A 72,089-nucleotide genomic window follows, 5' to 3' on the forward strand; every position below is an offset into this window, starting at 1 on the left:
GTTGGTCAACTTGACTTCGCGATGAATAATAGGCGGAGAAGCAGCAGAGTGCAAATAGGAAAGGGCTTCTACTGCTTCTATAGCTATTTTCAAACGAGCTTCCCATGATATGATGGATGTATGAGTGGCATTGTGCAGGTAATCGAAGAGGGTTCCATTTTGACATATTCATAGACTAGTAAAGGGACTTGAGTCTCCAAACAACATCTCAAGAGTTTCACCACATTTCTGTGGTTGATTTGGGATAACACAATAACTTCGTTAACGAATGGTTGAACTTGGTTTTGATTTCCAATGAGGGATTTTTTAATGGCAATGCTGCGCCCGTCAAGCAACAATCCTTTGTAAACAGTACCCTGACCTCCTCGTCCAAGGATTCTACTTTCATGGTAGTTGTTCATCGCCTTCTTGAGTTCTTCGAGGGTAAAGATTTTAGCTATCCCACCATACTCTTCACGTTTTGAAAGTTGTTCTCGCAACAAAACTCCACCATTTTGCTTAAAGTTCTGTTGCTTTAGTAGGTTGAGCTTTCTCTGCCTGAGCCCCAAATACACCCATGAGCAACATAAGAGGGAAAATAGAAGACTCATGCCTATACCTGTAATTACGGAAAAAGATTTGTTGATGATGACACACCTATTTTCGTACTGTTGAATTTGGGTTTGGATTGATGGGTGGTTTTTTTTTTTAAAGTATTATCTTTTTATAATTTTTCTCAACTTAATTTTTAAACATATTAGTTTTGCCATTATGCATATTTAAACTATTCTTGAACTTATTGCACCGATAATTTAAATCTATATTTTAGAAAAGGAAAAATAAAAAATTAATAACATTATTTTTTTAACATATTATTGATGCAATGAGTTTAAACATGTTCAAAATACATAAGAATCTATTGTACCGATAGTTCGAATTTCACATGTTAAAAAATTAACATTTATAAACATTAGTAAAACTGTTAAAAAAACATTAGATCCCAGTTGTTTAAGTAGTAAGTACACATGTTTTAGATGTGTTTTGCACTATATTCAAGCTCGCATTTAACATTTAAATTTTAAGATTTGAGTTATAATTGGACTGGTTTACTACAACTGACCCAAGCAAATAATATTTTGAATTCAAGTATGGCAAGAAAAAAAAACAGACAACACAAATAAGTAAATTAAAATTGAGAGAAATTTTGTAGTGTTATAGGATAGATGTTAGGAGCAAATTTGTATTTGAGTAATCAAGCACGATTAATTATAATAATGTAAAACTAGAGAAAGGACAAATAAAAATGTAGTAAAGCATATTGACAATAACAAACTTCAATGGATTTTTATCCAAAATATTTTCTTTAAAAATATTCATTTTATCTCATTATATTTATATGATTTTATTTTTTCTTTTGCTTGTGTGCACTAGAATGGGTGTTTTTAAGAAAAAATCATGTTAACAATTTAATTGCAACAATTAATTGTGTTACTTATTTGAACTCTAACTAATGACATTATGAAAGTAACAGGTTAAATTATGTCAAACTGAAGTATAAATTCTAAATTTTAAATTTAAGCATAGTAAAGGGACCAAAATTACAATTTAACCTTTAAATTATAACTTTGCCTCTAGTACTTATACTTTATGGAGGTTTGAGAATTAGTTCATGTACTTGAAATTTAAGCTTTCTTAATTTGTATATTTAAAAATAATTCTAATCTAATTATTGACATTATTAGTATTTTTTTAAAATTTCTTACCATCGTATATGTTTATTGAGTTCATAATGAATTACTTGTAAGGTTAGCATGATTGCATGTGTGTATTTATGAAAAAATTTGATGAAATATTAATGGTATCAAACAATTCAGCATTAATTTTGAAATCGAAAAAGTAAAAAAAAAAATATAATAAACTTCAGTGAAGTAGGAAGGCTTTTAAAAATATTTATTAATGATTTTGTATAAATTTTATTCGAATGAGTGATAACCAAATAGAACTAGGTGTTATATGTACTAACCTAGTGTGCCAACAAGAATGGGAAAATGCTGCTTGACTTTAGGATTGCAACCTGTTCCTTTTTTCCGGCCATCACCTTCAAAACCCTTGGGGCATGAACAATTATAGCTTCCAGGTAGATTATGACATGTTCCACTGCAAGGCTTCAATGTCTCGCATTCATTAATATCTACAAAAATTTTCAGACAGTTTTAAAGAAAGAAAGAAAGAAAAAAACAATATATTGGTCCCAAAATTAAAGTGTCTATCAAAATGAATACTGTATTCTTCACCTTGGCAACCGTAAGAGAGATAAGGGTTACCTTGAAAACCATGAAGACACTTGCACAAATATCCGCGGCCATTTTCTGGATCTATGCAATCGCTATTTTGCTTGCAAGCATAATTATCTACATCCATTTTAGCTTCCATGCAATTTTGGTTCCCAATTGTCCAATCAAGAATAATTGGAAACTTCCTTTTGCTGAAATTAATATTGGAAAGATCTGAAACAGAGAAGCTATAGGCGCCATCTTCCACGGCAAATCCATAACTACAAGGATTGAAGCTTAATACTTTGGAATGCTTCCAATAGCTATCAAAACTTAATTCATAATCCGTCACACCTTTAGGGAGAGCCGTCTGGCAGCAGCCGATGCCAGAGCAAGATCTATTTACTAAATCGGCCACATCATAACAAAAGGATACACATCCGGTCGAATATGTTCGTCCCGTGAAACCCTCAACATAGGCATAGGTGTCACAACCAATGGCTGTGAACTTGTTTCTAGTATGAGATATGAGGAATTTTGAAAGCCTGAACCCAGCATAGAAATAATAAGCACTTCCTGATGAATTATAACAGTCATAACCTACCGAATATTGGATGCGCAAATAACCATTGAGAGAGATGTGGAGAACTTCAATATCACTGGTGGTTAGGAATGCTTTAGGAGGGTTGAAACTAGTGTTACAACGAATGAAAAATCTCTTACTGATATTACAATCAGTACTGCCAGTTTCAAAAGGGTATGGGATGCTGGTATTCCCACAGTTGCTTTGGCACCCTGCTTTTGCTTGACCTGCTACTGAGGTTGCTGTAACTGTTAACGTAACTGCAAACACAGCAAGCACCTTAAACATACAGCGAAAGCCCATGTCTCTGTTTTCTTTAATCTTTCTCGGCGGTATCTAGGATTACTCATTGGTTAGTAATTTATAGGAATAACATGTGGGAAGATTCAAAGCCATTTTAATTGGGCAACAGCAACCATATTTATTAGCTAGGAGGAAGGTGTCAACGTATGTCAGTAGTACTCATCTTTATTGCATCGTCCTTTCTGTTTTGAATATAGAGGGACCATCGACCAACTATATTTTGGAAATTGAAATTGGTAAGCATTCAACATCCATCTATCATTTTCTAATTATTCATATTTCAGTTTTTTCTCCTATAACCAGATTTTTCTCCAAATCACATTAAATTAAATATACACTTGACGAGTTCAATTATAGATAGAAGCAAGTACGCATTTCTGTCGTTACAATTTATTGCGAAATTACTAGTATGGTTGGTACTGGGAGATGGCATTGTTTCATTTTATCTAGTAGATAATAAAAATAATTATAGATGGTTTATTTTTTTACGATAATACTTAAAACTACCCATAGTTTCTACTTAATACTTTAATAGAAGCATAAAATTAGTAGCAATATCTATGTCAATCGTATTTACACGTATATATAACTAGTTGTTTATTTTTAATTTATTAAATAATATAATTTTAAAATATATATTTTAAAAATACAGATTTACTAAATAAATGAGGATTGATCTAATTTAAGTATAAGTCTACTAATTTTGATAAATAGTTGAGAGAATAAAATATTTTAAAAGTATTAAAAAAATAAGTGGGAAACATTCAATTTTAAAATATTAAGTAATTAGATAAAATAAAGTATTATTTGAATATGACGCAAAATTTCATCTACAAGCAATCCTTATACTTAATAGTAAAAAAAACATTTACAATTTTTAAGCATTATTAAAATCTAATAATAATAAAACTAAGGAATATCAATTTAATAATAAAAACTAAACTAAATCAAATAGTAATGAACATCATACGTTTTTAATGATGGAAACAGAACTTATTAATTAATACTAAAAGATTATTTTTATTAATTTTTTAGATGTTATTTGAATGAAAAACGTTTTGTTAATACATTATTTATAGTGATATATGTTAGTTTTAATTTATATATAACTATAGTACTCATTAAGTAATTATTAATTTAAAATAATTAAATTTATAATTAAATCTAATTAAGTGATAATAATTATTAAAACAATATGTAGATAATAAAATCCGACATTTGTTATTCATCGATGAAACATTGATAGTAATAATGACAAATGGTTTATTCGACCTCGATTTTTATTTTATTTTATTTATGATATGTCTATATTTACATAAACAAAATTAAAATAAAAAATACAATCAATGGTGTTGTTAGGAAAAATGTGTGCCACAAGGCGGTGGATGGCGGTCACGTGGAGTATTTTTGCGTACAACCGACCGTACCACCGGAGGTGCATCCAAAGGTGTCGGCCTGTAGATTTCCTCCCCATCGTCATCATCGCCTAAGTAGGTAGCTGACCCCCAGGGTGATTGTATCTCTGGGATCAATACCATCGTCAGCTTCTTTCATGGTTGATTGTTGCGTTGTCCTCACCTGCCATCGTGTATCTACCACTCTCTCGTCCACTGGTTGAGATGATGAGCCACCCCCGTAAAATAGTGATGTGCACGTTGTTTGAGTTATTATAGGCGTGAAACCATAAGCTGCCCTAAATCTCAAGTATGCCGGAAAGGTACCAGGCATCGACATCGCCATCGACTATTGCATGGGTGCTTGCATCTGTGGTGGTGGGCACGTTGGAGATTGTCCCGACACGAGGTTCGGCATTCACATTTGTGTAGGGGTACAGTATGCGGAGGACGTCGGTGAAGCGAAATATGTATCTGCGAGAGCAGAAGAACTGACCATGTGTAGCGATGGTCTGTGGTGCAGTGGTGCTTGTGAATAAAATACATGGTTAGGTAATTGAATGGGAATACCTGGAGGGAAGTGACCCGAATATTGCATATTCACAGGCAGTGCATCTTCTGCCGGAGCGAATGACGAACCCGTTGTGCGATCGCATCCCCTCCTAGTTTGTTATGATGGTTCACGTGACCTCTTCGCTCAAATTTGTCGACTCCTCTCCTCCCATGATAGCAGATACGACTTACTGATGACTCTAAACCATGCTAAGTAATCATCAACTGCCGCTTTGTCCGCTAAGAAAAATTGTTTGCGAACGGGTATGGATTGCATCCTATGATCCCACGCTTCGATGTGCTCCTCATGTCGCACTGACCAGTCAATATTGTCCTTCCCCCGCATGTCCACATTGTGCAGATCCTTCAGGTCTTGCGGTGATGGTGAAATTCATTGCCTCCACCCGAACTGTCGCAACATTCGGTCTGTTTCGTGAATTTCCACCGTCGCGTACACTATCAACGGCACCTTTGTGTCCCACATCTGCTGATTGCACAACACTTCTAGCGAGATGTAAGATATCACATCAGTGTCTTCATACGACATCCATTTAAATTGATAAACAAAATTGTAAATATTGTTATTTATGAATTTTTTACGAATAATTACGTAATTAATATAGGTTTGAAAGAATAGGTAACTAACACCGACTTCTAACCGTTGATCTAACAAAAACTTAATATCTTCTAGAACCTCGGGTAGTCTCACGTATCTCGGCCCATGGATCCACTTGTATAAACGATATGTTAGTCGAAACTTATAATAATAAAAATTATTGTACAAATTATGTATTTGTTAATAAATAATGTTTACCTCATCACCAACAAGAATATATATGAGTCGGTCACCTTAGGACGTAGAAACGGTAGTTGCCACCAGACTCACGATTGCAGCAGGAGCAGACAACCACCGATTGACACTGACCTTGGGTTCGTGACATTGAAGTCCACTAGATGTAGTAACCACCTTACGTGCGCCAAATTTTGAGATTTGTTGAGCATTAAAATGCCTCCGATTAACCTTATGATGTATGCTCGGGCATATTGTTGTATCACCTCCTCTGTTCGGTCTTTAGAGTCTTCAAGGAGCTCGTCGAAATTACCCTTCAACCAGTTTATTAATATTCGACCACCTTTGAACTTGTTTGGGATATTACCCAATAGTGATCGGCAGAGGGTCACTTTGTTCGAAACGATATTAAATCCCGTTATGACTGACCTATCCACTGGCAGATCGAGTTGTAGCGCTACGTCTTCGAGTGTGATTGTACACTCGCCACATGGAAGGTGAAAAGTGTGTTTCTGGCCTCCATCTTTCCCCCAATGCGCTGATTTGTTGCAAATCGAGTTTACAGCCCCCGGGCATGCTAGACGCATGCAAGAATCCAACCGCTTGCAAGTGGCCACGAATTTCAAAAATACTTTCCTATATTATGGATGAAGCCTTCCAGAACACGATCATCCTTCTATTTACAAAAAAAAATATATATAATTATTATAATAATAAAAATTAAATTTAACATTATTGAAATTATTTCGATCTTACCATTACTAATTGATGGCGGAAATATTCTTATCGTCGAAGCAGATTAGGAAGGCGACCATTCGTGAGAAATCAGTTTAAAAGAATAAAAATGAGATAATTAAAAAAATAATATTTTTAAATAAAAATATCAAAAATTATTAAAAACGAGAGAGTTGAGAAACTTGAGACAGTTTGAGAGAATTTGAGATAATTAAAAGAGTTGAGAGAATGATGTGAAAGAAAAAAATAAAAATTGAAGGGTATTTACAGGGTAAAAAAAGTTATTGTTGGCGGCAACGTTCAAAAAGCCATTGGAATTTTACCGTTAGCTAGAAAACGCTTCCAACTAGACTCGCTTTCCATAAAACTCAACCAACTAGACTCGCCTTACAACAAAATCAACTTATATCCTTAATTAAAATTAAAACCATCCCAAAACCCTAACTTAAAAAAAAAAGCCAAAAAAAAAATACAATAATTGTTATAAAAATTATGCCAAAATTCTTTAAAATAATCATACACTAACAATTGTTGTTGAGATGTTTAAGAGTACTTACATGTTTTCCCGTCAGAATTCGGACCTTCCGGATGGTTCGAGAAACTTATTAATTTAATCCGTAGCAAAACCCTAAATTCCTAAAAAGCCGATTCTAACATTCAACCCCAGAAAATCTCCGATCTCTGGCCCTTTTACCCCTAAATTTCGACCCCTCTCTCCATCTTAAATTTCAGTGCAGATCATGGGCATAATAAAAAGCAGTTTTTCGTTCATCGTAGGAACAGTTTGCGGGGTTTACGTTGCCCAAAATTACAACGTTCCGAACATCAAAAAGCTGGCCGATACTGCCCTCTTCATGGTCAAGCATGTCGAAGAGAAGTACCGTAAGCCCAAGAACAGGGACGACGATTAGCTCCTCTATACGATTCACTTTTCTGAAACTGTTAGAGTCAGCAGGTTCTATTTTATTTTATTTTTCTTTTCAGGGAAACAAAAAGGAATTATTTTGTCGGATCAAATACCATATTGCGATTCTGTACATGGGGAAAAGAGAGAGGATAAATTAGTGACAAATTTGGTGCATAATGATAACTTAGTGCTCTTTCATTCAATTGGAGACGCCTAAACTTACATATATATATTTTTTAAAGCGTTACGTTGTTCTTTTTGGCTTTTGGAATCTTATGTTCATTGTGATTCTGGTACCATGTTGAATTTGGGTTTTTTCTTTCTTGAGGGAATGAATGCAACACCGCTAAAAAAAAAACACTCAAACCTACCCTTGTTTGATCGTGCGTTTGTTCTTTTCACACATTGAAAAATCAAAATTTTCCATTAACTTGGTTTCGGGATTTGCATAATTGGCTATTTTGTTGAATGATGGAGTTATCGTGGGTTTGGAAATGGAATTTGTGTCGGCCTTCTCCATAGCCTGTGATCATACTTTTTCGAATTAGCAAACTGTTGATGAGTTTTCAATCGTTATGTAATGCAGCTGCCATCTAGGTTAACCACTTTGACATAGTCTTAGTTTTAGTATTATTTCTCTTTGGGCCTTGCTTAAATTGAAGAAGGAAGAATCTTACCTTAATTTATAGATGTGAATGTCATTGTTTCTTGCACCTGCATGCTTGGTGGTTAATACTGCATCTTAATATGGCTTTGAAATTTGTTTTACAATTTTCTCTATAATGAAGCGGAATGTGTTGTTCCAAGGTCTCTGCCATAGCTTCCATGTTGTAGTTGTCAAATGTTACATGGAAAGCATATATATTTTCTGAGTGTTGTAGGCGTAGAGATCTAGTATAGCTTTCTACTAGCTATTAACATGATTTACAGATAGGTGGATGGAATTGCATTCTATTTCAAGTTTTGTGTTTGTTCCATGAAAGCTGAAACATTGGGCAAATCTATATCTACTTGAATCTTTCTTCTGTATGTCGACTCTACTTAATCTGTTTGCAATGAAACAATTAATATAAGTAGTGTTGAAAATAAATTGCCGGCAGCTGCCTCCTGGTTCAGTATTGATAAAGAATGAGGAACATGAAAATGCTGCATGTTGAAACTTGAATGTTTGGCAAACCCATGAGTGTTGTGCATTTTTTGTGAGTACTTTATATCAATCCTTTTTTGTTGTTGTACTAGTTTTTGGTGTCCTTTCTATGGTGAACACCACACCAGGGAATTAAGAGGATTATTGGACCCTGAGATTATTTATTAGGGATCACTATGCTTTTGTTTATAGTTTTGGTTAGTTAAGCTATCCATACTCTTGAGAAATGTTCATTGATATTTCCAAGTTCTTGCATTTCATTTACTCTCTGTTGTATTGTCATCTAATTTTTATTTCCATTCCTAATGAGTTGAGGACATAGTTCATATTTCAGAAAATTTTTTAATGCTTTAGATTTGAATTCTAAAAATAATGGATTTGAATTTGGACAAAGTTAATTTCAATCTAAAATTTGCCTGAGCTGTAGTTTTGGGTAATGTTTAAATTTTGGTGAAATTGATCAGGGTTTTATAGTAATTAAAATTTTATAAACTGTTCTATTATCAGTTTTTTTTTCTATTTGCTAATAGAATGGTATTAATACCCGTTTTAAATCGGAGTTTGAGTTCGTATTTTTTAATTATCGCAAATTACAATATAAAACATATTATTAAGTTATCAAAATTTGTGTAAGCATATATATAATACAAAAATAGAGATAATTTTGATATGTCCAGAAAAGAAATTGTATTTCCATAATCAAGTCATGATATAAAAGTAGAAAAAAGACCCAGCAAATGGCTAGCAATATATAGATTTTTACTTTAAAATGGAATTATTAAAATTTGATGTTGGACTCAATCAAGTACAAATTCAATATCCAAACAAACTAGGTACTAGTATAAGAAGTAACAACTGTAATCAGCAACGAAATTGCAGGGGAAAGCTTTTTTTGGCAAATCTGATTGATAGCAACCCTTTATTTATTTTTAATGCTTAGCGCTGCAAAACACAAGTGGGCTGGTCCTTTGTGAAATACATGGTGGATAACTTAAAACCTATTTTCAGTCGTGTTCCTGTGGACCAATTTTCTTTCATTTCATCCCTTTATTTTCCGCACATTTTCTATCTATTCATGCACCTCTGGACCAGGTTGTGAGATTGGGACACAACTTTCTTTCGACCAAAAGATTTCGTTTTCTTGAATCCTGTCACACAAACATAGGCAACTCTTCTTCACTGCAACCTGCTGGATATATGGTTTCTTTTGGTTTTACTTCCAATTTTGTTGGCCTATAGGCTGTTTCTGAACAAAAAACAAAAACTAGTAATAAACTATGTATGATTATAAAATATATATACATATATAAATACAGTGGTGGTCACTCCATGGTAATTAGCATCATGAAGAAGGCTACAAAAATCTTCTAGCCCAAGCTATAATTTAAAGGTATCTTCCTCTTCATCTTATAATCCGAGGTGAAGAAACACTATGAAAATCATACAAGCTTTATACAACCGCAGTCTCTGTTGCTCCCCCTGCAAGTAAATCATACATTTAGTTCCGGTTCTTGAGATCTTGATTGCGATCTTCCTTGTGATCTTGTTTCGGAAATCCTAGCAGCTACCTCGGCTACTACAAGCCTTGTCAGTAGCAGCCCTGCAACTAGAGCTGCTGCCATGAGCATCATAAAAACCGCGCTCCAGCTGTTGGCAGAGATGTAACCGGTTAATAATGGTCCAATTGCAGCACCAACAGAACCAGTTCCGTCTATGATTGCTGTCACAGTTGCCAATGCCTTTGAGTTCCCATTTAATGAACTATGTGTTCCCAAATCGGCTGAGACGGCAGTTGTTATAAGAGCATAGGGGCCATTTACAAACATGCCACAGATGAACATGAGAGCTATGTTCATTGCAAAGGAAATGTGTCCGTAACTACGATAGAAATAGAGGGCAGGGATAGCACAATACATAAAAGTTGCTGCTGTTATGGCTCTGGCATCTAGCCGATCCGAAATATGTCCAGCTAAGATTCCTCCAAGCACCCCTCCGACATCGAAAAATGTCGACAAGTTCCCTGCTGTCTCATCGGATAAATATTTTCCCTCAATAGCTGCAGATTTATGAATAGAGAAGAGAATCAGCAATGAGTCAATGAGTATTAAAAAGTTGAAATAAATTAAAATACCTGTATGGCCAATGTAGTATGGAAGCCAATAGAGAAATGTGTAAGCAACCAATTTGGCAAAGAAGAGGCAAAAAGCAAAAGGAGCAACCCCTGGGATTCGCCATGCTTCTATGAACCCCACTGCAATTTCCTTCATCTCAGTATGTGATCCCAATAGAGGCTCTGCTACTCCCTCTCTCTTCTTCTTAGGGGAATCTACTGCTTCATCTTCTTCTTCTTGTCTATCAGCTCCAACTGATTCAGGACTAACAGGAAGAAGAAGACATACCAGGATACCCATGAAAGCAATAAGCAAACCAGGCACAACAAAGGACCAACCCCATCCATAGCTCAATAGTGTTGAAGCAATCAAAGAACCAGTAATGTTCCCAATAGACGTGTGGGCATTCCATATGCCCATAATTAGCCCTCTTTTTTTCTTCCCGAACCAGTTACCAACTACTGCAACTACCGAAGGCCATCCTGATGATTGGAATAGACCAGCAATCATTTGTACTATGAGGAAGTAGTAAAAGCTATGGATGTTAGCCCAGTACCCAACACCAAACAGTGAAGTAAACAAACCAGTTCCAATCATTCCCACTGTTAGAAAGATCCTTAAATTCATTCTATCACCCAAGTGTCCGGAGAAGTACATCCCAATAGCATAAACTGCAAGAAAGGCCACGTCGAGTTGACCAAGCAAGGCTGTCCCATCGGATCCATTAAACGGTGCCCAACCATCTCCTAGAACCCATGAGCGTCTTTGGGTTTCAGCAGGTGAGCTAAGGTATGTTATCCTCCATGGGAACTTCAAGCCTGCAGCAGATGACTGGGGATCAAGGGCACTCTTGACAATGCTGGTGGTTTTCCTTGTTGCATGATAGGTACTATAAGCGAAAAATGTTACAATCAAGACAACTGCTTGATGACTTTTATAGGAAAGTTTTGCTTTCTTAATGTATTCCCAGAATCGAATCCCAAGTGGCTTGCTATGGCTTCTTTCAGTAGCCAATTCAGATGGTGAAGCCATGTATTTTGATTCCTTCGAGAAAGTAGAGCCTCCAGCTTTCTCCAACAGGCCAAATACAACAATCTGGACAACTATGAAACCAATAACCAATGTGAGACTGCAATTCTATAAGCCAAGAATCAACAAAAGTATTAATTGAAAAAGAAAAGCAGATAAGCAATACATCATCGAAGAGAAAACATCATAAAATTCGTCGAATTCAAGGCACAAAGCCGATGCGCTATTGTTTCCAGGGGAAAAAAAATTGAGACCCCAAATTACTCTCTATAGAATAACTACAGAAAAAAGGCTAAATAGTGGGTCAAATTGTTGCCAAAGTTGAATACAAGTCCAAAGGTGAAAAGGGGCTTCAGAGTTGAGAAACAACTTGAAAAAAGAAAGAGGCTTCTGCAGTTATATATATTTCGAACATGGAAATTAACTGAACCTTGGAATAGATTCATAATAAGAAAAAAAGCAACATGTTGGCAGTTAAAAAAGCAAACAAAAGATGATGGAAACAGAGAGATGAAGAGCAAGAAAAAAAGATTTATTGCCTGTTGCTGAGTTGAGCTTTGAAATGTAAACAAAAGTGGGCTTCTTTTTGGCAGTGAAGTGAAACTGTTAGTTTTCTTCTCTGCTTTTTAATTTTCAAGTCGTTAACCAACCAAAAACGTTTTAACGATTTTAAGCTTTCCAGTCCCAGCGGGAGGATGACGATAATAATTTAAAGACTTGAATTGCCAATCATACCCTTACGTAATTTCTCATTTCTATTTGGCTTACGCGCTTTGTGAGATGACTTAATTGCCCCTTTACACCCAAAGCATCATTATCAATGAATTGGGAAACCTCTTTTTAGCCTGTGTTTTGGACCGAATTCCCATCAACAACCCTAACCGTTGATTATTTTGTTCATCATCTAGGGTTATTATTTATTTGTGTTAAAATATATTTTAATCTTAGTTTTAGTTTCAAAATTTTACGCTTTTTATTTTTTGTTATTATGCTTAAAATTTTAATTTTTTCTTAAATTCATTAATGTAATATTTTAAAGTTAAAAATTTAATTTAATAATCATGTAACGATAAAAATAACATTGAAAATGTTTATATGAATTTTCTCTTAAAAACATTTATTTGAACTTATCATGATAATTTTTGTTGGAATATTGTCCCTAAGAAAAATTGACGTCAACAATTTTATTGAAATAATTAACAATATTTAGACTAACCACTAACATTATAAAAGTAGAAATACCAAATTATGTCAAAAATAAAATATATAAATTAAATTTCAAGTTTTAGCATAGTATAAGGCTAAATCTAAAGTTTGATTATTGCCTTATAATGTCAAAAAAAATTTACAAAGTCAAACCTAAAAGAAATAGAAAACTACTTATCCATCTCTAAGACCTTTAGGAATTAAATTATATATAATAATGTAATATTTTAATCAAAAAATTAATGGTATTAACTATTTGACTAATTAATAATAGTGTAAAAACACAGGGCCAAATTACATTAGAAATTAAAGTGTAGCAGTTAAATTTTAAATTTAGACATAATAGAGATACCAAAATTAAAATTTAATCATTTTTCTAAAATTGAAAAAAGAGTAAAATGTACGCAAATAGGAAACTATGTGCTAGTTTCTAAGACTCCTAAAGTATTCAAATTATATGTAATAATCTAATGTTTTAACTTAAAAGTTAGCGGTATTAACTATTTAGACTAATTAATAACATTATAAAAATATAGGAACCAATTTATATTAAAATTAAAGTATAAAGACTAAATCTTAAATTTAGACTTAGTAGAGAAACCAAAACTAAAATTTAATCATTTTGGTAAAATGAAGAAAAAAGAAAAGAAAGGGACCATATTTTGGGTGTGCCATGTGTAAATGGCATGGGGCTAGAACTTAAGTCTAGCAAACTCTTGAAAGATACAAATTCTCCCAGAAATTCTCAAGGCATTGAAATAAAGTAGAAACAAACTTAAAAGTGAAAGAGCAACGAAAAAAATTGAAAAGACATAAGAAAACAATACACACTAAGTGTTTATAACCTTGTCTTTTTAAATATATAAAGAATATAGGACTTGAAATATATTTTAATCTATGTCAAAACAATGAAAGACAAATTTATAACATTGTCTTTTTACATGGATGACATGTTGGCCACAAATAATTAAGAGACATCGTTATAGTGAAAAATATTTTATCCTCAAATTTTGAGTTGACTGTCATGGGTAATATAGGACTAAAAATTAATTAACATTTTTATAGAAAATATAAAGGTCTAAAATAATAAAATGCGTTCTTAAACTCTATACAAAAAGAAAAAGTTTTTATTCCGATATTGTAAGTAGCATTATATATGTTGTGATTTGTATAAAGTTAGATATCTCATACATATTTAAACTAAATGGAATCTATGCATCTAATTGGATATACAGACATCTATTAAAGATGCAATTTAGATATAATGAATCTATTTCCATATATGTTTTCTTACTTTAAAATAGAGGCTTGTATAACATTATTTGCTATGAATGTTGAATTTGTGGCAATTGTTCTTAAGTGTTTGGCATAAATTTTTTTTGAATTATTAGGGATTTAATAGATACATCAAACATAGTGATGAAGTACTATTCTAAGCTACAATTGCAAACACAAAGGATCCCAAATATTATTCAATGACCAGACACATAAATTTCAAGTACGTATAATCATATGAGAGACATGGTTATACATAAGAAAGTCAACATGTAATACATATCTATGCATAAAATTATTATACATTTGGCTAACGAAACCAATACCCAGAGATTATATAATAGACATGTTATACCTATAAGAATCTATTGTATTTGCTGAAGTGTTCAAGTTGAACAACGTGTACTTCTTTTATGGGTTAATATGTAGTTTTCCCCTTGAACTTGTCTAAAAGTACCTAGTTGGTACCTACACTTTTTTTTTTTTTTTTTGTATATAGTTGATACCTGAACTTATATTCTGTCATCTAGGTTGGTACTTTCGCTCTAATACTGTTAGTTTATGTACCAACCTAGATGACAAAATACAAGTTCAAGTACCAACTAGGTACAAAAGAATGTTCAGGTACCAACTAGAAACTTTTGGACAAGTTTAGGGGGCAAACTACATATAAACCATTCTCTTATTGTTGATATAGAACTTTGTTTCATAAGAGCATACACACATGTAAATATATATGTTTACTACATATATAAGATTAAAAGTATGTTGGAAAGATGATTGGCCTTCTCAAACAAACAATCACCTTTATGGTTTAGTTTTAGATAGAGATGAAATTAGTTTTAAGTTTTAAAATTGAGAGCTTGAACAAGATAATGTATTAATATGAGGTTATATAGTTGTGGAATTATGAATTAAAGAGAATAAGAGATCCCGCAATTCGTTTATATGCCAAGTGAAAATCATATTGTTGAATTTATTAAGAAAGAAGATTTGTGGACTCAAATTAGATACTAAACTATCTGAACTATCATTTGTATAGTATTGATATTATGATAATTATATGCAATCTAAGGGATAAGGGAGAGTAATATTGTAGAACATGTTTCATACTAATGTGCATTATTTGATCAATATGATTAATTGAAGAATTGATCTCTACTTCAAAGTTGTGTGAAGCCCATACGATTAAGTGGGATTTCTATTTAAAACACTTACGACTTTTAATTGTTTCTTGAAGTTTCAATTTAATGTTAGTTATCTTAAAATTTTATTAATGATCATCTATGATTGATCTAACAAACATATTTGTTAGAGTTGAGTGACTCTAATGCTTATTAAAATAAAATACAATGGTAAAATAAAATAAAAGTAAAATCCATATAGAATCATACTTTTTTTATTTTATATTGATTAGAATAAGATTTTTCAACCTTACTACACTTCATCTATTTGACATTGACTAGAATAAGGTTTTTCAACCTATAAATAAATGTAGTTTAAACTCCTCTTATATCATTCGAATTCGACATTAGTGAATTTTCTTCTCCTCCGTTCGTGGTTTTTTTGAAAGGATTTTCCACGTAAAATTTGTGTGTTTTCTTTTTCTTTTTCTTATTGCTTTGCGATCGTTCTATATTTCCATTATCAACGTTAGTTTTACAAACTGGTATCAAATCTTTTCAGGTTACTTGTCTTAATCACAGTAATGGCAACAATGAAGTATGATATTTCGCTGTTAGATCACAACACTAGATTTGCGTTATGGCAGGTAAAGATGTAGGCAGTTCTTGTGCAGATGGATTTGGAGGATGCCCTACTAGGGTTAGATAAGATGCTTTCAACATTGACAGATGAAGAGAAAAGACGTAAAGATCGAAAGGCTTTAAGGCAATTACAGCTGCATCTGTCGAATGAAATTCTATAGGACATGTTGAAGGAAAAGATCGTTGCTGCATTATGGAAAAAGCTTGAGCAACTATGTATGTCAAAAACCCTAGTTGGCAAGCAGCAATAAAGCAACATCTTTATGCTTGTCGTTTGGAGAAAGGTGCGTCTGTGCATGAACAATTAATTGTGTTTAAAGAAATTCTCTCAGATTTAAAGGCTATAGAGGTTCATTATGATAAAGAAGATTTAGGGTTAATTCTATTTTATTCGTTGTCCCCTGTCTTATTTAACTTTTAAAGATAAAATTTTGTATAGCCACGAATCTCTCACAGTTGATGAAGTCTATGCTTCATTGACCTCGTATGACAAGATGAAACATCTCATGGTTGGATCTAACTCTTCGGGAAAGGGTCTTATTGTTTGTGGAAGACAAGAATAAAATACTGATGATAATCGTACGATAACACATAAACAAAATCCTCACATTAAATCTAAGGGTAGATCAAGATATTCAAATAGAGGTAAAACTTGTAACTTCTGCAAGAAGAAATGACACATTAAGTTTAAGGGTTATAAGTTGCAGAACAAGTTGAGTTAGTGTAGTTAGTAGATATATGGCAAATCTTGGTAAAGAACACTGGAAAGCAGTTTAGTGGATTTTCAGATACTTACAATGTACTACTGATATTTTCTTATAGTTTGGAAGAACTAGAGATGGAGTCATTGGGTATGTTGATTCTTATTTTACTAGAGACCTTGATAAAAGAAGATTTCTCACAGGTTATGTCTTTACTTTTGGGGGTTGCGCAATCAGTTGAAAAGTCACTTTGAAAACTATAGTTGCTTTATCTACTACTGAAGTTGAGTACATGGCAATTATTGAGGCTTGTAAAGAAGCTATTTTGTTAAAGGGACTCTTTGGTGAACCCAGTAAAGACCTTCATATCAGTATAATGTTTTGTGATAGTCAGAGTGCCATCTTCCTTTCGAAAAATCAAATGTTTCATGAGAGAACAAAGCACATTGGTGTTCGGTATCATTTTGTGTGTGATATTATTACTCGTGGAGATATTGTTGTGAACAAAGTTAGTAGTCATGAAAATCCTACAGATATAATGACTAAGTCACTTCCTACAACCAAGTTTGAGCATTGTTTGGACTTGATTGGTGTTTATTGTTGAAGAACACCCTTTAAGGGGTTTCATGGAAAAGGTAAAGAACTTGTTTATTTAGAATTCGTGTCAAGGTGAAGATTGTTAGAGTTGAGTGACTCGAATCCTTATTAAAATAAAATACAGTAGTAAAATAAAATAAAAGTAAAATTCATATAGAACTATACTTTTTTTTTTTATTTTACAATGATTAGGATAAGGTTTTTCAACCTTACTACATTTCATCTATTTGACATTGATTAGAATAAGATTTTTCAACCTATAAATAGATGTAGTCTAAACTCTTCTTGTATCATTCAAATTTGACATTAATGAATTTTCTTCTTCTCAGCTCGTGATTTTTACTAAAAGGTTTTCCACGCAAAATCTATGTGTTTTCTTTTTTTTTTCTTATTACTTTGCGATCGTTCTATATTGCCATTATCAACGTTAGTTCTACAATATCTAAAGAGCAATTGAAGTGATATAGAGAGATTTGAAAAGAAGGAAGATCATTATAGTTTCTTATTTAGTTGTATTCAGTGGCAAACCGATTATGTTTTATATTGTGAACATAATTGTGAATACAAAAGTTTATTACATCATTGATATAAAAGAGATAATGAGAAACTTGAAATGTGAATGAATGAATCTAAAGTACTCTATAATCAATTTTTTGATCAGCTATATATTTCTAGTAGTTTATATTTCAAGGTTATGAAATATGTTGGTCACACTGTCTTTTTTTTTTTATTTGTATGAAAATTATAGAATAGATATATCGATCTTTAAAGTTTATTAGAAAAATATTGTGTCCATTATATACAAGCAGAAGATGTTAGAAAAGCTAGGCATGCCATTTTAAATTGTGAAAATTGACAAGGGTAGTTTACAAGCAATGGTGTTTAAATAATATCATAACAGTCAGTTGGACAGGGAACTGATTGAGGTACTGGTCTGAAGAATAGTATTGAATTGGTTGGACTAAAAACCAATACGAACCGATTGAACTGATAGTTGAATTGATTTTTTATTTTTTAAATATTTTTATAATTATTTAATTGAATTAATTACACCATTGAACCAATGACTAATCAATCCGATTACTAATCCAATTCCAAAATATTGATTACAACTTACAAGTGAAAAAAAGAGAGGAGGTTTTAACTTCCTCGTTAACAATAAAAAGGAGTTAATTATCTTCCTCAAAAAGAAAAATATTGACTAACTAAAAAAATTAAAAGTTTAAATAATTTATAAAAAGTATCATTAGGTTTAAGGGCGAAGTCGAAAATTTTTTAATGGGTCGAAATAAAATTGTAATTTTACGATAGTAAAGATATAATTTTACTATTTTAATAATTTATATTTATATAATTTTAAAGGATTAAATTAAATTTTATTGGATTAAATTAAATTTTTATTAATTTTAAAAGAATAAAGCATAATTTTATTTTTACTCATTTAAAATTTTAAAAAATTTAAATAAAAAATTTCCCATGGAATGTGGCAATCAACCCCTAGCTACCCCACTGGCTAGGCTCATTCTAAAGAGGAAAATGACGGGCAAATTAGCGGTTATCCATGTATGAGATTTGGCCATTAGCGTATAAAATAAAGGGGTACCATCATTGACGTAATGTGATGTTTGGCCACGTCGGAAAGAAATTGTCAGGTCGACATGAAAATCACAAATTTGAGAAAACAAGGCTCCCCATTTTTGAAAATATTCTTTTTATTTTATTTTCATTTTAAAATATTTTTATTTTTATTTTTTTGAAAATTGAAAATACGTTAGGTAATGAAAAAATATTTTTAATAATGAAAAAATCAAACATGCTTGGTACTTATTTTTCTATAATAGAAACATTTCTCATTTTTAACAAAAACATGCTATAGATTCACTAATTTACTAATTTAATTATGTATTTATTATAATTGCTTTAGATTATTACTCCACTATTAAATAAATAAATCATAAAGAAAGAAACCCTAGCGGGATTTAGTATTAGTAATATACAAAAACATATATAATAGTATTATTATTATTAAAATAAATTATTAAAATAGTCACTTTTGTTTACCTCAAGTAACATTTGTATTGTAACATTTTAGTCATTGAGCTGCTAATTATCATTAACGATGTAACTGTAAGTTGATGTTAAATTTTATAATTGGTCCCTATATTTTTTTCATTTTGAGCTATTTAATTTTTTTCTTTTATGTTCTTTTAACTTCTTTTTTTATTTTTTATTTTTCATTCTCTTATACTTCTCCCTTTGTTTTCCTCATTTCTCAATTTCTTTTAACATAGTTTTTTTATGTTTGTCATTTGTTAAAACTAGTCCACAAGCTTACCTCACTCGAAAAAAATTAAATTGTTCAAAAATACAAAAGTATAGGGATTAGTTTTAACAAATGACAAGCATAGAAAAACTATGTTAAAAGAAATGGAGAAGGGAGAAAAACAGAGGGAGAAGTAGAAGAGAATGGAAAAAAAAAAAAGGAAAGTTAAAAGAACATAAAAGAAAAGAAATTAAATTGCTTAAAACAAAAAAAATATGGGGATCGATTGTATAAATTAACCTAAAATTTTTACTTGAAATGATGATTTAACGTGTCACGTTAGCTTACTATTAACGACAATTAACGGCTCAATGACTAAAATGTTACAACGCGATAATCTAAATGACTAAAACGTAACATTTCAAATATAAGTGACTAAAATGTAATATGAAGTAAATAAAAGTGAATATTTTAATAGTTTACCGTTATTATTATTATGTCCTGAAAATGGAAAGGTATGGTAGAAATGAAGAAAGAAAAGAAAGGTATTAGTATTAGGGTCTTTTTCGCAATAATTATAGCAAAGACAATAATAGATAGCAGCCTAGCTGTTATGTTGAGAAGCCAGAAAGAAGTGAAAGTGAAAGTGAAAGTTGCCAAACAATATTTGTATGTGGCTATTACTTCTCTTTGTATGCTTAACAATTATAATTATCGCATAGTGACGAGTCCACACTCAGCTGGGAAAGTGTGACCTAAGCCACATTTTTTGTGCTATTCATTCATGTTTCTCTGCTTCCACTAATAAAGAGCAGCAAGCAAGTAGGTCTTTGTTTTATGCAAAGGCACAGGCATTGCATCTATTTTGGGTGCTGGAAAATTTCGAAATATATGTGTGGTCAAAGAAGTTTTGAAAAACCAGGAGGGATAGCCGGTTGTGGGTTGTTTAATATTGGAAAAGGCGGGTGGCATATCCAACAAATAGTACAATTTTTTAGAAACTTTTTAAAATATATAAGTTTATTTTTTATTGAGAGATACTTTAAGGTTTTATAAGTAAATATGAATATAATTTTTTATTAATTTTAAAAAATTAACATACCCTCAAAATAATATAATTTATTTTAAATTTTAAAAATTATTTTTATAATTTTACTATTATAGCTTAAATAAGAAATATCGGTTGTATTATCATAAGGTATATTCTTCCGGCCTCTTCCCCCGGCTTTGAGAAAGTGGGCCACCGCAGCTAACTCTCGCCGCCAAATTACGGATTAGTTTGAGTGGGGTTTGATGTTGAGCGTCACCATGTTGGTTTACTTTTGCTTTTAAAAAAGGAACTCAATTCCTCCACCAGCTTTCCGCCTCGAACTCACCACACCAATTAGTGGTTTGAGTTGTTAAAAATTGCTTTTAAATCTGATGTTAAAAGACCAAAAAACCGTAAATTACATATTTAATTACTCGAGTTTATTTATGTTTCTATTTTGCTTATTATTTAAAAAATTTGTTATTTTAGTTACTTTTATTAAATAAGTTATTAATTTTAATTACTCTTGTCAGTTAAGTTGTTAGTTTCAGTCACCCTGCAGTTAAAAAAGAATTTGATCACCAAATGAAACATTGATATACTGTATAACAACAAAATTAACTCTTAATGTTTATCCATTTTATTGATTTAATCTTGATTTTAAAAATACGATAAATTTAACCCTTAATATTTACACAGTATACTAATTTAATCGTAGTTCTAAAAATTAAGAAAATCTAGATTAAAATTTAAAATACATAAAAATTTAAAATTATTAAAAATAGGCGTTAACCCCCTAAGAACACCATGAAAGGTTCCCTCTTTCTTTTTCTTTCTTTTAATTGTATGAACTTTTCTTTATTTTTTACTTGTGGTTTTGTAAATTATGTCTGATGAGCAGAGATGAAAAGATATTGTAAGAGAAGTTGGCAAAGAAAATGGCACAGGCGATGGCTATAGGGAACCTTCAGAGCAAAAAGGTGAGAACAAATAACAATAGAAAGATGGTGGGGATGAGATGATTTTAGATTGTAGGGTAAAGAAGATAGTGTTATTATTATATTAATTAGATTGGGAAAATCAAATCTTTGTTTATCATTTTAACAAACTCTTGGTGTGCATTTATTTTAAGTGATTTGCAATGGAATTTGATTTGCTCTTTAGTAATATTATCTAATTAATTACCTTCAAATAAAAATTCAGATTTCCTCTTTGTTATTATTTTGATTCGAATAAATAATCCATATTGACAATTAAAACTTAAATGAAAAATTAATCCATTTTCACATAGAAAAATTGAAGTCGCTCAAAATGGTAAAGCACAGAAAATATTTGAGGGAAGGAGGAAGAAAAATTGGCGTTGACTGAAAAGATGAGAAGGAAAAGTGTGGACTTTGAGGAAGGAAGGAGAAAATATATTAAATTTAATCATTTTTAAATATATTTCTTTTATAATTTTTGAGTATTTTATATATTTTATAATTTTAATAAATTTTGAATTTATATATATTTTTTAATTTTAATTTATGTTTTTCTTAATTTTAGAATAATGACCTAATTGGTATAATATGTAGGTTAATTTTTTTAAAAAAATTGAGATTAATTTAATAAAATAGATGAACATTGAGGGTGACTTTTGTTATTATACTATGCCACATTAACATTCTATTTGGTGATGAAACCTATTTTAATGAAAGAGTGATTAACAACTTATCTAACAAGAATGACTAAAATAATAAAATTTTAAAATGAGTGACCAAAATAAAAATGCTGGTAAATTCAGGTGACTAAATAAGTAGTTTATCCATAAAGAAAAGATGGCAAAGGAATAAAGAGAAGAAGCTGTGAGATGAGTTGAAGAGTCTTTTTGGAGAACTTACTGAAACAAGGAGGGCTCTGGTCCTAAAGACCGGAAAATCATGCAAGCTGTTGAACCAATCTTAATGGAAATATTCACTCATTTTAATATTAATTTGGGTGGGTTTGGAAAGTTATATAATAGTTGAATTTGCATTTTTTTTTGGGTGAAAAATAAACAAAAATACAACTATAAACCTCCTAAGAGGATCTAAAAGCTTTGTCTTGCTGGATAACCATAGCCACCAAATCAAGGGGCACATAAAAAATCTGAAGAGGTGATTTCCAAGAGAGGCTGATCTTTGCTAATTGATCGGCGACTAAATTATACTCCCTGTTGACATACTTAAATTCCCATTGCCCATTAGAGCGCAGAAGTCGTTTAATTCGCCTGAGAACTGTAGAGCCTGAATCCACTGATATCTCTGTGGACAAAGCCTTAACCACTTCAAGGTTATCAAACAGAACTCAAACTTTTTTATAACCCTTACTCAATATAATGAGAATTCCATCAAGGATGCCCCAGAATTCAGCTTCCAAAGGTGAGCATCTACCCAAATAATGGGTGAACCCCAAAATCCAATTTCCATTCTGGTCTCGAACTACTCCACCTGCTGAAGCATTTTCAGAATAACTAGCAACTGCTCTATCAGTGAAAAGGTGGACCCAATTATCAGCCAAGTGAAGAGAAGTTTCAGAACAAGTTACAGTGGAACCGGCTGCACCCAGAGTCAATTCAAAATGTTAAGCCCAGCTGAGGGAGGTTTTAATGATCTCATAAGCCGTCCAATTGATATCTTGGAAGATGAAAAGGTTCCTGTTAACAAGTTACAGTGGAACCGGCTGCACCCAGAGTTAATTCAAAATGTTGAGCCCAGCTGAGGGAGGTTTTAATGATCTCATAAACCGTCCAATTAATATCTTGGAAGATGAAAATGTTCCTGTTCTTCCAAAGTCTCCAAGCTATTATCCCAAAAAGACAGGACCAAGTAGTTCCCTTTTCTTGCAATTTATCATGGTAACAAAGATTAGAGGAAAACCAAATTTGAAAAGGGTCAAAGAAAAACATGTTAGATTTCTCAAAAGGAACAACGAGCATCCAAGCTTCCTTAACTTTTGAGCAGTCACGGATAACATATAAAATATCCTTGTTATCATGCCCATAAAGAGGACGCGTACTACTATGTCCAATCCCTCTCTTAACACGTTCAAAATTTGTGAGAAGCCTCTGTTTACCTACAAGCCAAAGAAAAAGACGGACTCTCTGTGGACCTTGATATTTCCATACGGAGTTCCAAACAATATCATGAGGACTCTAGAAACTCTCTTTTAAAGCCCAATAAGCACTTCGAATAGAAAAAGACCCAGACCCAGAAGAGCCTAAATGATCCTATCCTCTCCCCCTTCAGGATGAGGAGGAGGAACACTTACTATACGCTGGATCACGTCATTAGAAAGCCATAAAAGGAGCAAATCTGAATTCTAATTACCATTAGGAAGCACCCAATCTCTTAGAACACACTCCAAGTTAATACTAGAGTGAGCTGGAGCATATCTGAACAGCGGCCCCATTCAGGAACCCAAGAATCCTTCCAGCCACGAATTATTGATCCATCCCCTACAGACCATATAAGATTCTCACAAAGGAGGGGCCATACCTTAGAAATGGAGCACCAAATATGAAAACAATTACTTCTGCAAATGGACTCAGGGAGCTGATTCTTCCAACCATATTTCGACCGAAGGACATGAACCCATAAGGCATCCTGACAAGATATAAGATTAAACCCAATTTTTAAGAGGAAAGAGTTATTTTGATCATGAAGATGCCAAAATCCAAGTCCTCCACAAGATCTAAGTTGACAAATAGACTCCCACCCAACTAAAGCACTTTTGGGGTGATCAGAGGAGCTTCCCCAAATAAATTGTCTAGCAATCTTTTCAATCTCATCACAAACTCCTTTCGGAACAAGAAGAGACTGCATGAAATAATTAAGAATAGCAAGGAGAACTGACTGGGCAAGGGTGATGTGCCCCGCAAAAGAAAGTTTTCGAGCTTCCCACGACTGAAGTTTTCTTCTCACTTTTTCAACAATGAAGTTAAGAGTGCTTTTGGTAACCCGCTCATGAAGAAGAGGTACCCCCAAATACTTACCTAGGTTAGAGACTTTCTGGAATCCAAAAAATAGACTAATCTGATCACATAAACTATCATCCATACCTTTGGCAAAATGAATATTGCTTTTCCTAGCACTTATCTTATGCCTAGAAAAATCACAAAACTGTTTCAAGGTTTCTTTTAACAGAATAGCTTGATCCATCTCTACTTTGGCAAAAATAAAAAAATCGTCAGCAAAAAAAAAAGAGATAAAGAAGGCCCTGACCTAGAAAGCCGTATCGGGTGCCACTTTCCTATTGAAATCTCAGATCGAATAACATGTCCAAGCCATTCCATACACAAGACGAAAAAATAAGGCGATAAGGGACATCCCTGTCTAATCCCCCTTAGAGGCTTGAAAGGTTGAGACGGAACCCCATTCCATAAAATCTGCATAGAAGAGGTAGAAATAGCACTCATAATTACCTTCCTTAAAAACTCGAAAATCCCAGCAGCTACAAGGGTCGCATCGATAAAATCCCAGCTAATCCTGTCATAAACTTTCTCGAGATCCAACTTGACAGCCATCCAATATTTGCCCATTTTCCTGCTGCGCATCGAGTGGATGACTTCTTGAGTAATAATAATGTTATCCGATATATTACGTCCAGCAATGAATCCCGCTTGTTCAGGAGAGATATATTTAGGAAACACCACTTTAAATCAGTTGGCTATCACCTTCATCACCAATTTATACATGACCGAACATAGGCTGATTGGCTGAAATTGGCTGAAATCCTCTGGATGTTCCTTCTTGGGGATAAGCACAATGAGCGTATTATTTAGATCATCCTCGATCTTGCTACTACCAAAGATACCTTGGACCCATTCGTAAACCGCCTCTCCAACAGAATCCCACTGACTTTGGAAGAAATGCCCATGAAAACCATTACTACCCGGAGCCTTTAGCGGAGCCATATCAAAGAGGGCTTTCTTTATCTCATCATTCAAAATTGGCTTACTAAGAAAACCAATATCATCATCCGTAAGATGTGGAAATAATTCAGAGAGAAGAGGGCTCATGGAAGGACTGGATTCTCCATATAAATTTGCAAAGAATCTGACTGTCTCATCTCGAAGAAAGTTCTGATCCGCACTCCAATCCCCACTATTTGTGCGTAAAGACAAAATACGATTAGATTTCCGTCTTCGCATAGTGCGACTATGGTAGTACTTGGTATTGGATCCCTGAATTGAAGCCAATCACATCTAGCCTTCTGCCACCATAAAAGCTCCTCATGATTAAGCACATTTTCCAATTCATCCCGAATCTCCATCTCCAAATCAGCTAACCTGGAAGAGGATGACCAATCCATGGCCCTTTGGATATTTCCAAGCGATCTCAATAGATGTTTCTTACGCGTGTCAATGAATCCAAAAACCGACCTATTCTAATCTTTGACATAAGAGGTAAAATCAGATAAGCATTGAGCCATATTCCCGTTAAACCTCCATTTCGTAGTGACTAATTCTTTAAAATTTTTATGCTTTGTCTAACCTGCAAGAAAACGAAAAGGTCTCCCTTTCGGAAGGCTAAGACTAGGGTTAGTGTTAATAAGAATAGGTCTGTGATCCGATTTATTACGCGAAATATGATACACTAAAGTACGCGGGAAAGATGAAATCCAAGAATCAGACGCTAAAGCTCAATCTATTCGTTCATGCGTATTACCTCTCTACCAAGTAAAGGCTGAACCTATAAATCCAAGATCCTGCAAGTTACAAGTGTCAACAAAATCACCAAAAAACTTACATCTCTTACCCGTTGATCTATCACTTTTTTTATCCTTAGGAGAAATGATAGCGTTGAAGTCCCCCAAGATGAGCCAATGATAAGGATCGGGAGGTACGACTTCCATTAAGTCAATCCAAAGAGACTTCCTCTTAGTTCTATCAGGGCTACCATAGACAAAAAAGACGAAAAAAGAATTAAAAACATTGTTACCCCGAATGTGAAGAAGCATAAACTGGGGATGATTGTGAATAATATTAATAGAAATATTGTCCTTCCAACCGACCCAAATGCCACCTGAAAATCCAAAAGATTCAATACGGTAAGAAAAATCAAACCCCAATTTATCAATGATATCATTAGCTTTTTTACCACTAGTCCTCGGCTCCAAAAGACACATAATATCCAGTTTGTGCTCAAGGTTATACTCACGAAAAGCTCGAAGAAATTTACTGCTCGCACAGCTTTGACAATTCCAAGAAAAATTAATAAATTTAGATCCATAATAATAAATAATAAAACCACAAAAAATACCAAACCCAAAAATCAAGCTTGGCTCCCTTTACTAGAAACTAGGCCAAGCGTTTCTGAATCAATAATATGAACAGTAGAAACTGACTGAGCTATCCTAAACATAGAATCCCTTAAGGAAAGTTTAGGAGAATTTTTAGTTTTAAGATTGACCCCTTTCCCATGAGTAGTTTTATTAATTTTTTTGGTAGCTCGAAAACCCCCGTTTTTGTTCCCTACCAATTTCCCCAAGGTTTGAAATTTATTACCGCCAGGATCAGACGCAAAAGTCCTCTTTGAGTGGTCCTCTTCAATTTTTCCTTTCTCCTTGAAGGAAACTACAGTATGCCGAACAAAGACTGGGTTAAAACAAGAGAAATTTAAAGAATTTAAGTTAGAACAATTGGAAACCAATTTAGAACTCCCTGCATCGGCCAATATGTTGGAAACAGGAGCAGTCAAAGGCTTAGGCGAAACCCCTGTTTCATTAAATTGGCTAGCGCAACCAAGAGTCTTAGCCGACTCCCCTACTTCAATGACTTGAGTGGACGTTTCAGTGCACAAAGAGTCCAATACGCCAGTGGGTTGGGTATTCACGCTACAGGAACTATCCATATCCATCATGGATTTGGATGGGCTAGTTGCAACATTAATCAAAGAAGTAGCAGTAGATGCCCGGTCCACTGTTCTCTCCTTAACTGGGCCATCACCAATAAGACCAACAAGCCCAAGCTCCTCTCTAATTCCCCCTATCTGACTGTTATTCTTTGAACTCGGGTTGCCCTAATTTTAGCCCTCAATTGCTCAAGGAATTTTCCAGCTTTCAATGTATTATTAAATTCTACCGACTGCTCATCTTTCTTCTTGTGTATTCCGTTTTCCAAATTCACCTTTTCCATATTAGCCAAAGCATCAAATCTTGGTCCCTGAATTCCCTCTTCCCTTAAGATCGGCTTTATTAAGATTACTACTCCTAGGATTGCGCCTGGATTTCTTCTCAACAATCATCCAAGGCCCGTAAATGTCGCATTCTCCACCGCTAGTACCTTTCTTCGGAGAAACCTCAGTCTTATCCTTCTCCGAGTCAATTTCCGGTTACAAGAACCCATAATATTCCTTAGAGTGCTCGTATCTCCCACAGGTGAAACAAATTGTAGGTAATCCTTCGTAAACCACTTTCTGTGGTGTTCCATTAACAATAACTTGAGCAATTAATGGCTTCTCCAAATTAACATAAACGGCCATCCTAGCAAATCTTCCTCTAGTTTTACTGTCAGTGTTTAGGTCCAGTCGAACCACTTTGCCGACAGTCGCTTCTATTTCTTCGAGTATTTTCTTTTTGTACAAGAAACTTGGAAGACATGGGAATCTGATCCAAGCCATCACCAATGTTGGGTATGGTTGAAAGGGAGTAAATTCTTTTATCCAAGGTTGGACGTTTAAGTACTGTCCATAAATCAGCCACGGCCCTTGCGACAGAACCTTGGCATAATCAGTAGTGGACTGGAACTTAGCCAAAAAATAACCGTTCTCAATATCCATGAGATGGAATGGCTCTGACGGGCTCCAAAGGCTGCAAACACGACTATATAAAGCCCCATATCCAATATTTCTTCCGAGTAGTTTAATACGACCGTGAGCTCCATTTCTTTGAAGAGAATTTTTTGGATCCTTTCAGAAAAATCGATAGATGGAATACCATTAACAATAGACCTATGAACATCGCCTTCCAAAAAATCCAGTTCTTCATCAGTGCAGTCTTCATGATGAATCAATCTATTCTTGTTCAAGGCATCAGTGTTTACCCCCAGAAGTTTGTCCTTCCAGGAGATGGAAGGGACAGGGCTAGATTCAGTTAACATATCATTGTTTTCCTCAACAATCCCATCTTTAAAATGAACTTTCTTAGTAGTACGATAAACATCCAATCGAGAGTCACCACCAACTTCGACTTCCGGCACAGAAGAAGAAACATTGAAGTTCAGAGAGTTTTCCATTTCCAATTGAATTTGCATTTTTAATTGCATATTTATGATATATTTGAATAATTAATGTAATTAACGGATCTTAATAAAAGTAATTAGAATATCTTAATTATTCTCTACAATTCTTAAAGGTGTGAGAATTGAAGTTTTAATAAATTGATTACAAATAATTACATCAAATCCAATTATCTTATGACTTTTTAAATATTTCGATGCATGATTTAAATTTTGTAAGTTATTTTATACAATAATAATAGTATTTTAATTTTAGGATATATATATATTTTATTTTTAAAAAATATAATTATATGCTATTTTTCTAATTTTGTTTAAATAATCTGAAATTTTTATTTTCAACAAACAATTTCTTATACATTTTCACCAAGTAAAAATTAACTAAATCATATAATATATATTATAAGGAAAAATATTTGATGCTGCACCATCGTTGAATAATAACATGACATTTAGTCATTAAATAAAACCAAAAATAATGAAGGACTTTCAAATAAATACTAACAACTTTATTTAAACATAATTAAATAATAATTAATTATAAATAAATGTTAAAACCCTAAATTATAAATCTAAGACCCTATACCCTATATTTTATACCATAAACCCTTAACTTCATGATCCTAAATTCAAGAGTTATTAATATGTATTTATAATAGTTACATTTAATGTTTAATTATGTTCAAATAAAATTATTAGTATTTATTCACAAGTACTTCATATTTTTTTGTTTAATTTAATGATAATGTGTCATGTTATTATTCATAGATGATGCATAAGACTTATAAATCAACTGTGCATCAAATATTATTCTATATTATAAATGATTTATATTAAATAGTATCTATTATTAATTATTTATATGTTCAATGTTAGAGAGAGAATAATCCTAAAATGTAGAATACTAGAATAATTAAATAAAATTGCATATGATGATTATTTTTCTTGTTAATTTTATTAGTAACCATATTGTCAAATACTCTTTTAAACCTGAGCAACTCCATCCCCTACTCCCCATTATCAAAAATATTGTCAAATACTTTACTAGACTAACATATTATATAATATAGTTTAATTTCAAGTTTTGTTACTTGCTAAGAGAATTTTTCTCTCAAGTATTATTGATAATTTTATAATAATTAATATCTGTTAGAATTTAAAATTAGGTAATTGTGTAATTACAATTTATATGACCAAAAGTGATATAAGAAAGTACAATCTAATTACACTTTATCAATTGAACACATCTACTGAAATTAGAATTCATTTTAACTACAAGAGGGAGCAATTATTATCCTAATAATTATACTTTCTTCCAAATACTTTATGGTATCCAAACGCACCATTATAATTTGGGTTGAGTTATGATATTAACATTAGTACACTAATTTTATTTTTAGTCCATTTTTCATATTATCAATTTTTATTTTATTTTTTAAAATTGGTATGCATGCAATCCATACAAATAATTACATAAAAATTATTAATTTAATGTACAATAATTAATTTATTAAGATAAAAGTGTAATAGATACAAAATGTGGTATGTACATAGAAGGAAGGAGACAATTAGACATATATAGAAGTGACACGTATCCAACCGAAAAGGTGACCATATAATACTATGTACTTATAAGCTAATGACATGTTCATCGTTTTATATCTTTATCAAGGATAAAGGTGGGGGAATTATTAGGTTGAATGATTGCATGGTTTCACATTTTCTTTTATCTCGTTTACACAAGAAATTGTGATGAATAAAACTAATGGATAAGAAGATTAAGCAGCAAAGGGAGAATATAATGTTGACAGCTGAAGAGGGGATAATGTTGGAGGGTATGAACAATTAATTATCATTCTTGGGGACATTTTAATTTGGCCTTCTCTGTATAAATGGAACTTCGAAGAAAGTACGTAGAAATTTCCTCTAAATCAGGGTGGGGTGCGCTTTGGACTTTTGCATTGATTGATTCATTTCAACATGCCTCTCGATACTTCTTTTGTCACAACAGTTGGAGGAAAAGGACCTATTCCATCACAAATCTCTGTCTTCTTAGGGTGTTTTGGTACATTAACAAAAGTAAAGTGAAAGCGGCGGAGTAAAGTCCAATAATATATAGATGACATGCTATTAAGAAATAACTAGCACATTCTTTGTTCTATTAATGTATTTTGGTATCATTCTGTTAGTGTCATTCTATTATGATATTGTACTTCGATGTTATTATGTTTAGCTATTGTACTTTTTTATATATCTGGCATGTTCTATTAAGTCTAATTTGAGAATTTATTTGATAATAAAAGACAAAATAAAGATATGATCAATATGACATGCTTATGTGCTAAATGAAAAAAAATGACGATGAATTGAATTATACTAAATGAGTTATAATATGAAAGTTCTAATTTTATTATGTATTAAACTTATTTAATATAACTTTAATGTACAATATTTACATTTATTTAATGTAAAGGTATGTTTAACTCTTGTTATACTTATTAAATTTTCATAAGCTTAACGCGTTATTATTTTTCAAAGTGTAGGTAAAAACTTAAAGTGAAGTTTTGTTGAGGAATAATCTCTTCACATCACATCACATCTCAAGGACTTGAAAAGAGTATGAAATCTTCAAATTTTTTATTTAAGATAATGGCATGTACATAGGTGAAACAATATTGTAAGTAAGTAGTGTTTAGTTTTGCTTGTGTTATATGGTGTTTTTGAATAGGTAAATATAATATATTACATGGTTTATGAGTTTTGGTTAATGTTTTGATTGATTGGGGACAATTTGGTATGATTTAGAAGTGTTTTGAAGCAGATTTCTCAAGTCTCCTGTCTCAGAGACATGAAAAACGTGTTTTGAGACATAAGAACTTCAAAGCTAAAAATCTATAGTAACATAGTCATGTCTCCAAATGTATATATTATGTTTTAATTTTGTAATACATTATTAATAAAATATTGTATATATATAATAATTTAATTAATACATACAATTAACCTATGTATTACATGGGTAAGAAAACTATATATATATATATATATATATATATATATATATATATATATTGATGTTACTAATTTCAAAGCCAAGACTTGGCAACAAAAGTGAAGGATCTAACCGTTTTTATATGATATATTAAATAGTTGATTGAGTTAGTATCACCCATTAATTAGGTTTCAACTCGGTTATGAAATTATCAAATACTCAATCATTTTATAAAAGAATAAATATATTATAGACTTATTTTTAATTTTTATATAAAATCTAGAAAAATATGCATATAATGTTTGATATTTTAACATTATCATTTTAACTAAAACCTCATCTAATTTTTTATAAAATATTATTAGTGGGTGAGTAAGACCTAATTTTGTAAGATCTATGATGCAGGAGGGTTTGGAAAAGGTGGGCTATATTCCAATATTGTAGTATGATTAGATGTGCACGTAGATTTTAAAACAGAAATTGTTTAAGAGTGACTAAGTCTACCATAAAAGTAGGTTAGGTGGATGGGTGCCGCCTCACCTTCAAACCATATGCTTCAATATTATTACACATCCGCTCACTTTTATGTTTTAAATCCTATATTTATTTCTTAATACCCATTCAGAACCTACCTTTTAACTTTCTTTATATGAAGAGATAAAATGATGAACGATAAGTAGTTGACTGTAATAATAAAATATATTATATTTTAAAAAAATATATAATTAAAATGAACGAATATAAATTATGAAAATAGATCGTAAAATGCATATGCATAATATAAAAGAAATGATGAGTGTTTCCTGTTATATTAAATAGTAAAGTGAAGTATTTAATTAGCATGTTTTGTTGAGCTCAAATCCTCTTCAAAATAAAAGGTGTAATAAGTGGAGTGGAGGGACTAAAACTTAATATTGTGTAAGGCGAGGGCTAAATGCGGAGGGAGTCATATGTCAACCTCAAATTAAAATTGACATATTAAGAGATAGGCATGGGCTTTGAGATTTTTATTTATTTTTCCTTGGGCTAAGCTTAGTGACTTCTTTTCTATTTTCACATTTAGCAATGAAGAAGAAGAGCATATCCCTTCCTCATTTTTTTTTTTTAATTTTATAAGTGAGTTAAAAGTTTGATAAATGTATTATGAGATGTAGTAAAAAAATAAAAATTAATTATATAAATAAATATCATAATTTCAACTCGTTTATTCAGTTTTATTAGAATAGAGTAGAATTTCAGTTCAACTAGTTCGATTTAGGCAAAATTTGTAGTTTAATTTTTTTAATTTTAGTGACTTATTCAGTTTATTGGATTATTAATATATAAGAATTGAACCGATTGAGTGCATGTGTAGATTCACTCGCTAGATTTGAAATAAATAAAATCTAAGCAATGCAATTTTCATAGGACAAATCTATCTCTTTTGTAACTAAAACCTCTAATCAATTTGTGATTAGAAATGTCTCAACCCTACAAAATCCTTAGAAGAAAGACTCTTAGAAACATTAATAATTGAGGAACAAGAGAAGAATCACTCAAGTCCCAATAAACTAAAAAGAAAATTTTCAAATTTACTCAAATATCTCTAATTTTGATTGGCCAATTCTTCTTTAGATATGTACTTGCATCATAAATTTTAAAAGAAATATAAACTCCTAAAAATAATATAAAATTTGACACTAACAATTTAATTTATAGTCAAACCCTATTTAATAAATAAATAAGAAATTTAAAACTCCTATAACTAATTAAATATTCGATTTTATAAGTCTTATATTACAGAAACTCTAATTAAATGAATAAATATATACCATTTTAAATGAACTTCTAAGTAACATAAAATTCTAAAATTTAGGCCTAAAAAATACTCAAATCTCATAATAAAAAAATGGGTAGTTGATGTTTCAAACCCTTCTAGGTTAATATCACTGAGTGAAATTAATAAATTCAATTACAACTGATGAAGAAACTAATATAGAATACTTACAAAAGCAGCTAGCTTTTCTCATTAAAAATTTCAATAGGGCCTTCAAAAAGCTATCTAAGAATAATAAAGGAAATGAAGATGGTCAAAGCTTCAACAAATGCAAAGGAAAAGTAGTCGTGAATGAGGAAAATTTCAAAGAAAAGCATTCAATGTCACGAATGTTGAAACTATGACTCAACAAAGAAGAAATCTTTTAGTGTGACTAGAGTGATGAAGACTCTACCAATTAAAAAAATGAAGAGGATGAGAACTTTTTACTTTTAAATTAGTGAAAAAAGTTTCAACTGACTTTGATAATAGTAGTGATATGATGTAAAATTTATTTAATTAAGAGCACCAAAGTTGATGTTTTTCAAGTTTAGAAGATCAATTGACTTGCGACATTTATTGGATGGGGTCTAGGAATTTCTAAGTTGAGATATTTTTATAGGGATTGAAGAGCTCTTTCTTAGTTTCAAAACTCACTTTGAATCATCTTATTTTGCATTGAGAAGCTCAAGTTGTTAGCAGTTTACTAAAAATTGCACAGCCATAAAATTCTAAACATAATTATTACTGGAATTATGAGTTTTGGGATTTGGGTAAGCTTTTAAATCATATTAGGTCCAATTTTTAATGTTTAATTTTGATTACTTATAAGCCCAATTATGTATTTATCAAGTCTTATATTTTCGATATTTACCTATTATGAATTTTTTTTTTTAAAAACTAACCACTGGATTTATTAAATGAGTCAACAAAACTAAAGAAATAAACATAATAAAGTCCTAACTACACAATAACTAAAAAAGAAAAAAAAAATCCAACTACAATAAAACCATTTTCTTTGAAAATCACTAAAATCAATGGTATTCTAGGGGCCCAAAATTAACCCTTAACTACCCAATTGATTTGACCCTAAGAAGCCTCCTCTCTTCATCTCTATCATTTCCATTTCAGCTTCTCGAAGAATACACTGTTGTTTTTCCCAAAGTACCCTTTAGGCCCCATCTTTGCCCAGTGCTTCACCGGCCGATTAAGATTCCCTCCTCCATTTTCCTCCTTGCAAATGGTGACACTTCTCCTACTAGACAGATTTGCTCTACCCTCCGTTGCTAGTATGTGAGCCAACCCATTTCTTCCTCTTGCAGTGTATGAGAAATGACAGGTATGGAAAACTTCTTTCAATTTTTCTGGTATCTTCGATGTAAGTACTAATACCGATTCATCTCTCCTGTTGATATTTTTCTTTTTTATTATTATGAGAGCATTTCCCTTAATCTCAACCCTTTGAAGTCCTAAATCTACTCCTATTTGTGTCGTCTAGACACATGCAACCGCTTCTATAGCAAACACCGATGAAATACATTTGTTGATTATTATTTTCAAGCCTACCACCGTCCCATCAGGCCTCCTCACTACCAGTCCTGTACACGACTCTTTTGTGGTCCTTTGAAAAGCTCCATCAAATTTTATTTTGATCAGATCTGACATTGATGGTCCCTATCCTTCTAGTACAGGAATTCTAACAGATTAGCGTTGTCTAAGCTCTCCCCATTCTTTTGTATTTTTTTTCACCATTTCCACTATTTCTTGAGCCAGTTGATTATGTCTTTCATGTAGGACCCGATTCCTAGATGTCCAGATTGCCCAAATAATCCCGATTATTAAGCTTTTCTACCCACATGTTCCATTATCTAATAGGTATGTCATTCATTCCCTATATTCGACTACTGAAAGATTTTGCGGCCACCAAACTTCTAACTTACCCCATTCTTCCTTCGCAGTTACACAATCCTAGAACACATGTTCAAGAGTTTCGCAACCATTCTAACATATGGGGCATGTCGTTTCATTCCCTAGTCTCCTGAAGGCTAGGTTGTTGAGAGTCGGGATAAAATTATTAAACCCCTTCCAATTTGTAATTTTAACTTTGCTAGGTGCTTCTATATGCCATAATTTCTTGTAATAATTTCTGTAAAGATATGGCTCGTTGTTTGTATTGGTGTCTTGTATTGTCTTCTTGTACCCACTTCTCATTGTATATTCCCCCGTCGCTTCCCTTTTCCATACCAATATGTCTTCTTGTGGGTTTTTCGAGAAAGGAATGCATAGAATACATTCTACATCTTCAATCGCAAAAACATTGGTAATCAAATCCTCCCTCCATTATTTGGTTTCTTGAATAATCAAATTTAACACTCTAGTTATCGAACTATTTGTAACCCGATTCTGAACTTTATAATCCACAGATTTAGGGATCCATGCATCATCCCTCACAGATATATTCTATTATTCTACCCCGTTCCAACCCTCTAGCACATCCTGAATTTAAAGAAACCCTTTGTGGCCCAGATACTCCTCCAGGTATAAGAATGATTATTTCTTAAACTTGATTTTAAGAACGTAGATAACGAGTAGTATTTCGCCTTTAAAGTCCAACTACACAAATGAATCCCTCGCTTATCTTTGTGCTTCTGCCACCAAAATTTACTGATAATCACTTCTAATTCGCAATAAACAGAATTGGGTAATAGAAAACATAACATCAAATAAGTTGGTTTAACTTGTAAAATACTCTTTATAAACACCTTTTTACCTCCCTAGGAGAGAGGCTAGATACACCAATTACTCACCTGATTGCATAATCTATCTTTCAACCCCTAAAATGTTGCTTTCTTTTGTCGTCGCACCATACTAGGTAATCCAAGATACCTTCCAGTGTTCTTTTTGTGTCAATCCCTTATAGATTAGGAGATATCGTTTCTTTTGTTCCTGAACATTTGTACTAAAATAAATGACTTTTCAAAATTAATGCATTGTCTAGAGCAATTTTCATATTCTTGCAAAATCTCCTTCATTATCTGTGCCCCCTACTTGCCTCTCCAAATAACAAACGCGTGATCGCGGGGTGTAACGTTCCAAAGAATATGAATTGTTATTTGTCAAAAATTAACACAATTAAGTGTCTGTCTCAGTGGTTAAGAGTTGGGGGTGTGTTTGGAGTTTGGTCTTCGAGTCTTGGTGAGAGCAATTGAATTTATTTTTGTTACTCTTTAATGGCCTGTTTGTTGATGGTGTTGGATTAGGTTTAAAATTCTAAAAAAGATGGTAAGTGGATAGAAGTGGGTTGTTAGGATTAAGGTGGCTTGATTATCAGGGAAATGGATCTTATTTTATTTTATTTTTTTCAAATTGTTAATTTGGTCTCTAAAGAACGACACCCCTATTCACAATTGTTTCTTTATTTTCTATTTTTCACACCGCCTTCCTTCTTCCCCTTGTTTCCTTTTTTTTTTTTTTTGTTCTATCCATCATTCGTACGAGTACTGTGTAGTGTCGCTAGATTTGAGCGTAAGCATTTTGGGTGTTATCTTTGTAATTTTCTGTGGTAAAAGATTTTGTTTTAATACTCAGTTTTTGTTTGATAGTGATACGAACTATGTTGAATGATGATTATGGTTTATTTCTTCTATTAGGAGAGATGCATGGAACATTCGACTAATCCTTAGTGAATTAAATGTACGTGGGTTGCTATCTTCGTGAAGGTAAGAATTCAATTTGAGGCATGGGTCAAATTTTTTCATTAAGATGTGGTTGTTTTTAATGTCAATTCGTATTTTGAGTGTGAGAAATAGTATTAATTAAGCTTCTTATTGACGTATATAGATTTTGGATTGCTCGTGCTGGAATCGGTGTCGAGAAATACTAGGCGTGTAACGAGAAACTCAAAAAATGGCAAATGGCGAAAGCCAAAATTAGGGCCTGTCGATGCCACATGATCATCTGTCTGGCCGTGTGCGACACACAACTGTGTAACAAGCCGTATGCAAGGCCGTGTGAGCCACACGGTCTAGGCCATTTTGGGCCATGTGGGCCCAAATTTTAGAAATTTTTCCTAAGGTCGTACATTTCATCCCGATCGACTGTAGACCTTTCATGGGGACGGTATATGTTTATATAAGGCTTAAAGCATGAAATTTACTAATCTGTTAGCATGAAATTTACTAATCTGTTAGTATGAAATTTGACATAAATGACGTCTAAATGCATGTAATGTGATGCGATATGTATGATCTGTTATGCATAAGCATGTTTAATATATGTTATACGAGCATGCATGGCATGTAAATTCCAATATCTGTTATTTCTATTATTTCTGATATTCTATTTATATCTGGCTATGGGGCAGATTATGTACTATGTGGAGGAAGTGTTCTGTGTAAGGCATTAACTCATCATTATACTGGCAGCATTACTATGATTATTTTGAAAAGTATCGTAAGGACACTAAGTGGTGTGTAGGGTTAGGTGAGTATTTTATACCCTACATGGTATGCTGAAATGGTCAGAGTTGGTGTGTAAAGGATGAGGGATAGGATTATATTTTTCTGCATCTGTACTACTCTGACATGATTCTAATTCTGTATAAAAAATATGACTGTATTTGTTTTGTCGTGTGATTAAATTTGAATCTCTGTTTCTTATAAGTTACACACTGTGTTATAAAAAAAACTCACTTTTTGTTTGTCTGATAATTTTAGGGTTATAACTCACTTTTTGTTTGTCTGATAATTTTAGGTAACCCTCAAACCTATGCAGATCGGTGCGACAAGAGCTTGGTTATGTCCACATTTTCGTAAACTCTGTTTTGCTTAAATTTGTCTTATTTAAAATTATGATTTGAGAGTTTTTGTAATTTTTGGACTCTTGAGACATTTGAAATTATTTTTGCTTTGGATTTTAAAATTTGGATTTTTGGCTCGACACTCGATGAAACGATTTTACTAAAATAAATGTTTTCGAGAGAGCAAGCTGGATTTTCCAAAATAAAATGTTCTAAAACTTTTCGTTGCAAAATAAACGATTTATTTTAAAGATGTAAGCGAACAACGATTTTAATTAAGTATAACAAACACATTTTCAAATGAAGCGGGTTCATTTAAATAATTAAGATATACGATGTTTTTGAAAATCGAACGTCTTGTTTATAACTATTTTTTATAACATTTCTAGATTTGTCCATAACGTCTAGGCCGAGTTTAAGGTGTTACACGAGGTTTCACCTATAAAATTTTGCTCCTTTCGTTTGCCCACTATCTTTTGCAAGTCTCAGTAAAGTGGACAAACCCTCACTACATATTAAGAGTAGATATGGGCTTAGCGGATCTCCCTGCCTAAGCCCCCTTCTCGATTTGAAAACCTCTCTTACCTCTCTATTAATTTCCACTGTATATGACACACTGTTAATATACTTCATTATAATAGAGATCCATGAATCCGCAAAACTCATTCTCGATATCTTCTTTCTGAAAAACTCTCATTCAACTCTATATAAGATTTACTCATATCTAACTTTAGAGAAAAACTCTCTAATCTCCCTGTTCTCTTCTTCTTAAATGAATGCAAAACTTCATAAGCAAATAAATGTTATTAGAGAATGCAAAACTTCATAAGCAAGTAAAATGTTATCTGTAATCATCCTCCTAGAAAAAAAAACGTTCTGTGCTTCGCCAATACAAACATCAAAGACCCTCTGAAACCGATTAGTTATTATTTTTGATATTATTTTATAAATCACATTACATAAGCTAATAGGTAAAAAATGTGCAAGACTATTCGAATACGCAGTCTTTGGTATAAGTACAATATGAGTATCATTGAATGGTTCCAAAAAAGTACCTTCATTGAGAATGCTAAGGCAATGATCACCTACCTCTTACCTAACAATATGCCAATATTTTTGGAAGAAAATTGGCGGAAAATCATTAGCACCGGGTGCCTTCATTGGGGCCATATCTTTCAGGGCCGTATAAACTTCGTCATCTTATACTCGGCCATGACAGTACTATTCATATTGTCCATAATGCGTCTTTCCACCTCTGACAGAATATGATTTGTATTTCCCATACATTGTGACGTGAATAGCTTGAGAAAATAATCTTTCGCAATGTCCGCCATTCTTGATCTATCTGACACAATTTGACCATCCTCTCCCTATAATCCCCTAACCTGATTCATTTTCCTCCTTTAAGTTGTCGATCTATGGAAGAAAGTCGTATTGCAGTCACCATTTTTCAACCAATTCACCCTTGCCCCATGCTCCGAATATAGTTCCTCATTTTCAATCTTTATATTTAAATTAAGCTTTGTTCCAACTAATGCATCTAGAGCCTTCTCATCATTTTCCATATTATTTAGTTGGTCTAGTTTCCTGTACAACTCTTTTGTCACCCCATTTCGACTCTTTTTTATAGATGTCGCCTATCTTTGCAACCCTTTCATCATGAATTGGAACTAAAACTGAATCTCACATTATATTATTATGCTCCTATTTTCCTCTCTTCTATGTAAACTAAGATCCTGTGTACCCTAAATCTTCTAACTTGCATGTCGATAAAGCTTGTCTAAAAGCTTCAATTCTCCCTTCCTCTCTCATTATCCTTTCTCTCTTCTCAAAAGAGTACAGAATTTCGTTAAAATATCTACAAACCACCCAAGGTAAAGTTTGATCTTACCTTATCCATTCTAGAAGATTCCATGTCTCCTCCTTATACCATAAATCAAAGGATCCATAAGAACTCGTAAATCTCCATCTCAAGTTCTTCTATTCTATTATTTCTATATCAATATGATTCTTTGAGAAATCCTCAAATTAACCATTTTTTTTAGATCCATCCTATACAAAGTCTATGTCTTATTTCTTTAGCTGAAACATCGATACCATGATGAAACCCATTCCTCCTCCTTACTCTCTTCATACGATTCTAATCCAATTTTGACTCCATAAAGAAGACTATTTGGGAATGATATGATTTCAACACATGCTGAAGTCTTCTCTTTGCCCACGAACTCCCCAATCTATGGGCATTCCAACTTAAGATTTTCATTACGTTCGATCAGTCTACCCACTGGCGGCTGTTGATATCTAATGATAATTACTATTATTCTGCTACTCATTGCTACAAATTGTTTTGGCCAAATCAACCTCATTTGAGATATGTCATCCATCTCTTAGCATCTTCTTCCCTTCACATTCTTTCATAAGGTTATCCTTCGCATCATGTTCTATCAGATCCCTCCTAGACTTGACTATCACCTTCGATTATGGATAATTTCATGCTACTGTTAGTTCCTTCCAATTTGAAGCCCAAGATACCTTGTGAACTTTACATGAATTCCACTAGTCTTCCTTCTCCACCTTCTTTCCCAAACCGTTGTCCATACCTCCAAAACCCTAAAAAATCTTTATTGTCATCTTCCCTCAACCATACACTTGTTACAATAGTAGCTCTTTTAAGGTTTGCCTGCATTGAAAAATCCCATCCCATCTCCAACTCGTTCCCCCCTTCTCTTAGCCTAATTGGACAAAAGTTGTCCCTATGGCCCAAACATCCACATAAAAAACAAAACAATGTTAATTCTCATATTTAAACTTCACATAAAACTGCTTCGAGGAAGAGACCATAATTCTCTTACGTTGTTTGAGGGGTATCCTCACATCAATTAAAACCTTAATCCTCATATAGTTTCTAAAATCACCATTGATCTACTTTGTGTCGTACTCCATAAACTTCCCCAAAAAATCCCCAAGCTATTTTGCTATTCCTTTTGAGAAGAAACTATATGAGAGGTCATAAATTTGAACCAAAAAATAAGATAAGACCAAAGAGACTTCTAGCGGATTCTTGTTCTCCCCTAACTGGTGAAAGAGCAACAAATGATTATTAAAAGTCTAGGGTGCCGCATTTATAACTCTATCAATATCCAGTTTTTGATAGAACTTAAACGAATATCTCTTCACCCCTAAATCTAAAATTAAAATTCCCAAAGTGGATGGCAGATATTGTTTTGCATTGCTGGAAAGTGCACCACACTTATCGTAAGAAAACAGCCAACCAGACAATGTTCATTGTATTTTTTCCACCTTCCCCATTGAATTACCATACTTCCTTATCTTTCTCAATCCTTAACCTCACTAAATCGTTTTCCATTGATTTATCCCCACAATCTTACTCCAAAAAAACTTTAGACGTGTGTTAAAGATAACTAGAATCAAAACCACAATTGAAAGGAAACCTAAAGAAACATATCACAATAGACAGACAGAGAGAAACAAGGATGTGCCAGACGACAGATTATAATTATTTTTAACCAACCTCAACAATTAATTATTATGAATTTTTACTTTAACTTCAATAGTTAGAGTTTGACTAAACTTAAAAGAGGTTTAAGTTTTGTTTTACAAGATAATTGAGTGGGCCTTAAACAATTTAGTAATTACTTAACGTTCAAATAAGGCTTAAACATGCCTATAAATAGGCAAGCATGGCTAGTCACGATAATGTGATTTGCTTGATTTTTTATTTTATTTTATTTTATTTTTGACAGAGCTTGATTTTTTATTTATAAAATATTCTAAGGGATTAGAATATTTTTGTTTCAAGATTAGTTACTTTTTTCTTTCTTCTTCAAGATTGTGTATCAACTTTAGCTTGACTAATTCAAATCAATTGAGAGGATTGATTTAAGACCAATATAGTTCTTTGTTAGTACAATTCACCAAAAAATACTAAGCTATCTATCCATCTTACATCTTCTTTTCATCAATCCATCTATGATCTTTTGCTTCTTTTCTTTAGTTCTTCAATTTTGGAGTTTATTGGGTCAATAATCATTTAATTAGTTAAAATTTTCAAGTTTCCTCAAAGATCCCACAAGCCAACTTGTTGCCCAAGAAAGCCTTGTAGCTTGCTTAGTTTTCAAGGAAACTTCTACCTTCTTATCTTGTTTGATTCTTAAATTCTAAATTTATCATCTAATTGTGGCTAGAGAATTTTCAAATTTGAATCCAAGAATCCAAGAACTCTGATCTGAAAATTACTATTGCCGGAAGTTACTTGAGTTGCAAGAAAGAGCCATAAACTTCAAGTTAAATGTTTGGACTCTTAAAGTTAAATCCCAAGCTTCAACGTCAAAAAGCCTGATCTCTCAAAAAAGCAAGTACTGTTTCAATATCAGTACTACTAACAATTGATATAACTACCATTTCATTTTCACAGTTAAATCCAATGCATATATGTAAGTAGAACACTTACTGAAGAGCTCAGTCCAAATAGATCCAGTTCTGCTACTTGCATACTCAATATGAATAAAGAAACATTGGTGTATAGAACTTGGAACATACACTACCAAGTACGCATCTTAAATATGAGAAGTTACCATGGTCAAGGATTTCTAGACCTCCACTCGCACACAAACTCCATAATTTATACAATCATACGTACATCATGTAGCAGGCTTCCGGCCTTCTCAGTTGAAATTCACTGGAAAGTGGTTTCACTTGTTTTTCTATTTGTCGTTGGACTGGACGGATCACCTGCTAGACTTAGATGCAACGGTCCTCAGGACTGTGGAAACACCATCCACGAATTTTGTTCGGAAAAGAACGTTGGCGTTATTAAACATGCCCTCTTTCAGTGAAACAACAATAAACTGCAAGATCAATAACTAATTAGGCCCACAATACATAAGAATTTGTTTAGGGCTTATATATTTTTTACACCTCTATAATCCAATGCAAAGTTGGCCAGCATAGCATGCATCCAAAACCCATTGTCATTACCTATAACTTAACACGATTATGTATCCGCTACTCCCTAATAAAAACCACCACGCATTTTTCATCGGACATCCATGTTGATATAGTTTCATAAACAAATAAAAAACTAATGACTGTCGACTCCTAGACTTATTATAGTCTCTGTAGCCAAGGCAACCTTAGCATCGGGAAATCAGAGTTACAATCAGTCGATGCAAAAAATGATTGCCTTACTGAGAGAGTTAATGATCATAAAACATACTTTCATCCATGTTTTAGTTTCACAATTCAGTGTTCGTTATCAACAGAGCCAACTGCAGATATATTTTAAGGCATCAAATGAGTGCGCAATTTATAATTGTAGAATTTTCTTTTAGAGTTTTATAATTCTAGAAACTAGAATTTCCAGGAAGGGAGGGGAATAACAAAGACTCATCAAACCTGGGAGTGCGGAAAGTGAGCCTTAATCATTCTCCCTATATTCTGAGTGTGGCTTAGATCTAGTGCAGCATCAACCTGTTCCAACCATTCCCATAAAGCGGTTAATCACTTTGAGTGTCATTTAATGAACAATAATTTACTGAAAACAAAACAAAAGGTACGATATGAAAAGGCAAAACAAGAAAAATACAATTTCAGGAGAATAAACAGCTTATGGTTGTGCAAGTTTGCATATTCAAGCGTTTTGAGATGCAAAATTAAAATCCATTGATCAAATAAAAGATTCAGAAATTACTTCAAAGTCCAGCTTGTCTAAACAATCTTTCAAATATCAGGCTACAATTGCGTATTTTCTTGTTTCATGCTACTGTGCTATTTGTAATAATCTAAAGCATAGCATAATTACCAGAAACTTTGTATGGATCTGGCAGAGGGTCAATATGAAGATGCCACTAGGAAATCTCAATAAGACCAACTAAAAGGAGTAGAAAAAGTATGACTTCTAAATCATATCAGAACTCAGAAGTAATCAAATTGAAGTACTTCAATGAATCCGCTTTCATAAAAAAATGAAGTCACTTAATTTGGGATGAATGCAGATGGTTGTGTGGGCAGTAAAGTCAAATCGGAAGAAAAATAAAAAAGCATACTTCGTCAAGTATATAAAGTGGAGCCGGTTTAAACAGCAGCAGAGCCAAGATTAGTGAAAGTGCAAGTAGAGACCGTTGACCTCCACTCAACTCAGACAAGGACTGTTTCCAAACACCACCAAATGCAACACGGACCTCAAGACCATCTAAGAAGCTGCAGCCTTCTGGTGGTTCGAGCTTTGCCATAGTTCCCGGCAACAGCGTAGAAAAGATGGACCCAAAATCACTGAAGAAAAGTGCATTACAAAGGACGAAGCAAGATAAGTCTTTTAGAAACCCCAAAATCAAAAGAACCATCATAGAGATCAACAAAACATCTGAAAAATGAGATTCCGACACCAAGTAAAAGCAGAAAGAAACCGAACATATCAGAGAGCAATGCTTACTGGTTAACTTTGACCCAAGTGACCTTTAGTGTTTCTTTCTTCTTCTCATCTAGCTCTTCAATTGTCTTCTTAATTTTAGATTTGTCGTTCTAGGCAGAGAAACAATAGGATAAGGAAGAGTGAAATGCTAAAAAAACCCGTTAATAGAGATTGAGAGCAGCCAACCTCCACAGTGTTTTTCTTCGACATCAAATCATTATACTCATCTTCAGCTTTCTCAAACATCGCCATCACTTTCTTATTTACTCTTTTTTCAAGGCTTCATGAATGGGGAGCACAAAATGATAATCCAATCAAACCAAGTGAGCAATCCATTCTCATAATAGCAGAAGATGATAAGTATTAAACTGTTCTCGACTAAATGAACATGAAATATTTGCAAACAGAACTGGTCTAATTCTGCATACCTTGATTGTTCAGTTTGAAGCTTGTCAAGTTCTTCCCTTGCTTTATGAGGATCACGGGATGCAAAATCATAATCTGTCCCACTTCTGCCAAAAAGTTGCCTTTCAGTAGCAATCCAGGCATGCTTCTCAATCAGTTTGTCTACTTTCGTGGAGCAATCTTTCTGCTCCATCTCCATTTGCTTTACCTAAACAAAAAAAGCAAAGTTATATTTAAATGCCTCAAGTGTCAGGACACCTACATGGCTGACCAAATAAAATTACCTCATTTTCCAACTTTTTCCTCTCAAGCTTCACGTTGCTAAGCTTATGCTGAAGTTTTTGTTGCTGCTTAAGAATACTGCTAATTTCAGAATCACACTCCTTCATCTTTAAACGAGCAGAATCCAACTTAGATTGCAACTGGTCATGATTTTTTTTTAGGGAATCAACCTGCACCACAGAAAGAGGAAATGAATTTTATACCATAGAATAAAACAAGACTGAAAACAAAATCAGCAAATACCTTGGCCACTTGTTCCTGCATTTCCACATTGAGATTGTTAATTTGCGCTCTCAAAAAAGTCAATTGATTCTCTAAAGATGATTGTTCTTGTATGAATGCCTCCCGTTCCATGACAAGTTTCTCTTTTTCATTTATATGCCCCTAAAAATACACAAAGCAAGCTTCATAAATGAATGAGCCAACATTATCTGGGCAGAAAAGTAAACCAAAAAACTTGAAGCTCTAGGGAGGACGAACATTTATCAATTACAAAAAAGGACAGTAGGCCTTCCACCCCCTCTAAAAGAAAAAAGGATTTTGGGTACTAGAAGTAAATGATCATGGAAATGGAGAAAAGAAAGATTGGTAGTGTCAATAACTGTAACCACATTACTGAAAGTCCAAAAATATCTACACAAATTTACCATAACCTCTTTCTACCTCAGATATGAAGCTAAAATATAACAGCATCGCATAAAAAGTTCAAAATAATTTGAACCTTTGTTTCCTCGAAATGGTTACGGGAAGAACAAAAAGAAAAGTATTAAGATTTTACCTTGAGATCCTTTGAAGCTGACTGCATTTTAGCTTTTGTGGCCTTAATCTTCCTCTCCAAGTCTTTAAGTCTGCCCTCTCTATTATTATCATTATCCCTAATTGATTTTTCAAGTTCTGAAACTGTACTAACAAGTTTTTCATACAAAATCTGCTTTTCTTTAACAGTTGATCTTGCTAGTTCAAGTTCTTGCTCGATGCTCTTTACCATTTCTGCAAGCTACTTGCAACCAAAAATAAGGAGAAATTAAACCAATCACTCCCAAAAGCATCAGGATGTTGAATTAAATGAGTTGAACTGATTGGTTAAAAAACAAAAAAGAGAAGTGCAAAACCTTATGATGCTCATTTTTCTCTGCCCTGTTTTGAAACAAGGAAAGGTCATGCATTTTAAGTTCTAACTGTGCTTTAAGGTCCGTGAACTTTTTCTGAAGAGGCAGAAGGTCTGCAATCTACAAGATCAAAAACTGAAGGTAATACAAAATAAAATACAATGGAAAGCTGATTTATTGCGTTATCATTCAATTAGCAATTTTTTTATCTAGCCCTCACAATCATATTTGGGAAAGAGAAGAAGCTGTTAAAGTAATACCTTTGCTTCAACTTCTGATAACTTCTTCTGGTGCACTGCAAGTTTTGATTCAGCCTCTGCCAAATCATGAAGTCGCCTTAGAAGATCACCACCACCCCTGTGGAAAATTATATCAATTTTTAATTAATACATATATACAAACTACTTGGAAAAAGTAGTGTTCGACAAAGAAGTTAAAAGGAGAAATTATTCGTTTATCAATTTAATTGCTCCCCGCCAACCCACTCCAAAAGCAAAATGAAACGATTAGTTTCAAAAAGAAGAAGATGGAGAGATAGAAAGAATAAATCATATGCGTTCTACGAGAACCAAAAATCTTGGAATGCTTGTAGCCTACTTATTTACCTGCGGCTTCCACCAGTTAAGAGACCACTAGGTTGAAATATATCACCTTCAAGGGTGACACTAGGAGTACGAATGTCCCGATTAAAAGCAACCTACAAAAGATTTGTTGAGTTGAAAAGAAAAACCATAACTGAATTCACAGTACATGTAGTCCAGAGGCGACGGAGGATGAAGGCAAACTTTCGACGTAAGTTACGGCCAAAAAAGAATAAAAGAAGTGAAGTGTTTTACATTGTTCAAAGAACAAATAGTTGGACACATTCATATAGACATACCTCCTTTGCAGCTTCAGTGGTTCTACAAACAAAAGTGCCACCAAATACATATTCCATAGCACTCTGCAATATCATTCAAAACTTTCAGAACAAGACAACATTGAACAAAAAAAATTTACCAACAATTTTCTTTGACTGCGTATAGAGGTTCAAAGTATATAGCTCAGCTCATCTAGAAATTGTCAATAGACATCATGCAGCATAAGGGTAGAGCCTCTTCAAAGCATACCTCCAATTCCTTATCAAAGCCAACCAAAGAAAGTGCCAGCTTTGCATTCTCCTTGCCAACCTACAAATATATTATATAATGTGAAATCAAAACATAGAAAGGGACGGATTTGAAAATATAGTAATAGATTTAAAAGAACGACGATGACTAACCAATCTAGTAGCAGACTGCTGAACCCTAGGGTGAACATTATTTGGTTGGATTTTGTTTAAAGGTATAATTGTTACTCTTCTTCGTAGTTCACCATTCTGAAGCAGCTGCTTTCCTGTATTTTCACTGTCAACGACCAAATTAAATAACTTTCCACCTGCAGTAACCTACAAGTTGATTTGAAGGGTTACCATAAAATTCAATGGTAATCAACAAAAGAAAAATATCATTCACATGCTGTCAACCTCTAAGGCTGTCATTGCTGAGCTATCCTTCACTTTTATTAGTTTTGCAACCACTCCTTTCACCTTTGTCCGGTCAAAATTTTTCACAGGATCACGATAATTGAACTGAACATTTGCTAACTGCGCTGAATGATCCCGTACTTCATCTTTCAGCTTCTGGATGAGCTCCAACTCAGATGCACGGTCCTAGAAAAGTATGTCCATTAAAAAAGATTTAGCCAAAAGAAAATTCAGACAGTTCGCCAATAAGGGAGAGGAGTGGAACCTTTTGCAATGCTTCCATCTGGCCTTCTTTGTATGGAAGATTTTCCAACTCAATTTCAACTTTTTCCAAACCTTTTCTCCTAGAATTAAGCTCATTCTCCACATCAACTGCTTCTGCACGCTTTGACTTTAATTGGCGTGTTTTCTCTCCTAGCTCCTTTTCACAGTGGCTAATTTTTGTTTTCAGCTGCTTCAATTCTGTTTCAGCAGTCCCAACAGCAACTTTGGCATCTCCTAGTTGATCCTCTAGACATTTCTCTTCATTTCCACTGCTCTTGCCAGCTAGGACAGCCTGCCATGTTCATTACACAAACTTCCTCAAAACATTTGGTTTACAAATGAATGCAAGAAATAAAATGCTTATAAAATTATAATTAGAAAAACAATGACATAGCAAGTGTTTACCTGGTGTTCCTTTTCAAGATCTTCCAAACTCTTAGAAAGATCCTCAAATCTCTTGTTCAGATCAGCTGCTCCTTGTTCAGACTTTTGCAATGCAATAGCTTTACCTTCAATAGACTGCTTTAAATCTTCAATGTTGTGAATGATCTGGGAACACTAAATGTTAAAATCAATCTTTTATGTGAAAATAGGAACAAAACACTAGAAAGCAGATAAAAACGAAACAAATTCAAGAGAAAATAAAACAGATTTTCTCTATGTTAGATAATTAAAATGCTTGAGCCGATTCCAAAGAAACAGCAGAGCTAGGGGCCAGAAATCTATAACCTTTTCAGCATTCTCTTTCTCTCCCTTGAGAGTATCCTCTTTACTCTCCAGCACAGACACTTCCTGCACTAGAGATTTAGATAGTGAATCTACTTCATCAGACAAGGTTTTAACTTCTCCACCCATAGTAGCTTCCTTTTGAGCAGTCAACTTCGATATATTTGTCTCCATATCCTGAATTTCCACCTTTGTTCTTTCTGCATCATTATCAATTTCAGTTATCTTTGCCTTTACCCTTTCCACTTCACCAACCGCACTATCTCTAATCGTCTCTGCTTGAACATACTCATAAGCAACACAAAACCTTTTAAGTCGATCCAGCTCCGCATTCCCATTAGCCCATTGCATATACTGCATCCGTTCTTTTCTTAACTTCTCCAAAGCAGGCAGTATTTCTTGATCAAGAAGCTTATTTATCTCATCTACCTTACTCTGTTTCTTCTCGAGTGTTTTCAATGCGAACTCTTTCTTTGTTTCATACATTCTTGTTCCAGCAGCCTCTTCAAGCATTGATAAAATCTCAGGAGGTTTCATATTTAAAACCTTGGTGATGCGACCTTGCATTATCAGAAAATGCGGATTATTAACATTAAGTTGAACCGAATGGAAAAGGTTCTGTACTTGGCTTGGCTGCGCAAGTTTTCCATTGATCAAATATTTGTTCCTCCCACCAACTACAATCTGCAGAGGTTTCAAATATATTTTCAATTAAAAAAAAAAGATAAGAGTTCCATGAAATCATATAAATTAAAACTAAAGAAACGGGAAATCTTGCAAGAATAATTCAAATTGAAATAAAATTATAACTGAAATAAGGGGGGGGGGGGGGGGGTTTATTCGTGACCTACTTGTCGAGTTACTGTAATCTCAGAGTGATCCGCATAACCAAGTGGACTCCGAGATCTATCGGAGTTGTCGAAAATAATGGAGACAGTTGCCTTAGTAATTCCAGCTTGGCCTTGCTTGTAAACGAGCTCTTGAAGATTGGCAGCTCGAACTTGCTGCAAATTGGTGATACCTAGGACAAAGCAAATCGAGTCCAAAATGTTGGATTTCCCCGACCCGTTTAAACCCGTAATGGCATTGAAGAAGGGATCGAAACCAGGGACGACGGTCCTCGTGGCGTAGGATTTGAACCCTTCCAAACATATTTCCTTGATGTACATTGCGCCTCAATTGCGGGACTCGGAGAAGGAAAATCCTATAATTTGAAAGGACAAGAGAAATGGAGAGAAATCGCATGGGATTGTGAAGAAAATAAGTAGAGATATTGCAATTAGCTTTACCTGGGTTGCCCTTTGGAGGTCTTCAGATGAAAAAAGCGAGTGAGTTACAAATGAAGGTTTAGCAGAAAAGTAAGAAATGGGAAGGCTTTGAGGTCATTTTAAATTCTGAAATTTTGAGAAACTGAAGAAAGAGCGGGAAATACAGATGTCAGAATTGTTTTAAAAATATAAATATATCGCGGAGGAGGATGCCCTAGGCCCTCTTATCACTTCTTTCACGCCCCAACTACAGGGCCTCAACACCCACCCTACTTTTTAGGTTTTACTTCCCAAATTCATTTACAATCCAACTCAAAAAATCGATTTCTTTTGGTTTATTCTGTTTCTTGGTTTAATCAACTTTCGTGTTTGACTTAATTCATTCCGTTTTCAGTTTAACCCTAACACACAAAACCAAAAGTTCATAACCTTACGTATCCAAACTCAAATATCTATTAAAACTCTTAAAAGTCTAGACCCATTAAAATTTAAAACCCAATACCCGTTAATATTTAAAACCCAAATTCATAATTTGAATTTTTTATGATATTCATTTTAATTTTTATTATTTAATATATATAAAAAACCTAAATTGATTCAATACCATCCATCCCGTCCGAATTGAAGTGCCAACTCTACCTTAGTCCATCCTTTCCTTGCAGGTCCAACGAAAGTTCATAACCCAACACTCAGTCTTCCAACAATCCAGATCCGTTTCAAGAAGACGCAAACACACAAGACATGACAGATTTTGACAATCAACATTACTAAAACAATGCCTAATATATATGTATCCTACTGAGGCTAAAATTTTGACACTTACCCGACATAATACTTTCTGTTCTATTTATATATGCACAAATTAATACAACATGGAAAGCGAAATTCAATATACACGAATTGCTATGCTTGGTTTATACATCTTTCATCATCAGTAAATACAACTTAAAAAATCATAAACTTTAGCACTTGATATAAAATCTCTAAAATCTTACTGCTACATGTTATGGTTGGTTGAAATGTTGATGCTGGTTTTGCATGGACATGGCTTAGACTGCAAATCTCCAGGTACCACTTCAATGGGGTGATAGCAATTGACAAAAAATCATGAAGGATTATGTACAATGAAACAACTAAAAATGAAGTAACGGCATCTCTGTATATATATAGCAAATCAAATGCCTCGCTGATTAGGGAATTATCTCTCAGTGTCAATAGATGTACCATGAGAAGAGTATGGAAAAGTTCTTCTGAAGACTAACCAATTCTACAGAGAAACAAGGCATGAATATTTAAATAAAATCCCTCCAACACAAAAATCATTCAACAATATGCGCCATTTTTTACTAAGAATGCCGGAACTTAGAGAGCTTGCATCTCCAAGTTTGTGCTAGTCCCAGAGGGTGGTGGTGTGGAATCCTGGTTTTCATTATTGGCGGTCATCTCTTGAACAGGAGGAGGGTTGACAACAGTCATTGGCATGACAAAGTCATCTGATAGCCGTCCCTTCATCTCTCTATGCTCCTGGCATAAAGCACACCAGTGCATGCAGCAATGCACCATGCAAGGATCACAGGGTGAATTCTGCAATTAACAAATACAAGTCAGAAAATGTTAAAAGTAGAAGCTCTTACTCCCATCTGTTTTTGGGCAAACTTACTACTGGATACCGGTACAAATTAATAGACATATTGAAAATTCAAATGTCAGCAACTAAAACTCAGGCATGGATATCAAATTAATTTGAATATGAACCAACATCATTCTCCACAGTCCGTGCCAAAAGACACAACAGGCTAGTGAATTAGTAATCTTGGTAAGAGACAAAGAGTAATTACTAATCAATACTAAATTACAATTGATAATATTCAGAAACAAAAGGTTTCAAGACGTTCAAATTGTTAGATAGAACTCTAAGTCAAATCTTTTTTCTTCTTCAAATTTACTTCTATGGATATAAGCTAATTCGCTGATCATAAAAACCATGTTTAGTTTAGTTGGACCAAGTAATACTCTATTTTATGATAGTACACGTGCTTATTTGATAAAATACTGTGCCACTTTGGAACTACTTAAACTGGATAGTCTATATTTAGAAGGTTGTGCTTGTTTTGCATTAATAATAAGTGCATATGGGCAACGAAAGATTAGATACTACCTTGAGATGATACTTTTTCTGTAAGGATTGCCGAGAAAGGCCAGTATATATTCCACACATCCACCAAGCAAACAACAAACCCTCGTAAATGAGAAATGTTGTCTTCGGCTCAATACCATGGACAAAAGCTGTTGCAACTGCCAATGCAATGCCACCTTCAACACAAATAGCATGACAAATGCATGGTGTAGTCCAGGGCGTATCATCTCTCAAGCTCTCAATATTACGCCCAAATAGAACACATGGACAAAATAGTCCCGTCCAGCCTGCAGCACAAATCAATATGCTAATGTAAATCACAATAGCTTTAATGAAGGATAATAGCATAGAAGTGTCCTAGGATAAACTATTTTATTACAGCAGCTTCCTTATAAAAGTTTTCTCCCTCTGTTACACTCGTATAAAACATGCTTACAATCATCAAGCAATCGGAAAATGAGTCTGTTAACATACATAAAAATTTGTTTATTGATTCAAGTATGTAAACATTCTTACACAATTAATTAGACTTTCTCAACAAATAACAAGGGCAAAGTCATTGTTTGACAAAGTAAAGACATATGAACTTACAACTTTCTGTATCTTCAGCACAGCCAAAAATTCCAGTTGTCCAAGGTTCAACAGCAGGAGGTTCAAAATTTTCAGGTAAAGGCTGTCCACATTCATTGCACTTTCGGACATGCAACTAAGAAACAATCCAAAAGATAAGACAATATCCCAATGTGCATCTCCCAACAAGAAAAAAAAAAGCTTTCTTTTTTTTTTTGGGGGGGGGGGGGGAGGGTCCTAAGCTGTATCATACTATGTTATATAAATTAATAACTATTATCAACCCTTACAAGTTCATAATTTTCTTGAGGAACAAGATCTAAGCGATAATTACTCCATTACTATCTAATTGGCGAGTGAAGCTCATAAAAAATAGAAAATATAAATAAAGGAAACCCTTAATTATTACAAATAAAAAAAAGTTTAGCACTTCTTAGACACAAATAAAAGCTTTAATCCTAAATCACTCAATTAGTGGAAGATTTGGTCCTAAATTCAGCAATCAGCCAGATAAGTTTGTAAAAGATCTACTGACTAAATTATGCTTCCTATACACACCAAGAAAAACCATTAAAACGTTTGACAAACATTTTAGAATCGGTCTTCCAAACAGATCTGAGTGTCCCCAAAACAACGCTTCCAACGGTTGATAGGTCATGCGCAAATTTGGTGGATTTCAAACAAATCTTTACCCCGATTTTCAAACTGGTTTCCAGACTATAATTATCAACCTAAAAAAATAGCTATACCATCCTCTCATATCACCAAAGTGAGCATTCAGTAAATAACTAAAGAAAGTGACATGGTAAAGCAATTTCAAAATTCTAAGCAACAAGGTTCTCTATATACAATTCAAAAAAAAAAAGAAGAAAAGAATAAAATCGTCTTGAGAGAGAGAGAGACCTGAGGAACATCAATGGGCTGATTAAGTTCACCAGGTTGGATATCCTCTAAAGGTACCTGATCTTTTGTCAGCTTAACGTATCTGGATTGCGCGTCCGCCATCTGATCCAAAAGCAAACAAGAAAAAAATTATTAAATTGAAAAAGAAAGAGGAGGCGTACGTACATAGCCGAGTCTTCAAAGTCTTACAACCTCCGAAATGTAGGAGATCTAGGGAGATGGGGGAATTATCAAAATCTCCGAAGGAGTGATTCGGTTTATAAGAAATAAATGGTTAAAGGGTCAACTACAATTTCGTCTCTTCTCCAAGTTTAACTTACGTCTCTCGAGTCTCTCGGTGTCTACAGTTTCGTCTATTAGACTATGCCAATATTAGCGCCCGCACGCACCCGGCGCCAATGACCAACCTAACCCTTCCCCTGGACTTCGTTAAGAACCGGGTTCGGACCAGACTGACGTTACGTGTTGAAAGCGAAAGCTCCCACGTGTCAATTTCACAGATTGACTACTTACTAATTTGGATACCTATCGGACTGATTATATTATTTATATATCAATGAAAATAATATTTACTCATTTTTATTTTTTATAATGATTTTTAATTAGATATTAGTTTAAACTTTTTTTAAAATTAAAATGTTTACATAAATAATATATAAAAACTTAAATTTTGTTCTAAATATAATTATATTTATAATATTTTAAATAAATTTTATATAATTTTTAAATTTAAATTAGTTTTGTAAAAAGTATTTATAAATAGTTTTAAATAATCCGAAAATACCATGTTAATAGTTTTAAATTTCTATACATTTTTAATTAAAAATTGTAGTATGTTTTTAATCTAATTTTAAACATTTAAGTAAAATTTCTAATAATTTTTAAAAAATTTAAATATTATAAATATCTTATTAAGTGGATATCTATCATGATAAAGATAAAGCTTTGATATACTTTAAATTTTAATAGTTATTAGAATTAAATCTCTATTTCTTTTATACTTCTTATCCCTATAAATAGAGACTTTAATGAAGCATTGTAATTATCCCTTTTGATCATTAAAGTTCATTCTCTGTTACTTTCATATTTTCTTTGTTTTTTATTCTTTCTATTTCTCTTTATTTTATAACACGTTATTAGCACGATTCTCAAAATTTTTTTCTAAACCCGCCTCATTCTTATTTTTCATTTGATAACCCATACCTCAATTGCTTTATATCCTTTTCTAATCCCCTATTGAATTACTTTCATTATTTTTCTCACTTAGCATTCAAATTGGTTGTTTGGCTACCCAAAAATTGACAAAAAAAAGGGGTTTAAACTTGTGTAGCAATTTACTTAAAGTTCTTCGGAGGAATCGAATTTAATTTCTCTATCGACTTAAGGTAATCCTAAATTTTATATCACAAATTATTTTATTTTATTTCCTATTTTTTTTCTTAAATACTTTATTATAATTACATTTGACAAATAATATGATTACTATTATTTTACTAATATTTTTTTAGTTTTTTTTTTAGTAATTATATTGTCAAATCTTGTCAAACTTGAACTTGCCGCCCTAGACATCTCAGGAAAAAATTATTTGTCATGGGTGTTAGATACTGAAATTCACCTAGATGCTAAAGGTCTAGGAAATACTATAGTAGAAAATAAAGAAGCATCTAACCAAGACAAGGCAAAAGTAATTATTTTCATCCGTCATCATCTACATAAAGATTAAAAGTGGAATATCTCACTGTGAAAGACCCTCTTGAGTTGTGAAAAAATTTGAAAGAAAGATTTGACCATCAGAAAACGGTGATCCTCCCTAAAGCTCGTTATGATTGGATGCACTTATAGCTACAAGATTTTAAAACTATAAGTGAATACAATTTAGAACTTTTCAAAATTAGTTCTTAATTAAAATTATGTGGAAAGAACATAACTGATAAGGATTTGTTAGAGAAAACCTTTTCAACCTTTCATGCTACTAATGTGCTTCTGCAGCAGCAATACTGTGAAAAAGATTTTAAAAAATATTCTGAATTGATTTCATGCCTTTTAGTGGCTGAACAAAATAATGAGTTGTTGATGAAAAATCATGGAATTCGTCCCATCACATCGCACCACTTCACAAGTGAATGCTGCGATACGATAAATATGGAAATGAAAAATATAAAGGTCTCGATCGTGGTCGTAGTCGTGGACGTAGTGAGGGACGTGGTCGAGGACGTACTAGTAACCACTATCATGGTGTTAATAATAGTGATATTTCTAACCACCAGAAAAAGAATAGCAATGAAGGACAAGAAAGAGGTGGTCAAAATAATCCTTCAAAGGTTATTGAGAATTTATGTTACCGATATGGTATGAGGGAACATTGGGTCGTACGCCTGAACATTTAGTGAAACTTTATCCAGCATCTATTAAAGGGAAGAAAAATAATATTGAGACAAATTTTATATCTAAAAATGATGAAATAAAGGCAAAAAGGAGGGTGATGTAATTCATGGCCTTAATGATATAACTCACCTTGATGTGACAGATTTCTTTGAGAATCATTAGAAAAGTTGGTGTTATTTTAGCATTTTATATTGTTTTTAAGTATGTTTCATTTTCTTGCATAAGGAATAAGTTGGTGTTATTATGTTATTTTAAATATGTTCATTTTCTTGATTCCAAAAAAAAAAAAGTATGTTTATTTATTTACTTATTTTGAAAGTTATACATATTCAATAAATATTTGCAACATTTCTAATGTTATATATATATATTGAAGAATATGAATGATCAACAAAATTTTGTTGGATCCAAAATCAATGGAGACATATATCTTGCTGATAGTGCTACAACACATACGATACTCAAAGAGAAAATATTTTTCTCATTTAACAATAAGTGATGCTCATATTAATAAAATCTCGGGTAGTTCAAAACTTATTGAAGACTCTGGAAGAGCAATTTTATTATTACCTAAAGGTACAAAATTTGTAATTGATGGTGCTTTATTTTCCACTAAGTCTCAAAGAAATTTATTGAGTTTTAAATATATTCGTATTAATGGATATCATATTAAGACTATGAATGAGAAAAATATTGAATATCTATATATTACAAATGTTGAATGTGGAAAGAAATGTGTTTTGGAAAGACTACCTACTTTTTCATCAGGTTTATATTATACACATATTAGTGCAATTGAGACACACGTTACTACAAACCAGAAGTTTGTAGAACTACATACGTTTACTATTTGGCATGACCGGTTAGGCCACCCCAGATCTATTGTGATACGAAAAGTAATTGAGAATTCAATTGGGCACCCATTAAAAAACCAGAAGATTCTTGAATTCAAAAATTTCTCTTGTGATACTTGTTCTCAAGGTAAATTGTTAATTAGACCATCACCAACTAAAGTTGGGATTGAATCTCCCCCATTTCTGGAACGTATTCAAGGTGATATATGTGGGTTTATTCATCCACTATGTGGACCATTTAGATATTTTATGGTATTAATAGATGCATCTAGTATATGGTCACATGTATGTTTATTATCGACTCGCAACCAGGAGTTTGTAAGACTGCTTGCTCAAATAATTCGATTAAGAGCACAATTTCTTGATTATGCAATAAAAACTATTCGTCTTGATAATGCTGGTGAGTTTACATCTCAAGATTTCAATGATTATTGCATGTCAATTGGGATAAAAGTTGAACATCCTGTAGCTCATGTTCACATACAAAATGGTTTAGCCGAATCGTTTATCAAATGCCTCCAACTAATAGCTAGGCCATTACTTATGAGAACAAAGCTCCCTATTACAGCTTGGGGATATGCTATTTTGCATGCAACAGCACTTATGCGCATTAGGTCAACAAGTTATAATAAATACTCTCCATTGCAATTGGCTTTTGGTCAGGAGCCAAATATTTCCCATCTTAGAATTTTTGGATGTGCAATATATTTTTCAATTGCTCCACCATAACGAACAAAGATGGGTCCTCAGAGGAGGTTGAGAATATATGTTGGTTATGAATCTCCTTCTATAATTACGTATGTTGAACCATTAACTGGAGATTTATTTACTACACGATTTGTTGATTGTTACTTTAATGAAACAATATTCCTAACATTAGAGGGAGAGAAAATACAGTTGGTAAAAGAAATTACATGGAATGGATCATCGTTATTTTAATTAGATCCTCGTACAAATTAATGTGAACAAGAAGTTCAAAGGATCATATATTTGCAAAACATCACCAATCAACTGCCAGATTCATTTACTAACCTAAAGAGAATTACAAAATCTCACATACCAGCTGAAAATGCTCTAATATGAATTGATATCCCAATAAGGCAAACTGTTAGTGCAAAAAAAAGTAATCAATGCCTGAAGCGTAGAAGACCGGTTAGTTCCAAAGATAAAAATCCTCATAAAAGGAAAGGAGAAAATACTCAAGGTAATTATATTATGGAGATAAATTCCCAAGAAGAGGCCAAAGATATAATTAATTATAATCATAAAACCCCAAAAGGGATTCAGGTACCTAAAAATGATAATAACAAAGAGATCTCGATAAGTTATGTTACTTTGGGGAAAAGATGGAACCGGAAAAATATAGTTGTCGACAACAATTTTGCATATAATGTTGCTATTGAAGTAGAAAAAGAAAATGATGATCTTGAGCCTAAATCTATTTATGAATGTGGAAATAGAAAAGATTGGCCGAAATGGAAATATGTAATTCAAGCAGAATTAAATTCACTTTCTAAACGTAAGGTTTTTGGGCCTGTAGTCCAAACACCTAAAGGTGTAAAGCTGGTAGGATATAAATGGATATCTGTGCAAAAACAAAATAATAAAAAATGAAGTTGTAAGATATAAAGCACAACTTGTAGCACAAAGATTTTCGCAAAGGCCCGACATTGATTATGAATAGACATATTCTCCTATGGTGGATGCAATCACGTTTAGATATCTAATTGGTCTGGCAGTACGTGAAAAACTTGACATGCATCTAATGGATATTGTTACAGCCTATTTTTATGGCACACTTGATAGTGAAATTTATATGAAAATCCCTGAAGGATTTAAGATCCCTGAAGGATATAGAGTTTCTCGGGAAAATTGTTCGATCATATTAAAAAAAATTTTATATGGATTAAAACAATCTGGACGTATGGGATACAATCGTCTTAGTGAATACTTGTTAAAAGAAGGTTACAAAAACGATCCAATTTGTCTATGTGTCTTTATAAAAAGGTTTGGATCAAATTTTGTGATAATTGTTGTTTATGTTGATGATCTAAATATTATTAGAACTCTTGAAGAGCTCCAAAACACAATAAATTGTTTAGAGAAAGAATTTGAGATGAAATATCTTAGAAAAAAAAGTTTTGTCTTGGCTTACAAATCAATCATTTAAAAGATGGAATTCATGTCCATCAATCAACTTATACGAAAAAGATATTAAAGAAATTTTATATGGATAAAGCACACCCATTAAGTACTTCGATGCTTGTACGATCGTTAGATGTGAATAAAGATCAATTCCGTCCTTACGAGGATGGTGAAGAGTTTCTTGGTCCTGAAGTACCATATTTAAATGCTATAGGGGCATTGATGTATCTTGCAAATAACACAAAACCTGATATAGCTTTCACTGTAAACTTGTTAGCAAGATTTAGTTCTTCTCCAACACGTAAACATTGGAATGGAATTAAATATGGATTTAGATATCTCAGAGGAACTATTGATATGGGGTTATTTTATTGAAATGATTCAAAATCCCTATTAGTTGGCTATGCTGATGCTAGATACTTATCGGATCCACATAAAGGTCGATCTCAAACAGGATATTTATTTATATGTGGGGATACTGCCATATCTTGGCGTTCAACAAAGAAAACATTAGCTGCTGCTTCTTCAAATCATGTAGAAATAATTGCAATGCATGAGGCAAGTCGAGAGTGTGTTTGGCTAAGTTATTGATCTAACATATCCAGAAGGTATGTAATTTACCTTTACAGGAAAATATGCCAACTATATTATACGAAGATAATGTAGCATGTATAGCTCAATTGAAGGGTGACTATATCAAAGGTGATAGAATGAAACATATTTCACCAAAATTATTCTTCACCCATGATCTTGAGAAATGAGGTGATATAAATGTTCAACAAATTCATTCTAGTGAGAATTTAGCAGATCTTTTTAATAAGGCATTACCAACTTCAACATTTGAAAGACTACTGCACAAGATTGGAATGCGTTGACTCAAAGAAGTAATGTAATGTTGTCATCAGGGGGAGTTTGAAAACAAGTTGTACTCTTTTCCTTTAATCAATGTTTTGTCCCATTGAGTTTTCTTAGTAAAGTTTTTTAACGAGGCAGCTTGTAATAGAAAATTGTGTACTCTTTTTCCTTCATTAGGTTTTTTATCCCACAGGGTTTTTCCTAATAAGGTTTAAACGAGGCACATTATCTACCAATAGACATCCAAGGGGGAGTTTTATGAATATCTTATTAAGTGGATGTCCATCATGATAAAGATAAAGTTTTGATGTACTTTAAATTCTAATAGTTATTAGAATTAAATCTCTATTTCTTTTATACTTCTTATGCTTATAAATAGAGACTCTGATAAAGCATTGTAATCATCCCTTTTGATCAATAAAGTTCATTTTCTCGTTGCTTTCATATTTTCTTTGTTCTTTATTCTCTCAATTTCTCTTTATTTTATAAACATTAAAGTTATTTTAAATATGTTGTTAAAATATTTTTTTCTAAATTCTGTTTAAAAATTAATGTACAAAATTTTTTAAAATAATTTAATTTAACATTTTAAACATATTAATTAAAAAATTTCAAAATATTGAAAATGTTTTTAACTTTCGAATTTATTAAAGTGTTTATATAAATATGTAAAGTGTCTATGTGGGTAAAAATATTTAACTTTTTTGGCAGTGTTTATATTCATGCATTTTTATTTAATATATAAAAAACAACACAAGTTAATTGACACAAGTTTAGTAGTAATATTACATTATTAACATTAATGGTAATTGGCATTTAAAACAAATTGGCGAGAATGTTAAAACCGAACAGGAAAGTTTATCGTACAATTTCTCAAGTTATAGCGTGGTTATCCCTATTCTTTTAGGTCACAGTTAATAACTCCTCTAATGGATTATGCATGGGATATGTATTAATATTATCGACTAAAATAATTAAATTTAATTATAATATTGACTTTAAGTTTCACTGTTTTCTACATTTTTCCTGCATTAAATTAAATACTATGAATATAATGAATAAAATAAAATTGATGTAAAAACAATCATCTTAAAAATATATATTTAAACTAAAAATAATTACCACTTCTTATTTCTTGTCCTTGGGAACAATGACAACGTTATTGTAGGTGTAACAGCTCGTTTTTAGTGGTGCAGAAACGGTAGTTCGAAAATCTATTTTTCGATAATTGAATCAATAAATATTATTTATTAATATTTATGAGTTTATTATAGAGTTATATTGAAATTTGGTCCGATAATTTTATTGAACAGTTAGTGATTAAGGTACAATGACTAAATCTTAAAAACCATAAAAGTTAATTGATATAAATTTTATTGATTAAAGAGCTTAAATGGTAATTGAACCAAGGATTTAAATGGAAATTAAGCAATTTGTCATTATAGTGTACAATTAACGCATATTTTTAATTTAAAAATATGTAAAATAATGTTAAAAATAAGGCTAATAATATGTTTAAACAATAGAAAAGTGTCATCTTCTTTAGTTTTTCTTTTCTTGACTGAATATACTTCAAAGAGAATAGAGAAGCCATTGTTGAATGATTCAATACAATCAGCCTTGCATGGTAAGTCATTCTAAGTTTGCTTTTTTGTAATTTTTATATTTTTGAGATCTCAGGAGCTTGATTTAGCTAGCTTGGGTATTAAATCGTAAAACTGTTAAAGTTTTGGAATGTTTCCATTGATGAATTTTGAAGCTTTTGATGTTAAATGGTTAGTTATTAAGCTTAGATTTGTAAAATGACTAATTTGTGAAGTAAAATTTATTAGTTTTGAACATAGGGACTAAAATGAAAATATTTATTAACATGAAATTTCTATAATTATAGATATTATAGGGATTTAGAGGGATGTGATTGAAATTGGATTGAAAAATGGGGCTTAATTATGAAAGTTATGATTGTTTCGATTTTAGGGACTAAATTGAATAAAATGTAAAAATTAAAAGAATTTTTGTAAAATGAAATTAGACTGTTATGTGCATGAAATAAACTGTTATAAGACATTTTAAACTGATAAATTGAAATGAATTACAAGGTAGATCAAGATTTGAATCAACTGGTAGATAATCGAGGAAAAAGGAAAATTACGGATTAGTCCTCAACAATTGTTTTTGCTAGATAAGTTCATAGGGTATAGTTGTATATATAAATGCAATGTATGTGTTTGAATTATGAATTTATATACTTTGAATATCTTTTGAATTGTATGCAACATACTACAAAAGGTGAGAAATGAATTATTGAGTTAAATGTGTCCGGATGAACATAAGAAAGGATAGAGTACAATTGGCATGCCAATAGGGTTATTTGTGTGCTATACAGGATATGATATGAGATGATACTGATTTATAGAGAATTCAATATTTAAATCGAAATCCAACATTTGTTACAAATTACCGAGTCTTGTCTCTACGAAGACCATTGTTAGTGATTTTCTCTACGGAGACCCTAGTGTGTTTTGGAGGGATGTATTGTCTTATGATAGATGATGCCTACTAGCTTAACACTTCGGTGCTTAGGTGTGTTTTGGAGTTATTGCTCAAACGAGCAATCTGGTGTGTTTTAGTGGTTACCCGTGTATCTGTATATGTTTATTATAGTTCATCGGGCTAATTGAATAATGAAAAAGGGAACGACTAAATAATGATATGTATTGTTTTTGGAAATGTTTATATGATACAAAAATGATGTAATGGGGTGCAATTGACGAGTTTGATTGAATGGCACTGGATGGGACTAATCTGTACTGACTGAAATGTTTATGACTTGGTTATTTGACATACTCACCTTGTTATTGTCACAACAGGAAAATAGACTTTTAGCGGCGCTTTCCCAAGCGCCGCAAAAAACATCGCTATATGCAACGCCGCAAAAATTAGTGGCGTTTTTTCGAAAAAAATGTCGCTAAAGACCACGACTTTTAGCTGCGCTTTTTTAAAAAACACCGCTAAAGACCAGGACCTTTAGCGGCACTTTTATAAAAACGCCACTAAAGACCGGGACCTTTCGCGGCGCTTTTTTAAAAAATGCCGCTAAAGACCGGGACCTTTCGCGGCGCTTTTTTAAAAAACACCGCTAAAGACCGGGAATTTTAGCGGCGCTTTTTTAAAAAACGCCGCTAAAGACCAGGACGTTTTGCGGCGCTTTTTTAAAAAATGCCGCGAATTTGCCCAGTTTTGCAACATGTGTTTTTGCACCTATATCCAACCCTCCTACAAGAAATTCAACCAAAAACAACAAATATACCATGAAATCCAACCAAAACCCGCAAATTTAAATAATACTAAATTATACAAAAATATATTATATAAATTGTAAATGAATATTCAAAATATTCTTAAAATAATGTTAAAAGTTATAAGAAAACAAATGTTTAAGATGGCGGATTTTGAAATTACTGGAACATAGTCATCATAGACCAAGTCAGAGCTGGAGTTCATTGTATTTTCTCGCTCGTTCGCCTCCTCGCCGCCTCCGCCTCCTCGCCATCGCCTCCGCCTAAGTTGAGAAATTTGTTCATCTGTGCTAGCTTGTATCAATAATAAAATATATAATTTAATTTCGACCAAAAATATTCTGACTCTACCACTACAAGCAATTTACGCTTAAAAATTTATAAATGTACTAAAACTTCATAGATGACTTTTAACATTAACACAAAAATGGAATCTGAGCTTTTTTTATGAAGAAGAAAGGAAAGGTATGGGGTGGATGGCTGTCCCCTTTCAATATCTAAAGCTTCCAATGCAATCCCTTAAGTTGAGATAATATTTAAAAATAATATATTATTACTATATTGAAATTTAAAAATAAATCAGTAATAAAATAAATCAGGCATTAGAAACTTCAGAACAAACTAACCTTGTCTTTGCTAAACCAACAGAACAACCTGTAATAATCAAGAAATAGTTTTCATTTAATAACAGAGGCAACTAACAAAATTTTGCCTACATCACTATTTAGAGTGCTGATTTGCCAACAATAAGCAAACAAATTTGATGGAATGCCCAAACTAACAATGGCTGACAGATAAGTAACAAAAACAATGAAAACTGAACTTGCTCACTTGAACAGAGATTATTCAATATCAAAAGACACCATCATATGACTAATTGAAGTAAAGAACTGAAAACATTATAAAAATTTATAGAAATGCTGATTATCATATGTTCATTTGATGGGTAGTCTATTATTCGCAAATCTAAAACATTATCCCTTTTGAGCTTAATATGATTTATGGAATTTAACCAGATGACCTAAAAAGTTCTAAGGAAGTGCTAATCACTACAGAAAAAGGTCTATGCGTACAAGAAGAAAAATCCGTTTTTCCTCACTAGAGTTCCGAAGAAACCCTCATCGTTACAAGGACAATTGACAGTCCACTTCTTTTGTCAACAAGATAATTACCCAAAATAATTGAATGTTTATATTCCCTTAAAGAAACATTGATTAAGATTGGGCAACAGCTATGAGATAGATATCACACATGATATGGTTAGAAAATGAAGTTAACCATTAAATATATGCTTGTATGTATGTACGCACTAAGGGCAAAAATAATCAATTTCAATTCAGAAACTTCAAAACCCATACAGCTAAAAGCCAGCAAGTAACTACCCCAAAAAAGAAAATACAACACATTAAGTTTAGCAGGAGAATGATACATTTAGATCTGATTAACAATTCAGATCCATAAAGTGGTCAAAACTTTACCAGACTAAAGAAAGCATCATAAACTACTTACCAAAGATTGGTCAAGTTCAAGAGATGCTAATGAAACAACTCCTGCAAGTGTTTCAAGTGCTATTCCACAAGAGTATAACATGGTTAACAAATAACAATCTCACAACTGGATTGAACAATGGATATTAAAAGAAGGTAAACAACTTTATCAAAGACATAACATCAGTGATAGGAGAAAATGCTAAATGGTGGTTGTGCTGAACATTGTCTTCAAAAAACAAGTTTTAGAATCTAGAAAAATCTTTACCAAAGAAAAAGGCATTAAATTCAGGATTATTAGAACTAAAGCGCCACCGCCATCACTCAAGCGAAAGCCCGAAACAACTTGTAACATAAAATCAACCATTCATGAAAAACATATATAGCTATACAAATCGGGGCATAGAAGATGGTGAAGTGAAAAAGTTTATATAAACATAAGATTAGAAGTTTGAGTTAGTTCAAGTAAAGAGACGCCATAAAGGCAAATGTCTTCATCCCAACAACTTGTCCCACCAAAATGCTTTTTGACTCTAGGATGAAGTAATAGAATCTGCTCAAACACATGAAATTCAAATCTTCCGAGAATATTTACTATTGGATGAATGATGAATAAAATCCAAAATGATTAAAAAACACAACCAATCGGACCAAACAAAAATCTCAATACAAAGAATAAATTTTTTCTCAATCCTATATTATATAAGCTAACAAACATTACTCTTAACACCATAAATAGATCCAATCAGAGAGTTATTATAAATAATAATGAACACTATTAACAGAAAAATTAACAGGATCTTTTGGAAAGTAAAGGACTTTGTTGGCTAAGGTTTCTAGCTCGGATTAAAGTTTTGAACTTGGAAGAGTTTTGAGGTACGTAAGAGAAGTTGCAATGATGAGGTTGATTCTTGCGACATTGTGAGAAATGATTTTTTTCCCCTTTTTTTATAAATGATTGATTCACATAAAACTAAAAAATGATGACTTTCTTACAAACCTTAAAATGTGAGATATTTGAAAACCCATGATAAAGAATAGGGAGATGGGGAACTAACTTTGGCTAGCTGCTAGATACGGCTTGCAAAAAGACAAAGTGGATCCAAAACCCATCATTTTCATAAAGCAAATTTATTTCATTTTCCCATCTAAATTAAAACCCTTTAAAACAAGGGGGAGATTGAAGAAGAAAAATACATATTCTTAACCCTAGATTCCCTATATTTTGAACACCATAAACAATGGAACTAACTCATCATTACGTACAAAAACCATGCTACAGAGGAACAAGCATGGAGGGGGTTCTTAACATAACAATGAACAAAGAAGATTAAGCTTATTAACAAAATTCACAAACAAATATTTGAAGTTCCATTTACTAATTCTTGAAATGTTCTTTCAAACAAAATTATAAACTAACAAAACTTACTCAAGTAATTAAAGAAAATGGATATGAGATTCTAAATTTAGCAAAAATCAAAGCAAGAAGTGTACAGAAAGCGAACTGAAACAACACTTTCTGCTTTGATGTAGTGATAACGAAGAATGATGGAATTCGTTGCTGGTAAAAGTAAATTTGATCCCTATTTTCAAATATTAATGATAATAAAAAAAACTATCTTAATACAAGTAATATTTTATTAATATAACTAAATTATAATAGGGTTGACAGTGGCAGATTAGTGCTGGTTATTTAAAGATTATAAGAAGAGAAAAAAGAAGTATCACTTGTCGGCGGATAGGCTCATGAGCGTTCCAAAAAATATATGTTTCGACTGTATCAAGGCCCCCATCTTTAGCTTTCTGTATAAGATCTGGCCACATCTATATATACAATATATAAATAGTGTGTCGAGAAATCAATTCCATGTACCTAGATAGAAATGAAAGGTCAATTTCAAGTAAATATACCAGAGCGGTGCTACGAGGGTAGTGGATTGCACCAAAACAGTCCATTTAATTTGCAAAATTGCATCAAACAAAATCAAGACATAAGACAATAAATTTGAATGCTCAAAGATAAAAGAAGGCAAAAATCAAAACCAGCCTAGACAATAAATTTGAATACTCAATGGGATTACCTCTTTCAAAACTGGAATCGAAAACCTTCCCATCAATGAGCTTCCCCTGCAAAAAGGGATGAAAATTTATGTAAACCAAGAAACTCACACCTCTTTGGTAGTAAACAATTAATTCTAACCATAAAAGTTTAGAAGCCAATATGTTATTGACCACAAAAATTCACACCAAATCATTTTCTTTTCTTCTTCTTTTTCCCCCTTCTTATACACCCTTTTATACAATGAATTAGAAATCTAATAATGGCACAAGCAAAATAATATTTGAAACTGGCATAAGTCTACATACATATATATTATATCCCAATAAGTAACGCCCATAAAATTAGTACAAGTTGATGGCCTCTTACTATAATAAAGTACGAAAATTGCTTAAACCAAACTTCTATTTCCAAAATCCAACGAAGGAACATGCTATAAAGTCGAAACCAATCTGACATATCAAAATATAAAAAAATGTTTAGCTCCTCATTTGTTACTAACAAAATCGTAAAGAATGACCTAAATTTTAGAAGAAAAGTGCAGGAGAAATAGGCACAATTAAATATTCTTCATTAATATTTTAAAGGTCAAGAAATATGATATAAAACTTAACATCGAGATGGAGCTATAGAAACATTACCCGATAGTGTACTTTTACTCTATCACCTTTATGAGCCTGGAATTCACATGATGGAGGCTTATACTATGAAAAGGTGAGACTGAAATAGTTAATAAGATCGCAAGCAATGATTAAACTGACCAAGAAGTTAGAAACAAAAAATAACAGTTGATTATCTGTACATAAAAATAACTAAGGTTACCAAATGAAACGGAAAAATGTAAAACCTTACTCTATTTCAACTCTGCATTTCATTTGATTTCATGAAGAAACCTTACTGCTTATTCGAGATAATGACATGAACCAACCAATACGCTAACCCTAAATAAACCAAGGCTTCCCTCTGAATTCGAGAAGTGTACCAAAATAAAATCAGTAATTAATTAAAACGAAAGAAAGCTAAACTGCTACAATTTTTTTAAAAATATTAAATTAGAAGACAAGAGACGTTTCAACAATCGATTAGATCTGGAAATTATGACGCAGGATAATTAATAACCGAAAGAATATAATTGGATAAGAAACTTACCTAATGCGAAAAGAACCAATGTAAGCACAATCGAACCACCTTCAACGCTTGCAAATGATACTCATTTTGTTTCACTCTCTAACTCCGACTAATTCTCTCGACTTATATTCTCTGTAAATTTTGGCGTTATGATTTTATCTAAAGCAAATGCAATCCGAATACTTAAAATGGGAAAAAGAAATAAGTACAAACTTGTATTTGGGGATTTGGTTAACGAGCGGTAACCAAATTGGGTGAGCGGATTTTGCCTTTTTTTAATAAAAAATAATGGCCTTTTGTATGCTTTTCTAAAAAGCGCGGTAATTTTAGATTTTTTATGCGTTTTCACTAAAAAATGCCACTATAGCTTAATTTTTTGCGGCGTTTTACCTAAAAACGCCACTATTGCTCAATTTTAATTTTAATTTATTTTTAACATATTTTTTCTATTTTTTCTTTCGAAATTTTTGTGTTGAGATTATCATTTTTGGATTTTTAAATTTTGAATATTGAACTTTTAACTGAAATATGGACTAAAATTTTAATTTTTAAATATTAAATTTTTAAGTTTTTATTTTGATTTAATCATAGAGATTTTAAAAATAAATACATAAATATATTTTTATATTGAATAAATATAAATATTTATGTATGCAATATATAAATATAAAATGATGTTATCTCAATAATTGTGTTAATAATTTATAAGAACTAGATTAAATTAAAGTTCATATATACAATTGCACCCCGATCCCCATATTTATCCCTAAACACCGAAAACTGTAAATATAATTAACTCAACATTTTAAAATTAATACTCTTTTATAATTATATAAGAAAATATTTATCATATAAATTAAAAAACTAATTAATTTAAACCCTAAACTCTTAATCCCTAAACCATAAATATTAAAACATAAACCCTGAATCATGAACCCTTAACCCTTAACCCCTAACCCCTTACACCTAAACCTTAAACCCCAACCCTTAAACCACACTTAAACCATAATCCTTAAACCTTAAAATAGTAACTCATAAACATTAAACCCTTAACCATATAACGTAAACCCTAAACTATAATGATATTCAATATTTTAAAATTAATACTATCTCTTTCACAATTATATAAGAAAATATTTAACATATAAATTAAAAACTAATTGGTCATATACCAAAAATAATTACGGGAAAACGGGGAAAATGATAGATGAGATTACGAGATATTGACTGGAAGGCCCGTGGGAGGGGTGAATCTTGGCGGTGGGAGGTTTTAGGGTTTTAAGGGATATAATTTAGTGTTTAGGGTTTTTAAGGTTTAAAGGTTTATTCTTTTAGGGGTTATAGATTAGTGTTTATGATATTTTTTGGGGTTTAAGATTTTAGGGGTTATATGACTTTTAGCGGCGTTTTACAAAAAGCGCCGCTAATGCTCCTGCTTTTAGCGGCGTTTTACCAAAAGCGCCGCTAATGCTCCGGCTTTTAACGGCGTTTTACCAAAAGCGCCGCTACTGCTCTGGCTTTTAGCGGCGTTTTACCAAAAGCACCGCTAATGCTTTGTTTTTTAGCGACGTTTTACCAAAAACGCCGCTATTTATCTGTTTTTAGTGGAGTTTTAACAAAAAACGCCAGTATTGCTCCGTTTTTAGCGGTATTTTTGGTAAAACGCCGCTATTGCTCTGTGTTTTACAATTTTTGCGGCGTTTTTTGATAAAACGCCGCTAAAAATGCCACTAAAGCCCTATTTTCCTGTAGTGTGTGAAATATGGTAACAGGAAATTATATTCATGTAGCTAAATTCATATGTTAGTTGTGAATTAAGGTGAGTTTACTGTTTTAACTCCTATGAACTTACTAAGCATACATAATGTTTACTCTGTTATGTTTTCTTTATTTGTAGTTATCTTTTGCTGAACGAGGAGATCGGATCACTTTGGAGCTTACAATATCAAGTGTTCAATTCGGTAATCTTTTAATCGTTCTAGACTCAATTACATAGCATGTACCTAAGAAGTCTTAATGAATATTTGTTTACCTTGAATATTCATGATTTTGAATATTAATGCTATGTGGCTTGAAGGTCATAAGCTAGATGTATAAATGTGCATAATGGCATGGTGATAAGTTATATTCCAAGTATGTGAATGGTTAATTTTGAATATGGGATGTTTAAGGAATAAGATGAGATTGGTGTGTTTGAATTGGCATGAAAATGTCATGGTTTAATATGATGAATGGTAAGTTTGAATAGGTGTTAAGTGTTTAGGTAAGTAATGTGTTTTGATGCCAATTATAATAGGTCAAATATTCATGTTAGAATTGTGGCTTGAAGTGTGGATATTTTGTGGTAATATTGGCATATTTGAATTAGTGTTATTTAGGTTTGGAAGTGTTTAAAACATCATTTGACTTGGTTTTGGTTTGAGCATGATAAGGTACCAAAATGTGATTTTTTACTTTCTAGTGATAAGTATCGGTACCATGTATAAAAGTATCAGTACTTTACCAAATGAACAATGTTTTAAACAAACAGAATGTCAAATTGGTATCAATACCCATGTAAATATTGATACTTATCTTTTTCAAGGTACGATACTTTTTGAAGGTACTGGTAAAAAATTGGTTTGTTTTCAATTTTGAAATTGGCAGAATGCCAAAACGATATCGATACCTAATTTGGTATCGATACCTATGGATTTTAAATTGATTTTTGAAACATCGAAGCTATTAACGGTATTGGTACCTGACCAGGATATCGTTACCTGTACTCAAACTTTGAAAAGTATACAGTTTGGTCTTTATTCATACTCGAGTCAACTTTAGAACTTTCGTAAGCTCGATTGAGATTTGATTTTGTTTGTATTATGTATCATGCATGCATTAGTTTTAATAAATGATTATTAAAATGAATTACTGTTGTAATTTGATTGTGAAATGCTCTGATAATTGTAGTAACATTATATAACTCGAGCTCGACGACCAAGCTATGTGAGGGGTGTTACAGTATGTGATGGAATAATTCTATAATGTTATATTTTAAAACCACAATTTTCCTATTTTGGTTAAATACGATATTAGAGATTGAATTTTAAAATAATATAAATTCTTATATTAAGGTTATTTTTAAATTTGAAAATAGAAATGAAGTATGAGTGTTTCTTTCTTAAATAATATTATAATAGGCATGCTTTTAAATAATTGTTTTGCATCTTTTGATTTATATTAGTTATTATTATTATTTAATTAATATCACTTCAACTTTTAAAATATAATGTAGGCCATAATTAAAATGTTTTTTAAATTATAATGTAGGATGGGAAATTAATTTTCTTTTTTCTTACGTTTTAAAATATAATTTCTATAATATTTTTTGGTAGAAAAGAAATAACTTATAGCATTTTTAAAGGATAGGTCTATTAGATAATTAATACATGATGGAGATTTTGTATTTTTAAAATTAAATGATTCTAAATCTTTAATTATATTTTAATTAATTAATAATTACACGTGAGAATTTTATATAATAACAAATTATTAAATATGCCACATAAGAATATTTCCTTATATTGAAACATCGAATTGCTATAGTATATATATATATATATATATATATATAATTACAATTTTTCTTTCTTTTTGCAGTTTTGGGAGAAGGAAAAGTCTCATTCAATTTCAACAATCTTATTAAAATTTAAATTTTAGATAATTTGAATTAAATCAAAATAAAATTTATGTAAAATATTAGTGAAGTTTTAGTTGAAATAGTAAACTTGAAATTTTAAAATATTTGATATTTTAA

At 32.4% G+C, this 72,089-nt stretch overlaps 4 protein-coding genes, 1 long non-coding RNA gene and 1 pseudogene across 6 annotated transcripts; 2 read left to right on the forward strand and 4 right to left on the reverse strand.

The window, feature by feature from the left end:
• Positions 1 to 3,229, reverse strand: part of LOC108481551 (wall-associated receptor kinase 2-like) — a 3,608-nt pseudogene extending 379 nt beyond the window's left edge.
• Positions 3,230 to 7,119: 3,890 nt separating this feature from the next.
• On the forward strand, positions 7,120 to 7,771 carry LOC108480847 (uncharacterized). The gene has a single exon (XM_017783967.2). The coding sequence runs from the start codon at positions 7,350 to 7,352 to the stop codon at positions 7,518 to 7,520; it is 171 nt and encodes a 56-aa protein (XP_017639456.1). The 5' UTR covers positions 7,120 to 7,349; the 3' UTR covers positions 7,521 to 7,771.
• Positions 7,772 to 9,928: 2,157 nt separating this feature from the next.
• LOC108480846 (putative glycerol-3-phosphate transporter 1) lies at positions 9,929 to 12,505 on the reverse strand. 2 transcript variants are annotated; one of them, XM_017783966.2, is made up of 3 exons: positions 12,343 to 12,505; positions 10,795 to 11,869; positions 9,929 to 10,719 (listed from the first exon to the last, which is right to left on the reverse strand). In XM_017783966.2, the coding sequence occupies exons 2-3, from the start codon at positions 11,804 to 11,806 to the stop codon at positions 10,154 to 10,156; spliced, it is 1,578 nt and encodes a 525-aa protein (XP_017639455.1). In that variant the 5' UTR covers positions 11,807 to 11,869; positions 12,343 to 12,505; the 3' UTR covers positions 9,929 to 10,153. The 2 variants fall into 2 exon arrangements, with proteins under 2 accessions (XP_017639455.1, XP_052883424.1); XM_053027464.1 differs by having other exon boundaries at positions 10,795 to 11,877; positions 12,343 to 12,503.
• A 22,218-nt stretch (positions 12,506 to 34,723) lies between these two features.
• Positions 34,724 to 38,605, forward strand: LOC108480808 (uncharacterized). Its single transcript, XR_008282598.1, has 4 exons — positions 34,724 to 35,024; positions 37,336 to 37,404; positions 37,526 to 37,759; positions 38,438 to 38,605. It is a non-coding gene; the product is annotated as an uncharacterized LOC108480808 (long non-coding RNA).
• A 4,299-nt stretch (positions 38,606 to 42,904) lies between these two features.
• LOC108483663 (structural maintenance of chromosomes protein 2-1) lies at positions 42,905 to 50,876 on the reverse strand. Its single transcript, XM_017787179.2, has 21 exons — positions 50,493 to 50,876; positions 50,055 to 50,407; positions 49,207 to 49,887; positions 48,883 to 49,026; positions 48,479 to 48,769; positions 48,214 to 48,399; positions 47,971 to 48,135; positions 47,819 to 47,878; positions 47,590 to 47,652; positions 47,315 to 47,406; positions 46,970 to 47,066; positions 46,713 to 46,829; positions 46,379 to 46,597; positions 45,844 to 45,984; positions 45,603 to 45,770; positions 45,342 to 45,526; positions 45,100 to 45,193; positions 44,935 to 45,023; positions 44,549 to 44,774; positions 43,899 to 43,973; positions 42,905 to 43,351 (listed from the first exon to the last, which is right to left on the reverse strand). The coding sequence occupies exons 2-21, from the start codon at positions 50,370 to 50,372 to the stop codon at positions 43,232 to 43,234; spliced, it is 3,531 nt and encodes a 1,176-aa protein (XP_017642668.1). The 5' UTR covers positions 50,373 to 50,407; positions 50,493 to 50,876; the 3' UTR covers positions 42,905 to 43,231.
• Positions 50,877 to 51,611: 735 nt separating this feature from the next.
• Positions 51,612 to 54,582, reverse strand: LOC108480391 (cell number regulator 6-like). Its single transcript, XM_017783376.2, has 5 exons — positions 54,274 to 54,582; positions 54,082 to 54,183; positions 53,200 to 53,314; positions 52,630 to 52,895; positions 51,612 to 52,055 (listed from the first exon to the last, which is right to left on the reverse strand). The coding sequence occupies exons 2-5, from the start codon at positions 54,181 to 54,183 to the stop codon at positions 51,834 to 51,836; spliced, it is 705 nt and encodes a 234-aa protein (XP_017638865.1). The 5' UTR covers positions 54,274 to 54,582; the 3' UTR covers positions 51,612 to 51,833.
• Between the last annotated feature and the right edge of the window lie 17,507 nt (positions 54,583 to 72,089).

The sequence above is a fragment of the Gossypium arboreum genome, chromosome 1 (assembly GCF_025698485.1).
Source record: "Gossypium arboreum isolate Shixiya-1 chromosome 1, ASM2569848v2, whole genome shotgun sequence".
NCBI classification, from domain to species: Eukaryota; Viridiplantae; Streptophyta; class Magnoliopsida; order Malvales; family Malvaceae; genus Gossypium; species Gossypium arboreum.

Coding starts and splice junctions, on each gene's coding strand:
- LOC108480847 (XM_017783967.2), top strand. CDS start 7,350: ATGGGCATAATAAAAAGCAGTTTTTCGTTCATCGTAGGAACAGTTTGC.
- LOC108480846 (XM_017783966.2), bottom strand. CDS start 11,806: ATGGCTTCACCATCTGAATTGGCTACTGAAAGAAGCCATAGCAAGCCA. Junction 10,720..10,794: donor ATACTACATTGGCCATACAG/GTATTTTAATTT, acceptor ATAAATCTGCAG/CTATTGAGGGAAAATATTTA.
- LOC108483663 (XM_017787179.2), bottom strand. CDS start 50,372: ATGTACATCAAGGAAATATGTTTGGAAGGGTTCAAATCCTACGCCACG. Junction 47,407..47,589: donor CCACTGAAGCTGCAAAGGAG/GTATGTCTATAT, acceptor AATCTTTTGTAG/GTTGCTTTTAATCGGGACAT. Junction 45,194..45,341: donor CTTCAAACTGAACAATCAAG/GTATGCAGAATT, acceptor CCATTCATGAAG/CCTTGAAAAAAGAGTAAATA.
- LOC108480391 (XM_017783376.2), bottom strand. CDS start 54,183: ATGGCGGACGCGCAATCCAGATACGTTAAGCTGACAAAAGATCAGGTA. Junction 53,315..54,081: donor AGCCCATTGATGTTCCTCAG/GTCTCTCTCTCT, acceptor ATTGTTTCTTAG/TTGCATGTCCGAAAGTGCAA. Junction 52,896..53,199: donor TGCTGAAGATACAGAAAGTT/GTAAGTTCATAT, acceptor TTTGTGCTGCAG/GCTGGACGGGACTATTTTGT.